Source organism: Lonchura striata, chromosome 4A, assembly GCF_050655825.1.
Source record: "Lonchura striata isolate lonStrDom1 chromosome 4A, ASM5065582v1, whole genome shotgun sequence".
In the NCBI taxonomy this organism is placed as follows: domain Eukaryota; kingdom Metazoa; phylum Chordata; class Aves; order Passeriformes; family Estrildidae; genus Lonchura; species Lonchura striata.
The window spans coordinates 6,150,228-6,211,175 of NC_140742.1; the positions used below are offsets into that span (position 1 = coordinate 6,150,228).

A 60,948-nucleotide genomic window follows, 5' to 3' on the forward strand; every position below is an offset into this window, starting at 1 on the left:
TTTGCTGTTAATTAATCGGCTGCTCTTTCCTCCTCCAGCACAGCACTGCCTCACGCTCTGCTCCAGCCCCGCATCCTGGGGGGCTCAGGGAGGTGGGGAGGGGGATGCGGGCAGGGTGGGACCTGCAGCAGCCTGGCCCCTCGGAGAATGGCTGTTCCCAGCTCCGTGCCCTGCTCCAAACGTGACACATGAGGATGGGAAAAGCGAACAGCCCCATCTTCTCCCAAACCTCTGCAGGGCTGCCCCATCACAATCCATGGGCAGCCCCCAGGCACTGTGCAATGCCAGCAGGGCAGGCGAGGAGTTCCACAGCTTCTCAGCTTTGTTATTTTTAGTAAATTCTCTTTTTGTGTATTTGTTTTCTGTGTGTATCCTGTAAACATCTCTGGAATGTTATTCCAGGGGAATGTTGGCTGATATCCCCCAGGAACCAGAGCTGGAGCTGCTGGGATGGGAGCAGGGCAGTGCCCGGTGCCCCAGGGCACTGGGTACATACACAGCAGGGAGCTGGGGTGAACAAAAACTCTTGGCAAATCATTTTCATTCACAACCATTCTGTCAAAATGCCCACAGGATGCCAAAACTCAGGGGAGAGGAGGGAGCAGTCACTCCTGTCCATGTCCCACACAGCCTCTGGCGGCTTGGCTGTGTCCATCCACAGTGTCCCCAGCAAAGGGCTCAGGCTGGGGGAGCTGGGGGTGCTCGCCTGGGGAAGAAAAGCTCCAGGGAGAGCTCAAAGCCCTTCCAGGGCCTACAGGGGTTCCAGGAGAGCTGGAGAGGGACTGGGACAAGGGATGGAGGGACAGGACAGAATGGCTTCCGTCCACCCCAAGACACAAGGAGAAGGGTCAGGTGGGAATTCTCCCCTGTGTGGTGAGGCCTTGGCACAGGGTGCCCAGAGAAGCTGTGGAAGTTTCCTGGAAGTGTTTAAGGCTGTGCCACTTGCTTCACTACCCAGGCCAGAGAGAAGAGCCCTGTAACTTTTGGTCCCAATTAAAGATGGTTTGTTTTGAGATGCAAATAGTTTGTAATCAGAGGGGGAAAGGTGGAAATATCCACAACTTAATTTCTACAGTCTAAAATGAATCAGGCATCTGTGGGGTTTTTTTTAAACATGTATTTCTTTTAATAGGGTGAGTAACTTTCGTGTGGGCTGAATTAGCTCTAAATGAAAGCAAACAAGGCATAATTAGAAACTGGTTCACTTTTTTCCTGGTTTCTTCCCCTCTGGAAGGGCAGCAAGGTGTGCATTCAAGGTGTGCATCTGGCAGGGATGGACAAGCCCAGCAGCGGGGTCCAGCTGGGGGGTGAGGAGGGGGCAGCAGGAGCTCCCAGCACGGGAACTGGGCACACACTGGGAACCATCCAGTGGCTTTAAGGCTTCTGGAAGTGCAGGATAAGGCCCCCTCCCAGCTGCCAGCCCCACCAGTGGCTGTGGCACTGTGGGTCCCTGTCCCCACAGCCAGACATCCCTACTGTGGGAACCTGCCCCTGCCCAGCAGCAGGAGAAGGGCTGCTTTGCAAAGGCAGCTCCACATGTAAATCTGGGAAGCTCCCACTTGGGAAGTACATGAGTTTCTCATTTAACGTGGTACCACACTGCATTCTTTCTTTATAAAGAGCCCTCATTTAACTTTAGGCGTGTTTGCACATCTAATTAAAATTGGGTAACGTTTAATTGATTTCATATATCACTGCTGCCACCGCCAGCACAGTCCAGTGATGGTGGCAGTGCTGCGTCCCTGGCACAGGCACTGGGTCCCTGACCCTGGCTGGGTCCCAGGTGTCCCTTCTGCTCTGCCCTTGTCCCGTTGGCATGGCCACAATGCCAAGTGCCACCAGCCCCCCATGCCACCATCCCCAGGGAGCTCCCCCTGGCCAGAGGAGCACCAGGCTGAGCGGGGCAGGGAGAGCCTCTCCAGCCCTTCCATGGCTTCCCTCCAGCTCCACGGTGCCCACACACAACCACTGTGGGCTGGTGGTTTCCAAATCCTCAGGCTGGGGAGGAGGACACTGCTTCCAGGGCAAGGCAGGAGCTGGAGAGCTCCCTCCATGTCCCTGCCACCCCTGCATGGGGCTGAGCTGCGGTTGTGGCACTGCCTGTGCTTCCCATCGCCCTGTGCTCGATGTCCCCAGTGTCCCTGCTGTGGCACCACCACGGTGAGGGACACACCAGGGGCAGGAGCCCCTCCAGAACACAGGGACAGCAGGACAGCAGAGAGGGGGACAGCGCTGGGGGACAGGGAGCATGGCTGGGGAGCCCAGTCCTGGCAGGACTTGTGCCTGGTGTGTGCCCAGTGGTTGTGCCCGCCCTGCCAGCCCCAGAGCTGCAGCAGGGACGGGCACTGCTCGTCCTGCTCCTGTCACAGCTCTCCTGGGGAGCTGAATCCGACTGTCAGCAAAGAGGGGACGATGAGTCAGCTCCCACCAAAGGCTACCCTGTTACCTAGCAGCTTAATAATGAGAACTGTCATCATTCCTGCAATAAGGAAAGATAAAGAAGTTATTAAAAGAAGAGCCTCCACCCTGCCTGGGCAGGGCACCACGCCAGAGGGATGTTAACTGCTGGCCACAGCCTGTTTGGGGAATGGAGAGGGATACCCTGAGTGCTCCGAGGAAGAGCTCTTCTCCAGATGGCTTGGAGAGAGCTCGTGGGCCTGGCACAGTGAGAGCCACCACTCCTGCTCCAGCCACGGGTCCTGCTCCAGCCACAGGTCCTGCTCCATCCACCACTCCTGCTCCAGCCACCACTCCTGCTCCAGCCACAGGTCCTGCTCCAGCCACAGGTCCTGCTCCAGCCACCACTCCTGCTCCAGCCACCACTCCTGCTCTATCCACCACTCCTGCTCCAGCCACTCCTGCTCCCATTCCTACTCCTCCTCAGAGCTGCAAACATAAATACAGCTCCAGGAAGGGAGACGGGGCTGGAGGGGAGGACTGAGGGTGAGGAGGGGCCAGAGCAGGCTCTGAAGATCTGATCAAGGAGTGCATTCATGGGAGCTTTGCTGAGCACTGTCAGTGGGACCCTCTGTGGCAAGAGCACCAAGGGACCACCCAGAAGAGCATCCCTGTGGCAGACCCTGTGCAGAGAAGGGGCTGGTGTAGCTTCCATGCTGGACTCTGCTCTGCTCCACAACCAAAAACAGCTCCCCTGCCAAGCCCCCTCTGGTTGGGGCTCAACTTTAGCACCTGTCAATATGTGACACAGCCAAAGGCAGCTCTGATCTGGTGGCAGAAAGGTGTGAAATGGTAAAGGAAGGAGGAAAGAAGTGACCTTCCTTGCCCAGCTGTATTTTACTGGGAGAACATCCACGAGCTATTCCATCTCTGGCCAGGAATGGTGAGGCCCTGACTGCTCTGAAGAGCTGAACAGAATAAATGACCCTCATAACACTGTCTCTCTGAATTCCTCCAATTTTGCACTAATAAACAATTTGGTTGTCAGGGCAGTCCAGCCACTTTATCTAAAAAATGCTCCTTCCTTCCTCCCTGAACAGTCAGAGAATCTTCCCTGGACCCTACAGCAACACATTCTCCTCCCTGCTGTCTTCTAGGGGTGAGTTCTCCCCAGGTCCTCCCACATCCCCAGCTCTGCCCCCATCCCCACTGGTGTGAGCTCCTGGGGGCTTAAAAAAATAGAACATTTATGGTGGCACCCCCCTCTATCTCTGGGCTACCTCAGTGCCATTTTTAGCCTCAGCACAGCCCCTGGCACCACGTTTTTTACCCGCTGTGTTTTCATGCATCTCCTGCAGCAGCTGAAGTGTCCTGACAAGCCTCTGGAATCAAAGGCTTGGAGCTGCCCCAGGGGCAGGGAGCAAAGAGAAAAAATCACCTGGGCTGTGTGGGGATGGTGCAGGAGGGGCTGCGGGAACACGCCTGGCACGGACGGGTGGGGATGGTGTGTGGCAAGCACATTTCTCTCCCTCGCAGGATTTTCATAGAGGTGCACAGAGAGAAATGAAAGAGAAAACAATTTCTATTTCTGCTCCTTGTTTTTCCTATGTGGAATGTGTTTGGAGAATTGTTTACCTGGGGTGAGTGCTTGGTTGGATTTTGGTGAGGATTGTTTGAGCCTGGTGGCCAATCCAACCCACCTGGGGCTGGGCTCTCAGAGAGGGTCATGAGTTGTGTCAGAGATAGAGTCAGAGAAAGTAGCATGTAGTTTTAGTATCCTCCTTTTATATAGTATATTGATGTATTTTAGCACAGTTATAATAAAGAAATAATTCAGTCTTCTGAATTGAGTCAGACATCGTCATTTCTTCCTATTGGGTTCACCTGCATTGACAATAATGGTGCAGGAGGGGCTGCAGGAACACGCCTGGCACGGCCGGGTGGGGATGGTGCAGGAGGGGCTGCAGGAACACGCCTGGCACGGAGGGGTGGGGATGGTGCAGGAGGGGCTGCAGGAACACGCCTGGCACGGAGGGGTGGGGATGGTGCAGGAGGGGCTGCAGGAACACGCCTGGCACGGAGGGGTGGGGATGGTGCAGGAGGGGCTGCAGGAACACGCCTGGCACGGAGGGGTGGGGATGGTGCAGGAGGGGCTGCAGGAACACGCCTGGCACGGCCGGGTGGGGATGGTGCAGGAGGGGCTGCAGGAACACGCCTGGCATGGCCGGGTGGGCTCTGGGCCACGGCCCTGCCACCCACGGCGGCGCAGGTCCCGGCACGCCGCGCTCCCGCAGACACCACCGGGGACCACAGGCACTCTCAGCCAGGAAAGAGCCCATAAAGTTAGTGAACATCTTAATAATTAGTGGCTAATGAGGCCCGTGGTGCAGCCCAGGGCTGCGTGCTCCTGGCACTGCGCTGAGCCCTGCCTGTCCCAAATGCCACAGCAGCTGCCGGGGCATGGGGCAGGGGGGACAGGGCAGGCACAGGACACGGCACTGCTTAAATGGCCTGGGGACACTGGGGAGAAGTGGGGAAGGTCTGGTGTGACACTGAATTGTCTCACCAAAGCCCTTTGCTCTTCGACTCCCAGAAGCATTTTACATCCTGAAAACCTGTTTTCAGGTCTGGCTGCCACTGGTTCATGTTCCCTCAGCCACCAAGGGGTGGCTGTCTGGGAAAGATCAGTCTCCTGCCCTCAGGCTAAAGCCAAGGGTTTGTCCATGGTGCCATCACACTGATGCCATGGTGCCATCTCCTCTGTGCCATGGTGCCACCACCCTGATGCCATGGTGCCACCTCCTCCGTGCTGTGCATCCTCCCTGCCAGAGCCAGGCAGCAGCAGTCCCACCTGTGGCCATCTCAGAGGGACCTGAGGGCTGGGCTGAGGGCAGTGTGTCAGAGCCCTCCATCCCTCTGTGCTTTCCTGGCTGTGAACAACGCAGCACCCACGATGTGGATGAGCCCCTCGGTGTCTCAGCACTTGCTGCAGGAGGGGACAGCCTCATCCCAGCCCACGGCACAGGATTTCCTCTCACATCCCACTGGGCAAAGCTGACTGGGGCCGTGCCCCTCTCCAGCCACCCCTGCCTCCCCCTGCTCTGCTCTGGCCACGCTGAACTGACCCATCCCTCCCCCAGGGGCTGCTCCCCTACCTCTGCCCCAGCCCAGACCCTGCCTCCAGGGCACTTGCCCGCCTTGGTGCTCCTCTGGAGACTTTTTCCCCCAGCCTCCCTCCTCCTGGCCAGCCTCCTGCCGTCCCTGCCCTCTACTGCTCTCCTGCCGCCCGTAAAAATATATAGAATATAGAACATTATTTTATGATGTACTATAAAAAAAAAAACCAACCTGGAACTAGGAGACACGTGCCAAACCTCAGCAGCACATGCAGGAATGCCTTTGTCCCATCTGTTGCTGGGTTGCCTGAGTCTGAAGGCTTTTCAGGACAGGAATCTTGTTTCTCTTAATTTATTGATTTTTTTTTTTCCTGGCACTGGCCAGCAGTGGTGGCAGTGGCTGTGCACAGTGAGTGATGCCATCTGTCCTTTGGGTCCCATCTCCTGAGGCCCTGCCCAGGGCTCCCCAGACCAGAGCTGGGAGTGTGGCTATCAGTGGAGCTGCAAAGTGTGAGGAGGGGCAGGAGCAGGAGCAGGGGCCTCCCATTGTCCCGAGGATGCTGCTGCAGTCATTGCTCCTCAGCTCCTCTACCTGTCAGAGCCCTCTCCCTCCTGTACCCCTCACCTTTTCCTGGGGTTTCACTGAACTGCTGATTCCTGCACAGGTGATTTGGGGCACCACGAGCAGGGAACTGCTTGTCTCTCCTATCAGGGCTGATGTCAGACCCTAAACAATCAAGGGACTCCATCCCACAGCAGTACCCACACCCTGAGGTGCCAGACCCACACTAGGAGGTGCCAGCTCTTAGTCCTCCCTATTTCCTTCCCCTCCTGGGCCGGTGAACTTTCCTACAGCCCCTCAGCCCTAGCTCCATAAAGCTCCCAATTCATTCCGCAGATATTTCCTGCGCTGGGGCTTTCCGCAGCATCTGCTGGTTTGAAGTGCTCCGTTTATTCGTCCTGGGGGCACCATTACTTTCTGCTTTAGCAGTTCTGCCTGCTCTGAAGTCTCTGCCAGGCTCCATCCACGGGAGAGAAAATTGATGAAAGAATAATAATGATGATTGTTATAAATATATATTTCATTGCGGTGGCCCTTGGTGCACGTGTTCGTCACTGATGAGGAGAGCAGAGGGTGAGGGGGTGCTCAGTTCCCACCAGGCTCCCAGAAGCAGATGTGTGTCCTCACCCTGCTGCCCTCCTCCTCCTCCTCCTGCCCTTCCTCTTCCTCCTCCTCCCCCTCCCAAGGCACCGGGCTGTTCTCCCCAGAGGGTCTCAAGGGGGTCTGGTGGCCAGAAGAGCTGGACATGTCTGGAGACAGGATTCTGGTGGTGCCTGTGGGACGTGTCCTGGGCAGGCTGGAGCCACTTCCAAGCTCATGCATCCATTGGGATGGCAGGAACAGGGCTCAGGGGGAGAGCACTGACCTGGGAATAGAGCCTCACAAAGTGGGGCATGGGCAAGAGATGCCCAGCCAAGTGTCCTGGCCTCTGCCTCCATTTCTCCATGGATTTCTGCTCTCATCCAGCTGAGTGGAAACATAAATCACCAATAAGTTCACCCACAAATGATCCCCATCGGCACCAGCAACACATTTCCCTCTCCTCAGGGATTATCCAACCAGGAATTCTGTGAGTGAGTGCAGAGAATCTTTCCCCTTCTCTTAAAGGAAACTTTTTTCCTTTGTTTCCCAAGCTGTGGACAATCCCTTTCCCTCCACATCCTCAGCCACAGCAGACTGAGGATGCTCTGGGCCAGTGTCCCGGCCCTCACGGCCACTCAACCTCCTCCACTTCCATTTCCTGCTGCACAGAGTTTCAGGTATTTCCTGTAGACACTTTAACATTCCTCAAGGGCTTCTCCATTTCACCCACAGTGGGATGGCCTGGAAGCAGGACAGCAGGAGCTGCGTGGAGTGGGGTACCTGGATCAGCATTCCTTGGCTCATTTTCCCACTGGCCTTCCCACTCAGAGCAGCCCTCCCCTCCCTGCAGATCAGACCAGAGAGTTCTACATGGGCCCTCCTGGGCCTGAATATCAGTAAATGCAATTCCATCTGCAGCAAGGATAACGTTACCACGGCTGGCTCATCCCTGCTCCAGCCAGGAGCCATCTGCGTGCTGGGGGCTGTGCTGGGGACACACACGGACACACGGAGAGCACCAGCCCAGGGGGGTTCTGTTACCTACAGATGGAAATTCATCTCCGAGGCACTTGATCTCCCCTAAACTCCTGTGCTGTAACTCTTCCAGAGGACATCTGTTAAATCCCTCCAGGGATGGAGACTCCCACTGCCCTGGGGAGCCTCTCTCAGTGCCTCACCGCTATTCTGGGGAAGAAATTATCCCTAATATCCAACTGAACCTCCCCTGGCACAGCTTGAGGCTGTTTCCTCTCCTCCTGTCCCTGTTCCCTGGGAGCAGAGCCTGATCCCGACCTGGCTGTGCCCTCCTGTCAGGGAGCTGTGCAGAGCAGGAAGGTCCCCCCTGAGCCTCCTTTTCTCTGAGCCCCTCCTGGCTCCCTCAGCCACTCCTGCTGCTCCCAACCCTTCCCCAGCTTTGTTCCCTTCCCTCGACACACTCCAGCCCCTCAGCATCTTCAGCTCTTCAACTCTACATCTCTACATCTTCATCTCTATGTCTCTCCACCTCTGCGTCTTGCAGCCCAGGAAGGAGGGAGAAAGAGATGGAAATACATCAACCACCAGAGCTTGCGCAAATGTAGATGCAAAATCTGGGATTTTTTTATTCCTTATCTGCTGTTATACCAGTCGTAACTTCTTCTGGAGCCCCCTCCCAGCATGGTCAGAGGCAGCAGAGCTCTCCTGTGCCCTCGGGGTCACCATCTCCTCCCCCATGCTGCTCCAGTGGTGCATCCTGCAGAAGGGAGCAGCTCCCTGCGGAGCACCCGGCTGTGGCCATCCCAGCCTGCGGCAGATCCTTCCCAAACACTCTGAGATCCTAACATAAATGGGCAATTCCACGGAAAACCCACAGCTCAGCTCAAGCAGCAGGTCAGGGATGTTGGCTGAAAGGCTGTTTCAGAGCCCAGAGAGAGACCATGCAGCCCAGAGGGTCTCAGCTTCCCTTGTTTGCTCCCGAGGAAGTTGGTTCTTATGGCAATTTGCGCTTCAATAAACGTGAAATAAAATCCATTCTGCCCTTTCCCTGCTGGCGTCATCCCCATTTCCCTCTGTTTATCACATCACATCCATTGCCCCGGCAACCGCGGCAGCGCAGGCAGGGATGGTGGTGGCAGGTGGGGCCCGTGCCAGCCCCACGCCCTGGCACGAGGCTCCCACTGTCACACAGGCGTCTCCAGTGGGACACGCCACAGGGAGGGAAGGAACCCAGGATGGGAGAAAACAGCCGCAGAGGAGGATGCTCGTGGCAGGAGCTGGTGCTGGCCCCAGGAAGCACCCGCGGGAGTGCCTTTGGATGTGTTTGCCTGTGGGATCTGCAGGTGTGGACACCCACCCCCGCTGCCCTGGCTCTGGCTCCAGGACATCACAAACAGAACCCCAGCTCAGACAGAGCCCGGGAGCCGTTTGGGGACCGGCTCCCAGCGCAGGTCCCTCTCTGGGCTCACTCGTGCCCTCACAGCTCGTGGGGCCATCCTCTGCCTGTGCCTCCCCTGCGCTGTCACCCTGCACGTTCAGCCCTTCGCAGTCGGGAGCCCGTTCCCGGTGACTCGTTCCCTTAGCCCTGCATGGGTTCGGATTCGGAGCTCGCTGTCCCACCGCTCCCGGGACAGCTTGCGGACCCGCTGCGGGCAGCGCGGCCCGCGGGGCTGCCCTGCTCCCGGCCTCGCCTCCATCCCGGAGAGATGCCCGGAGCAGCCGCAGCCCGGGACAGCTCCTCCCGCGGTCTGCGCCTGCCCCCGCGCGGCGGCGGCGGCACGGACACACGGACCCACGGACGGACACACGGACCCGCGCCCAGGACGGACACAGGACGGACCCACGGACGGACACACGGACCCGCGCCCAGGACGGACACACTGACCCACGGACGGACACACGGACCCGCGCCCAGGACGGACACATGGACCCACGGACGGACACACGGACCCACGGACGGACACACGGACCCGCGCCCAGGACGGACACACGGACCCACGGACGGACACACGGACCCACGGACGGACACACGGACCCGCGCCCAGGACGGACACACGGACGGACCCACGGACGGACACACGGACGGACACACGGACCCGCGCCCAGGACGGACACAGGACGGACCCACGGACGGACACACGGACGGACACACGGACAGACACACGGACGGACCCACGGACGGACACACGGACCTGCGCCCAGGACGGACACAGGACGGACCCATGGACCCGCGCCCACGGACGGACACATGGACGGACTCACAGACGGACCCACGGACGGACACACGGACCCGCGCCCAGGACGGACACAGGACGGACCCACAGACGGACACACAGACCCGCGCCCACGGACGGACTCATGGACCCGCGCCCACGGACGGACACACAGACGGATGGACCCACAGACAGGCCCACACCCACGGACAGACCCATGGATGGACCCACACTCACAGATGGACCCACACCCATGGACAGACCCACACTTATGGACAGACCCACGGACAGACCCGCACCCACACTCACAAAGGGACACGCACCCACCGGGAACCATGCCTGGACCCACGGACAGACCCATGGACAGACCCACAGACAGACCCGCAGCAGTTTGGGACAGACGAGGGTCACCGGGAGGGACGAACGATGGGAAGGATGGGAGGGAAATGCCCAAACACTGGGGGAGATTGACTTGAGAGAGAAGACTGACAGTGTTCAAGGCTGGGGGAGCCCTGGCACGGGCAGCCCAGGGAGGCTGTGGCTGCCCCATCCCTGCAAGTGACCAAGGCCAGGCTGGACAGGGCTTGGAGCAGCCTGGGACAGTGGAAGGTGTCCCTTAAGCTTCTCGTGCCAGTGGGGATGGGATGGGATGGGATGGGATGGGATGGGATGGGATGGGATGGGATGGGATGGGATGGGATGGGATGGGATGGGATGGGATGGGATGGGATGGGATGGGGTGGGATGGGATGGGATGGATCCTATCTGTGCTGGAAACAGAGCCTCCTGGAGTCTCCAGGGGCAGCCTCATCTGGATTGACCCTACAGGCAGCTCTCTCTCCCTCTGTGGGCACCAGAACCTCACTGCCACGTGCCCAGGAGGGACACAAGGACTGTGGAACAGCCAAGGGACAGGGTTGAATGCTGGGGTCGCCGAGCCTTGTGCAAGGCTCTGCTGGCAGAAACAGTGAATGAAGATTAAGCAGCCACAGGGAGTTGCTTCACATCTTATCAAAGAGCTGCTCTCCCCTCCCCTGCAGTGACTCATGCTCTGCTGAGCCCTTCCCACCTCATCTGGGATGTGTTACAGTCCTGGACCATACTCCCTTTCCATACAGATGGAGATTCTCATGGAATGTCTGCCTCTTCCTCCTCCTCCTCCTCCTCTCCAGTGTTTCTGCTTCTCAGGTATCCCCTGCCCAGGTAACACAGCCTGTCCCCTAAGCAGGGCTCCCTTTGGCTTGTCCCCGCTCTGGAGCCAGCCCTGGGAAAGGGATGCTCCCCAAAGCCTCCCCCTTTCCAGAAGCTGCTCATGGCTGTTCCTGCCTGCTTGGTTTGGCTGCCAATCCTCTCCAGGCCAGTGTAACTCTGCCCAGCAAGGGGAAGGAGGCAGACACCCAGACTGGGAGTGAGCCCAGATCCATTGGCTCCTGGTGATGAGCTGCCAGCTGACATTTCTGAGGAGCTGAGCACGTTCCCTCGGTTGGGTGAGGTTTAATTTAACCATCTCAGAAGCACACACATCTTTCAGAGCCAGGGACAGTGGTGACTTGAGGAGGGAGCAGAGCTAAATCAGATATTAAACACTGATTCCTCCAGACATCTCCAGGGACTGACAGCTGGAGTCCCTCTCACCATCTGTCTTCCCGCTGCAGCCCCCAGAGAAGACACACTCTGTTAGCTGTTCCTCCAGCTAACAATGGAGAGAGAGAACAAATGCTCTCATTTCCAGGCCTATGGATTTTCCATTCAGGGATTTCGGGAACAAGCTGCACTGGGGAATGTGCTCTGTTCGTCCCAGAAGCAGGACACAGCTCCTGTGCTGTTACAGGGACCCTGATGAACTGTATCCTCCCCACCCCTGCCCAGGGCACCCTGCAGGCAGATGTGTCTGGGCTTTCTGATCCCCAGAGGAAAAACTGTCCGAAAGTTTGTATTTATTGTTCCTCGTGCTCTCGTCTTCACCCCAGGCAAGCTTGGAGACCAAAGGGGTTGGCCAGAATCTTGGGACACATGATAAAACCATTTTGTCTCTAGATAGGACACATCTTCTTGGGAACGAGTCCAGAATTAATAAAGCATCTTCCAGCAGCCAAGTGCATTGTGTTAATTCAGAAGTAATGAGGTCGTGGGGAATCACCAGGAGTCTGGGATGCAGTGGGAGAAACCAGCTCAGAAAAATCCTGGATAAAACCAAACCTGGATGCAAACTCTGCTTCTTTCTTCCTGACTGAAACCACTTAACAGTCTGTGTTCCTGTCATTAGAGCTCCATCACAAGCTGCCAGGAAAGCAGAAGGGGAGAGCTGCAGGTACCACAGGAACCAGCCCAGCCCAGGGGGATGCAGGAGCTGGCGAGGGGGTGGGGGGCTCAGGAAGGTCTGGCCTCTGCCTCCCCAGCAAAGCCCCCTCGGGGATCCCAGAGCTCTGCCCTGGCCCTGCAGGGACCTGTCCCACCCTGCCCACGGCCGGGGCTGTGGTGATGCTGCTGTGCCAGATGAACCAGGAGACAGGGAGGGCTGCAGGCTCTGCCAGCCCAACGCATCCCAGGGATCAGGAGGAGGAGGAGGAGGCTGAGGGCACCCTCCTCCTCTCTCGAGTTGTCCCACTCCACAGCAGCTGTTGCCAAAGGGTTCTTGTTCCTCGGTGGCACAAAATGTGAGCAGAGCATCCCTTTGCAGAAGTTTTCCAGGTTAAGGTGTCTGGGGCTTTGGGAAAATGACTCTGTGGTGGGGTGACAGCCAAATCAGAGCTCTCACACTGAAAGGGAGCAGCAGTGGGACAAACGCTTCTCCCTACTTTGCATGTTCATTAATTATGATTTACAGGCTAATCCTGTGCCCTGACAGCCTCAGCACCCACCCATACTTGAATCACCTTTTTCCCTGCAGACTTTGGCTTAGGCCACCCACGGGATTGCCAAGGCCTCCTCCCACCTCTGCCCTCAGTGTCTCAGGGGAGCCACCTCCCTCGGAGAGTCACCCAAGGGTGTGGAAAGCAGCTGGGAGCAAACCCCAGCTCTGAACATTCCTGTGCATGGGGGGCTTGGCCTCAAACCCCAACCACGGGGGCTCTGCAGTGTCTGCCACACTCTTCCCCAGCCGTTCTCCCCGTGCTTCTGCTCTGGCAGGTTTTCCTCATCTTCCCCATTCAGCCACTCCAGATGTCTCTTCCTCAGCCCCTGCAGAGGTGCAAGAAGGTCTCTTTGCCCAGGCACGGTGATGCCTCATCTTCCTCCTGTCCTCCCTGTGGGTCCCTGACCTGCACTCCCACTCCCAGTATTTAGCTGCCCATCAGCCCATGAGTCTCTCAGGCACTGCCTGCAGCAGGAGCATCATTCCAGGCCTGGTGAAAACTCACAGAGGCTGCTGGACAGAGGGTTCCTGCCCTGACTCCTCAGGAACCCTCTGACTTCATTCTGGAAATGCTCTTGGGTAATTCCAACACTGTGGAGGCTAATCCAGGCTCTTGTGCATGAAAACCAAGGCAGAAGAAGGGATATTTCAGCTCTTCAAGCTGCAAGAGACAGCAAAGCCAATGGACCAAGGGTTCAGACATGCCCACTCAGAGCAGTGATATTTTATTCAGCACTGATTTGCAGGTCTTTGCATTCACAACAATATTGAAACAACTCTGGGCTTGGGAGGGACAGGAGGGAGCTCACCCTCTCCAGCAGCTCAGCTCCCTCAGCATTTCACACTAGAGCAGGGAACAACTCTACAAACCATGAGCTGAAAAGTGATATATCACCCTCCTTCCTTTTCTCATCCATCAGCTCAAATTTTCCTGTTCCCCAGCTCCTGGAAGGCTCTCTTTGTAATTAACTTCCAGGAGGACGTGAGCCCCAGCGTGCTGTGGGTTCCTGGGCAGCACAGGAGGCTGAGCAGGACAATCCAAGGGAAGCTGCTTTGGGAATGCCCATCCTGAGCCTGGCACTGCCCTCGCCCGAGGTGTCCCTGCTGTGTGGGCACGGATGGGCTCTCCAGGGAGGGCAGGGACCGAGCACACCCTGACCCCTGGGACCTCATCCCACGTCAGCCCTGGCAGGTCCCCCATCCCAGGGATTTCGTTCAATCCAGGTGCACTTTTTATTGGATTTTGTTAAATTAAACATGTGATCCCATTTTATCTGACCCAGCTCTGAAGTCTCCCAGGCCCAGGCAAACTCTGCTGCCTCAGCTTTTCATTTCCATGTTTATTTACTGCCTTTCAGATCGCCTGGGCTGCACGGTGCAGCCTCTGATGAATAAATAACCGGTGCCCTTCCAGGCCAGATTGATTAGATGGATTTAATTAACGAGCCCAGCTCCCCTTGAGGACTATCCCAACTAAAATACTGGAACCAGCCAGTGTGTTAAGCGCCAGGACCTATTGATTTACGGGAATATGAACAAGGGATCATTTAGTGACTTCATGGATGCCATAACAAGAGGCTGCGAGGGGTTGGGTCACAGCTGGTTCATCACAGGGAGGTTGTTCCCTCCCAGTGCTCAAGCAGTGCCTGCAAACATCCATCCCTCCATCCTCCCCACCCCGGCTGGACCTGTGTGGCAGCAGGGGCAGCAGGAGCCAGAGCAGCCGGCTCGGTCTCAGTGGGACTGAGCCAACACGGGTGCTGGAAACCACAGGAGAAAGACAAAATCCTCAGGGGGTTTCTGCACCCCAAGGTGGAACCTGGAGCTTTGCCGGGAGGAGGGAGCAGGGCAGGAACACAGAACCAGCGCTGGGCTGGGGCGGAGGGAGCTGAGCTGTGCTGGGGGATCTTCCAGGACCAGCCTGAGCCCCGTGTGCCCAGGACCATCTCTGTAAAGGGGACAGCCGTGGGACAGGGCGCTGAGCCCAGCTGTGCCCTCCCAGCTCCACGGCAGCTCCCGCACGGAGCTCACCCCGCTCCCGCAGCACCCCAAGATGGTGTTGCATGGGTTAATTAATTAGCCCATTAAATCATCGCAGAAGTAATTGAGAAGCCGTGTTCCCCCTGCAGGTCCCTCCCCGGCAGCCGTGGCACGGGCAGGAGCCGTGACACGGGATCGGATAATGAGCTGCCACGGGGAGCATCCCGTGCCACCTGCCCTGTCCCTGTCCCTGTCCCTGTTCCCGTGCCGCTGCCAGGCTCGTCGCGGTGACAATCGTCAGGTTTTAATTAGTCTCCAACACGACTCCTGTCACAAACACTCTGCTGGGGGTTGTTTGTTTTAATTTGATCAGGGACAGGCGCAGAGAGGGGGAAGGAGGAAGGTAATTAAATTTGACTAAAAATCTTGGAATGCCATTAAAGAGGATGTCCTGATTTGCATAATCCGCTCCCCGTGGCGCCCCGAGCTGCCACCAGCTCATTGTGAGCAGCCGGGTGTGCGTGGCCGAGTCCCAGCCAAGGGACAGGGGAGCACCGGGGTGCCATGTCCTGCTGCGGGCAGGACACCAGGGACACGGTGACAAACACACCCAGCTGTGATCCCAGCCTCGGGAATGCTCCTGGAGCTGTGGGCTCAGGCCCCTGCACAAGGCCAGCCAAGCAGGAGGGTCAGAGTGGGTGTCTCTCCTCATTTTGTAGCCTTCAACAACAACTTTTGCCCTTTGGTGCTTCTCTTTCCCTACTTGTGTTTCCCGTTTAGCATGGAGGAAATGGTGTTCCCTGCTTGGCTGTCCATAGAGCAATTACCTGTAATTATTTCTGCTCACTGGCAAGCTGTTACTAATGATGTTTGCTATAGGTTTGATTATTATTGCAAACGCTGCTTCTACATCTGGAGTTGGGGCTGGGATGCTGGGGAAGTTTCTGGGAAAAGTAGGTTTTCCAGGGAGGGGCTGTGCTTTATGGAGATATCTCAGTTGGAACCAGAGATTGTGATGCTGTTGGGGCAGGGTTTGTTTGGTTGGGGAGGTTTTTGTTATCTTGATAAAATAACAAATGTGATAACCTCACACCAGAGACAAACAGGAGTTTGATGAAAGACAGTAAAAATCCTGGATAATTTGGGAAGAAACATGAAATGCCACCAGCTCCTGGCTAGGCTGCAGAGGCAGCAGCACCTTTGGGAGAGCACCCAGGGTGGAATTGTCTTTTCCAGAGGCACTGAGGGAACAGGGAGAGAAGGGCAGGGCAGCAGGAGCCGCTCGCCTGCCAGCTGTCCCACAGAACACAACTTCAGCAGGTGATGTGATGTGCTCCTGCCCTAGAAAACTTCTCACAGCCCCCAGCAGAAACAGGATGTCATAAGAATGATCAGAATTGGGAGCAGGATCACGTCTGCTGTGCCCTGGGAGTGCCTCGATGCTGCCCCAGCTCTGGCTGCAGCAGCCACGGGCACTGGGGATAGATGAGCTGGGGGAGGATGGGATCCCCTCCTGACCTCTGCAAGCACAGCGAGGGATCTGCAGGGGGTCATCATTCCAGTTAAAAACCGTGGGACTGGCACTGTGATTGTCACTAAGAGGACAGCTGGAGCATCCTCTGAGCACCTTGCCCAAATACCCTTCCATCCTGTTTTGTAGCTGTGCCACTAAACCATCCCTGCTTCTAAGAAAGGCTTGGTCTCCCATTTCCTTCAGCACCTGGGTCTTCCCCTTGCCACAGGGACTGTGTGACTTCACTTACCTACAGGATCTGGTCAGATTTGTGCAATCTGTTTCCAGCATGCCTGTGTTCCTTTTTAAACTTTCGAAGTCCCAGTTAAAGCAGTGTTCTCTCCCATCTCCCTACTTCCATCTGTTTTCTGCCTGAAGGATCTCCTGCATCTGAGGACAGGACAGAAAAGGAATGCAGAGCCCAGTGAGGTGCCTTGGGATCAGCTTGGGAGCTGCAGAAGGATAATCTGTGTTCTGATCCCTTGGGATTCCTGCTGGGAGTACTCACCATCCCACAGGACACAGGACCCTTCTCCAAGCTGGGTGTGTCATCCCAACAGGATCTGTGTCTGTCAGGGTGCCAGTGCAGTGCTGGCAGGGCCAGGAGCACTGCATAGGTTCACAGCCCTTTCTTTTATGTAAAAATGAAGAGTTTTGTCCCAAATCTCTGTCAGTGGAGTCAGGCAGGGAGAATGCCTGAATTCCTATCTTGTCCATGACCAGACAATGTCTGTTCTGCAGGAATGCTGAAATCACAGTTCCTGTTTGTGTGACTGCTAGGCTGGGCAAGTGGCATGATCTTCATCCAGAGATGAGGAAAAAGCTCCAGGAAAAGGCCTGATTGAGAACTGAGGGCTCATCCCAGTGGCAAACAAAGCAGAAGGAAAAGCTGGGTTGGTTTGCTCAAACACAAAGTTATCCTGGTGGGAAGGGGCCTGCATTGCCGTGCTGGAGCGGGGCTGCCTGGGACACGAGTGCAGAGCTCTGCCATGGAGGTCACACCTCTGAAATCCCGGGATATAAATCTATGCCATGAGGTTGCACAAGCTTTCCCTGAGCCCCTCAGGGTCTGTGCTGTAACATTTGCTGGGCTGTACAGCCCAGAGGCTGAACCCGTGTGGGGAGGTGTCCAACAGCCCTACATCATCCCAGGCCTGGGAGGAGCTGCAATCCCAGGAGCCGGACCAGGACTGCTGCCAAAGGGTGGGAAATTCTTGGACCACTAACAAAGCTCACGTTGAGAAATACAACCAGAGTGTAAAGATGCTGTGACAGCAGGGGGTGGGCGATTGGACTGGGCATCACTTGTTTCTCCTGGTTTTATTTCTCTCTCTTCGTTAGCATTAGAATTTTTTGTATTAATTGCTAAGCTGTTCTTATCTCAACCCACAAAGTTTCCCTTTTCTATCCCATTTCCATCCCTACATGGGGGATGGTGGGAGTGAGTGGCTGTGGTACTGAGCTACTGCCTGGGGTTAAAAAGCCCAATCTGAGAGCAGGAAAAGAAACCAGTTCACCCCTATCCCCTGAGAAAGTTATTCCAGCCCACTGGAAGCCCTCCAGCATGAAGGAACTGCTTAAATCCCCTGGGACAAGAGGGTGTCTGCTGGCTGGGGCTGATTTAGGACGAGGGGAACATTCTGCCCATGAAGACAGAGAAGTTGCAGTGCCAGGGGGCCCTGTCCTGGCACAGGTGTGGTACAGAGTGAGGTGAATTTGAGAAGGGTAGGAGGGCGTGGGGGGAAGGTAGGTGCTGGGTAGGTGGGGCAGGGCAGGTAGACTCCACCACCAGGTGCTACCTGTGCACTGAGAGCTGTGGCTGAGCAATTCCTTTAAAATCCTTCAGCCAGGGCTGAGCTAACAGCCCAAGGATCCAGGGATGGGCAAATGGTCAGGCTGGACAAGCATCACTCCTGTGCTGGGGATGGCCCAGACAGCCAGCTGGGATGGCTGCAGCTTCTCTTTGGAAGCAGAGAATCATCATTAATTTTCCCCAGATGCACATTTCCAAGTACCTGTAATGAAAGACAACTGTGCATGTTCCTCCCTGTAATTGGGCTGTTTGCACTCTAAATACAGTACAGCTTCTACCTGACTGGCTAATAAGGAATGATTTCCTCTCCTTTTATCTCTAATTAAGCCAAACTGAGCCTGGCATTGCTGCTCTGCAATCATTTCCCAGTGCAGGGGTTTGTTAAGTTGTAGGAATTGGCTTTTATAAGGTTGGAAAGATTAATCTGTAGTAACGTGCAGGAAGAAAACATAAATCTCTGTAAATGAAACTTGGAGGATTTCAGTAAGAAATTGATTTTAAATGTTAGTGTCTGCAAAGCAGGGGTTGGAGGAAAACACTCTTGGACTGAGCAGCTGACACTGCTGAGGGGAGGTGGATTTGGGAGGGTGGCTGGGGTGGGTCCAAAAGCCCTGGGATGGCTCCAGCCAGCTTTGCAGAGGCTTTGGGGTGTTATTTAGTGTTTGCACCCAGCACAGCATCGTGCAGAGAGGTGGGGAACCTCTTCATTCAATCTGCTGGGGACTTGGGGCCCGGGGACAGGGACAATGTGAGGCAGGGCAGGGTTCCCTGCAGGAGTGGGGGTCCCTGAGAGCTCACAGCCCTCCATCAGTGGGGTGCCTGGGTGGGTCTGAGGGGTGCTGCCATCCTGCTGGGACCCTGCAAGGTGAGATGCCACCTTGGCCTCCATCCCAGGATGGGGAGGGTTTCCTCTCCACCCCAGTGCTGGAGCCCTGGCCACAGGTGAATTTGGGATGAGCCAGGGGCTGCCCAAACATCTCTGCCCATTAGTGCTAAAAGCCAGAGCAGTCTTGCTGCTGCCAATTCCACACTTTAGCCAAGCTCATAGAGGGATTCCTTCCTCTCCAGGCTTTACTCTTGCAGCCTTCATCACCATCATCTTCATCTGCTCCAGTATGTTCCATCCCATTCCCATCACCACTCCCAAAACAGCGGCCAGAGGTGTCTGCTCCAGGGAATTCAACAGCACAATGTGGTTCTTCTTCATCGGCATCGCCGATGCTGGATGCTCATCTTCCTCCTCAAGGTCCTCTCCCTGCTGCAGGTGGCAATGCCAGGAGAGCCCCAAACCCTGGCAAGGCCCTGGAGCACAGCTGGATGTGGGAAATGCTGGGTTTGAGTCTCTTCACCCACACAGGGGCTGCCCCAAGACCACACATTGCTCAGCCTTGGGCTACTCCAGTGCTGGAGGAACCCTGAACACGGAGGTTTCCTCATCAGCCAGCAGATCTTGTTAGTACTTTATTAATTGCATGGATGGGAAGAGCAGCCCCAATCCAAGTCAAACAACTGCTGCACTTTCATATGATACAAAAGAAAAGTCCCTTAAATACAAAATAACCAGCTCTAAGTGAGCATCACCTGGTGCTGAGCTCTGCCACCAGAGTTATATATTAATATTCCACCTGTACAAGTATTTATAGATAGAAAAAAAAGAAACACTTTAAAAAAATATCAGGAGAAAATTCACTCCCCCACATGTTAGTTATATTTTTATATATATATATAAAATACATATATATAAAAACACAGAGGCTGACTTGTGCTTTTCTTTTTTACCAAAAGACAGACAATTATGGCCAAACTGACACTGGGGGTCCGTAGCTCATGGGTCGTGTTGCCTTCCTGTTGGAACGACATCTGGGAATTTGGGTCCCTGCCTGAATGGAGAAACCAGGTCATCTGCTGGGTGCTGACAGCTCCAGTGAACAGTTCCTTCACGAAGAGAAGGGGTGGAAAGGGGAACGGGTGTCTCTGCAGGGAGCTGGTGGCCATGGGCCATGTGTAGCTGCCCAAAGAGGGGTGAATCCCAAACAATTGCCCCTGCTGCCATCCCTCCTCCCTCTCTGGGTACAGCCCTCAACACTGAGCGCAGCACAGGGGAGCTGGTCTGGGGAGTCTCTCCCCACCTTGATGTCTTTTTCCAGGCATTGCCCCTTCCCACCCAGGTGCAGCTGCTCCAGGGCTCCAGCAATGCCCTGCCCCATGCAAATAACGGCTTGGCTGGTTGGGGATGGCTTTGGCTTGGAGCGTGATCCATCCACCCCTCCTCTCAGTGACATCCAGGGCAGAGAGAGGGCTTTTAGCCAAGGAAGAGCAAGGCACAGGAGTACAAGGCTGCTTCTTCCATGAACTCAGCACCAATGCTGCAACAGGCTCCATCTTCCCCTCGACAGGGGTTGGCACCTCTGTATCTGTAGACAGCCCTCTCCTCCCAGAACTGCAGCCTCTTCCACCACCACACAGTGACTCCCTGGCTGTCCCCACCGGGTGACACCACACACACAGTCCCCCCTCGCTGCCCACCCTCCACTTCTCAACCCCGCACTGCGACCTGCGGACACGGCCCTGTTTTCGCTCCTCCCACCTCTCTCCACGCTCCTTCACCCCTGCTGCTGCTCCTGGCAAGTGTGGGGGCCCCGGCTCCTGCCACAGGCTGCATTCAGGGCTCACCCCATGGCCACTCCTTCCTTCTGCTCTCCCACCTCTCCAGCGGGACACCATGGCTTCCCCTCTGCAGCCACCCTGCCCCGCAGCACCTGGGCCGTGGCACGGGACTGCCCAGCCCGGGGTGAAAGGACATTTATAAATATATGCCTCTGTCTGCCCCTCCACAGGCACTGCACCACACCATGCTTCTTCCTGCTGAGAGCCCCAGGCTGCATCCAATGGCAAGTCCATGTCTGAAAGGACAGAGCATCTTCTTGCTGCCTCAGATCTTTGTCTCGGGGCCAGTGGGACTCAGCGCTGGGAAAGAGTCTCGGATCCTCGCCAGCTCCATGGCACAGAGGTGGCCAAAGACCCTGTTATACCACTCGGGAGACCGGCCCCTGGAGGAGGGAAGAGGCAGGAGGGGGTGAGCGGGCAGGAGAGACCCTGGCAGTATCAGGGAGCAGCACATCCTGCTGCTCCATCCCCGCCCCGAGGCTCCCGTTACCTGAGGTCAGCCCTGCAGATGTGGGTCACCCGGGAGCGGCCCATGGCGCCGGGCTCGATGAGGTACTGGGACGTCAGCACGATGGCCTTGACACCTCCCTCCAGTGGCACCTTGTCGTGCTCCACCGAGAGGGAGCTGAGCAGGCAGGCTCCCCGCGGCAGGTCCGTGCGCCAGCGCCTGCGGCAGAGCAGCGGTCACCGCGTGCCCACCGCGGGCACCACACGGCCCGGGAAAGGGGAAAGGAGGAGGAGATGGGGCTGGAGGGACGTGCCCAGCTGAGCCCAGACCCGCCGGGTCCCACCACGCTCACCGGAGCACCATGCAGTCCCTGCGCGGGTGCGGGGCCATGCTGTCCGTCACGTAGTGGTACAGCTCCATGTCCTTGTCCAGCGCCTCCACCACCCTGCTCTGCAGCAGGTCCTCGTCCCACAGGTGACGCTCCCGCAGCACCCGGTGCAGCACCGTGGCAGGAGGGGCCTCCACATCCGTGGAGACCTTCCACAGGCGCAGAGGGTGCCCGTCCCCAACCTGAGGGGACGAGGTGAGGGTCGCACAGACTGTCCCGCAGGACCCCAGTGCTACCCCCTGAGCAGCTTCACTGATGGCTCCCACTGCCACAGAGCACCACAGTCCCATCTGCTGGACCTGCTCTGGCAGCTGGAGAGGTCCCCCCCATACACATTTCCCTGCACGTTCTCTCCACACGGTGGCATTTACCTTTTTGCAGGACAGCTCCGTGTTCAGGGGCCCCGGCGTGCTCAGCCACCCCTTGAATTTCTCTGATGACTCTTTCAGCAGGTTCTGGACACTCTGCTCAAAGTAGGAGTGTAAATGCTTGCTCTCCCCCTGGCACACCAAGTCAGCCAGGGGGTGGGGATAAGCATCTGCAGCCATATAGGAGCTGCTCAGCTGCAGCAAGATGTCATGGGAGACCTGCAAGCCAAAAGCACACAGATGTTCAGTAAGAGAGATCCTGTGGGGACTTTGTGAGTGGTCCTGTACACACATAGAATCATAACTCATTCCCCAGGGAGTGGGGAGGATGGACATGGAGCCTGCACCACCTCCTGCCCCAGGACATAGCTGGGCTTGGCTCCAGGGTGAATGGCTTGTGGCTGCTGTCCCACTGAGGAAAGGATGCCCTCAGCTTGCCCCAGGACCAGCACCTGCCAGCAAGGTCAAACCTCCCACAGGCAGCGCTGGGCTGGGACACCTTGCCACCCACCTGGAAGAGCTTCTTGCAGTCGCTGATCATGTGGGAGAGCCCCTGCGTGGCAGCCATGTTCTCACTGAGGTCCTTCTGGTCCGGCTTCCCCATGGTGCCCCTCTTGTGTATGGCCCTGTGGGCGATCAGGCAGTGCTGGCACCAGTGGGCACCTCTAGACCCCCTCACTTGTGTCACAGAGCAGAGCCAACAGCCCCCCAGTGTCTCACCCTTCCCTGCTGGACCCCTCCCACAGCAGGCAGAGAAGGAGCACTGGGGATCTGGGGCTCAGCCAGCCCTTACCTGGGCGATGTGCTTTCCTTCTTGGACACATTGAGGTGGAAGATGGAAGGAGCCAGGCACACAGCCAGGTTCCCGGCCGTCATCTGGTTCTCCTCAGCCGAGGCGATGTCGCTCAGGAAGTAGAGCAGGGTCTGCAGCACCTCCCGGTTCTCGTCCGGCATGAGGATGATGGCGGCCTGCACCGCCTGCAGCCGCTGCTCCTTGGACACGACTGCGGCCACGGGGCAGCGTCAGCGGGGCGTCCCCACGGCCACCACCCATCCCCTCCTCCCCAAAGCCCCCCAGCTGCCCCCAGCCCTGCCCTTACACTGGTAGATCTGCAGGAAGGTGTCGGTCAGCTTGCTGGTGAAGATGGGCTCGGGCAGGTCACGGAAGTATTGCTTCAGCAGGTCGGCCACGTCGTACGCCGACTGCCCCGAGTAGTCGACGTTGTCGGGGCTGGTCTCGTTCATGTGCCGCAGCGCCTGGATCCGGGACTTCACCCCGGACTTGCGGAAAATGCCAACCTGCCAGAGCAGAGAGAAGTGAGCGGGCACCGGCCTGGGGGCACCTGTGGGACAGGCAAAGGCACTGCCTCCCCAGAGGGATCATCCCTGAACCCACAGGAGACACTGAGTGAGGGACAGCCACGGGTGTGCTGCTGGGTTCCCATGGACAATCCCACCCTCCCCCTTCAGCACACACAGAGGTGAACAACAGCACCCCTAAAGCTTTTTATTTCCCCCAAATCCCAGTGCTGCTTCCCAGCAGCTGCAGCCTCACCTGGTCCAGGCACTGGCTGCGCAAGTAGCGCATGGCCTGCTGGATGCTCTGGGGCAGGGGCTGCCCCGTCCGCTGCACGTTGACAATGGGTGGCACCCCAAAAACCATCTTGTCCCTGTAGTCAGGGACTTTACTCCGCTTCATGAACTTGGGGACAGTCCTGCAGGGTGGGACAGAGAGACATCAGTGCAATGATCAGCACCCCCCTCACAGAGAGAGCAGGAGCCTGGGAACAAACACACACACACACACACACATTTCTGCAGTATTTGGAGTACAAGCAAGGCAGCTTCCCAGCAGGAATGGCAGCACCTTTTATTCAGCTAAAACATTTACATACTTGGCTATGAAAAGAAACCACTGTCCCACTCTCTTATGCTGCTGCAGCACTTTTAATGGCCCACAAACACCTGCAGCCCCCACAGTGGCAGATGATGCCAGGAGACACCTGGAAGCCAGGGTGATGCCAGTATCCTGGCACTCAGCTCTGGCTCACACTTGTCAGAGCAGACAGGCCTTGGTTTAGCTCTTCCCCCTCCACACCCTGAAGCTGCCCCAAGCTGGGGACACAGCACGAGCCGCAGTCTTTGGGCCCCATCCTGGTCCCTCTCGCCCCAGCTCACCACGTCCAGGCCTGCTTGTGGGGCACGGAGTACTTCTCCATGATGGCTGTGAGCCGGAGCAGGGAGCACTTCTGGAGCAGGTTGAGCTGGGCCGATGACTGGCGGTTGATTTCCAGCGAGGCCGAGTTCAGGCTGGGCCGGTGCGAGTTCTGGAAGCTGTGCCAACGCAGCTTTCTGGGGACACACGGGACATTCCCAGCTAAGAAAACCCCCACTGCTCTCCGCTCCTTCATGGTTACTGCCACATCACCCTCTGGCACCAGCCGAACTGGGGGAGCAAAGCCAGAGAACTCGGCACCAGCCGTAGCTCTGCGGGGAGAGCCCCAGGGAACACTGGCACAGGGGAGGCACCTGCCCGCTGCGTTCACACTTGTTATTCGTTATGAAAAACCTTTTAATCACGGGTCTGTGCAGGCAGACAGGGCTGGCAGCGGTGTCGGTGTTGAAGTGCTGGCAGCGGTGTCCTGCAGCCAGCAGAGCGCACCAGCGCCCCGCGCTGCGCTCCCCTGCCCGCACCCGCGCCGGAGCGCTCCCCTCCCTGCGCCCGCTCCTGCCTTCCCGGGAAAAGGCGATCATCCAGCCCCGAGGACGGGATCGGGCGCTGCTCCCCAGCCCCACGGGCTGTGCCCCCCTCCCTGCTGCAGCAGCCCCGTCCCTGGGAGTGTTCACGGCCGGGCTGGACGGGGTTTGGAGCGATACGGTCTAGTGGAAAGTGTCCTTGCCCATAGCAATGGGGTAACGAGATTGTCTCTACGGTCCCTTCCCACCCAAACCACCTCGCGATTCGGTGATACCTGCAGGGTCTTGTGAGAGATGCTCCCACCCCCGAATCCCGGCGCTCCCGTGTCTCGATCTCTTCAGCCTCGTTGAGGGAGTTCCCAGTGCTACCAAAGTCACTGGCAGAGGTGCCAACATCCGACATGGACTGTTCTTCGAAATGCAGGTTGGAGGGTTCCCCTCCCGAGTCCGACTCCTCCTCATCCTCCTCTTCCTCGCCCCCTACCTCCCCATCCAGGCCAGGGGAGACGGCTTTACACCAGAGCTCCACCTTCTGCTGCAGCCCCCACACGTGCTGCAGGATGTCGTCGAGGTTCTCGTAGGTGACCTCCCCGTCCTTGCAGAAATCCTCGCTGCTGCCGAAGTCCGGCACGTTGTCGTAGACGCTGATGCGGCTGCCCAGGGAGCTGCAGGAGCCCCGGCGCCGGCGGGCGAAGCCCCTGGGGGACGCCGAGCCCTCGGCGCTGCTGCTGCTGCCGCCCCTGCCCAGCCCCACGGCCGCGCTCCCCGCGTTCCAGCGGGAGCTGCCGGCCAGGGGACACAAGCTCTCGATGGACAGGGATTTGGGGAAGGTGCCGGGCTTGTGGTCACAGGGGATATAGACCAGGCAATCGCCGTGGCGAGCCCGGCGCTGGCACTCGGCGGCAGCCCAGGCACCGCCGGCGGCAGTGGCTGTGTCTGCGTCGTAATCCTCCAGGTAAACTCCACCGCGTTTGGGGTCTGAGCTGCCCTTGGTGCCCCCGGGGCCGAGCAGGCGGTTAGTCCTGTATGATACCGAGAAGAAGTGTTTTTTGCTGTGGAAAGGGGCAGGTGTCCCTCTTTTAGAGGAGTTGGTCCTGGCGGCCGCGAGGTCCCCATCGCTCTTCAGAGAGCCCCATCCCGGTGGCAGAGTGGCGCTGCTGCGCGGAGCCACCCTCCTGTCTGGGCTGGGTTTCTCCTTGTCCTTCCTCCGCAGGGACTCGATCCTCTTCAGGAAGCTTCGAGACCGGCGCTTCTTCAGCTTCTCCTTGGAGCCCTCTCCCTGGCCCGGGGGCTGCTCCGGCGCAGAACCCTCGCTCTGGCTGCAGCTGGAGGCGGTGGCAGCGGCACGGAGAGGGGACGGGGGCTCGGATGGCATGGCCACGGTGCAGCCCGTGCCACCCACGCTGCCCACACTGCCCGTGCTGTGCAGGGACGTGGCCTCGGGGTTGGTGCTGAGGTCCGTGAGGACGCTCTCGTGGCTGGACACCGGGCGCATGGTGCAGCTCAGGGCCTCCGAGCCCTGGGACAGGACGTCGGCGGACCCCACCCGTGACCACCTTTTGCTGTCCCTCTGGAAGGTCCACCGGCTGCTGATGGCACACTGCTCTTCCTCCTCAGAGTCTTCATTCTGTGGGCAGATGGGAACAGGGGATGATCAATCAGTTGGAGCTGAGGAGGGTCAGCACATCCCCACACCTCAGTGGGGCATGGCACCAGCATGGCCCCAGGTGGGGAGGAGAGCAGCACGGTCACTCTTTAAACCAGCTCGGGACCCCTTTGACAGTGCTGGCCTCCAGGAGCCACTCTGTGCCCAGGGCAATCCCAGAGCTCACCAGGACATTGTTCCATCATTGAGCAGATGATCCCCTGCACCCTCAGCCCCTCACCTGCCTCGAGCAGCCAGGACGTACCTGTTTACGCTGAAAGTGAACATCCAGCTTCATGGAGGCACAGGTGTTCAGGGTCATCAGCCTCCTGCAAGAAACAGAGTGGCTTTACCCTGGTCCCAGCCCTGATGCAGTCACAGGGAAGGCTTTCGCTTCTTTTGATTTTCCTCCCTTAAAGCCTTGGCTGTGCATGTCGCCTGTCACCCATTGCTTTGGGTCCACAGTCAGAGGGACCCAACAAGGGGACAATGCCAGCAATGTTCCCTGATCTGAACAACTGAGTCCTCACTGCAAGGGGAGTGACAGTGCTGGAGCGGGCTGTGACCCCAGCCAAGGTCAAGGCAAGCCCATCACCCCATCAGGCACCCCCTGAGCCCACCACCCCCTCAGCCTGGGCCGCTCTCTTTGTCTGTGCCACATCCCTGTGCTGATTCCATGTGAGGGGGGAGTCAAGGCAGCATTACCTGCACAGGGATTTGAGGGAATCCTGGTCCAGGAAGCTGTGGTCCTTCTTCACAGCACTGATGTCAAGAGGGAATGATGACTCTGGGGAAGGAAGCGACATCTTCAGCTCCGTCAGGGCAAAGGCCAGCAGTGGGCATGGGAAGAGAAGGAGAGGCTGGAGTGGCTGGAGATGACCTGGAGGTGGTGCATGCCCAGCATCCCTGGGCACAGCTCTTCCCAGGTACGTTAGGTGAGGGTGATAAGGTGCCCAAGGGCCTCAGTTCAGTTCCCTGCTCATCCCTGTGCAGAGACACCTCTGCTGGGATTGTGCATGTGGGACCTGGGCCCTCAGCCCCAAGGGTCTCAATCCATCTGTTCATGAAGCCATGGAGTGTGATCACCACGGGAAGGGAAACAGAGGGAAACACTTGGAGGATGTGGGAAGTTCTGTGGAGAGTGGCTGGAGAAGGGCTGGTTGATTCACAGACTGCAGCAGCAGCACCACTCCTCACTGCCCAGCTGTGAGCCCTGTCTGGGGCCAGCACCTGGGGCTGGCTATCCCATCAGGAACTCGGCCTGTCCTTGCACGTGGGTCTGCCCCCCAGAATAGGCACTGGCAGCAGACAGGCTGCTCACGAAGCCATCACCGGGGAGCTGGTGCTGCAGGGGAAGTGCCCGGTGAACAATGGCCCCGCTTCCCGCTATTGTCCAGCCGGCCGGGCCGGCTGCAGCCGCCGCACCTCGCAGCAGCCAGACCAGGATCCCCCCGTGGCCCAGGAAAACACAGCTGAGCCTGAGGCCAGAGCCACCACCACAGCCACCCTGCCAAAACAGCTCTTCTCCAGGCAGGGCTCCGTGAGTGCTCAGGAAGGACAGGCTGGAGCAGGGCAGGGGTTGTGGGAGTGGGGAGGGACAGAAGCAGGAAGAACATGCTGGCTCTTCACATTACCTACACTGGCTGCCCCTATGCACCCACCCACGGCAAACACTCCCTGAACCACTTCAGAGCTGATGGCTCTCCAAAGCCTGGCTGCCCTTGGCCAAAGCAGCCGCCCCAGGATTCCTCAGAGCCCTGCCTGAAGGGGAAAAGTTCAGGAATGCAGGGAAGTTAACTGGCTGGTTCTCCAGGCCGTGGCCAAGGGCTCCAAGTGTAACAAACAATCATATAATCAGTGAACAATCCCCTCTGTCCCCTCCTCTCCCTGGAGCTGTGGGCGCTGTCCCTGCAGCCCCTCTTGGAATCTGGAAGAGATAGAGGCTCTGAGCAGGCACAGAGCAGGGTCAGAGGCAGGAGGCAGCTCTCACCTTCGTACAGCTGGGCATACTGGGGGAATCCCGCTGCCCGGAGCCAGTCACAGGCTTTCTTGGCTTCAATTTCTGTAAGAAAGCAAACAACCAGCCTGAGCATCCTGCCAGCAGCAGCAACACCCTAAGAACAGAGCCCATGTCCCAGAGCCCTGACACCAAGCCCGTGCTCCATGTGCACAGAGCAGAGATGTGTGGCTGCAGAGCCAGGGGTCCCACCAGCAGCAGGGTCCTGGGCAGACAGAGCTCAGCTGCAGCTCTCTGCCAGCACTGGGCTAAGAGCAGGAGGTGACAGTGATGCCACCTGAAGGACGGGGATACAAGACTTAGTTTTAACCTTCTGATGAAACATTTTGTTTCTGAACCCACCAAACCAAACACCATTCTTGACCAGGCAGGAGAGGAAGATCTTTCTTTGTAATCATCAGTTCAGAGCTTGCCAAAGCTCAGCGCTGATCACTTCTGCAAACATCCCCAAGCAAAGGCTGCCAAAGGAGCCCTTCCTCCCCACCTCCTTCCCACCACCCAGCCCTCTCCCCCTCTTCTTTCAAGCTGGTTTTCGTCCCAGTCAGCACTAAATCCCTGGTGGGATTCTTCACTCCTCGCCCAGCTGGTTCCCACCCCTCACACAGGGATCACCATTGCCCAGATGAGCCCATTCAGCAGCCAGCAGTATTTCCTGGGAAACTCTTCCAGTTTAGAGTAACTGAGGGAAAACAGCCCAGAGCTCCCACAGCCACAACAAGTCATTGCCAAGTGTCAGCACCCATCAGCCCGATGACATTTCTGCTGCTGAGGGTGACAACATTTGACCTCAAGGGTAGAAAATGCCTTGGCAGCCTCAGGGTCTGATCTGTCCCTCCTGGAAGGAGCACCCAGAACAGAATGGACTGAGGCCAGACACACCCAGCACTGGAATACCCTGATTCCATCCCATCCGCCCACTGCCTCAGCCCAGAGCTCTGGCTGCAGTCTGCATTCTCAATTCCAAACTACAGAAGCAAAAAAAAAAAAAAAAATGCTCCAAATAAGCAGCTCAGTTCAGGACAGGACTAAGCCAAAGCCCTGAGCCCAAATACTTGGCAAGTTTTGGGAAGAAATTTTGGCATGAACATCTGGATCTGGGTCCAAACCGCACAGCTGTCATTAACCATGCCATGAGTCCTGCCAAAACCCGGGGCTGACCCCTCCTGCCCCCTCCAGGGCTCAGACCCAGCAATTCCAGTGGAAACTGGGATAGACCCTGGAGATATCCTGGGTCAACTGGTCCATGTGGAGCACCACATCCCTGCCAAAGAACCCAACACCCCGTGGGGAGGGCACCCCATGGCTGCATCTGTCCAGCAGGAGGGCACCAAGACTGGTGGTCCCTGGGAACGCTCTCTGGCCATGCCAGCTCTGGAAGCAGATCCATCCCACACTCCTGGAGTGGGCAGGACCCAGGGACAGGCATTTCCCACAGCCCCTGCCAGTTCCCACTCCTGCCCGACTCTGCTCCCAGTGGGAATTCCACGGGGCCAATCCCAGCCAGCGACCGCAGCTCCGTGTGCCCCAAGCCCTGAGCAGAACCACAGAACCACGGATCTCCCACCTGTGCCATGGATCCTGTCCCAGGGATGGCTCTGGCGGCGGGCAGCAGGAGCAGGGCCATGGCTGAGCTTACCCCTGCCCGCAGAGGGGCTCAGCTGGCACCAGAGCATGGCCGGGCACTGACTGGGGCCACACCAGAGCCTGGTGACCCCCAGCGTGACCACGGCCACCCCGCCAGGCCGGGAGCAGCCAGGGCTGCAGCAGGATGCTCTGTGCAGGACCGGGCTCGTCGTCGTGGTGGAAATGCGGAGTCAGAACACGACATTTCCTTCCCTTGGCCCCCGCCCCCAGCACGGGCTGGCAGGGGGCCAGGGCCCCAAACCTCCACCTCTCCTCTCCAGGAGCCAAGTCCCGGGCTCTGCCCGCTGTGGCAAGTCCTGCATCCCCACAGAGCCCCTCAAACAGGGAGAAGCCCCCTAGAGCAGGGGGAAGTTTGACCAGCCCAGGCTGAGCCCTCCTCATGTAGAAGTGCTGTCACAGAAAAGGTTTCCAAGTGTCCTGTCCCAGAGGGAGCCAGCAGCCAGCTTCCTCCTCCTCCCGCCCTTCCCATGGACGTGCTTTCCCAGGGAAGTGCAGGAAAGGCCGGGCAGGCAAACACTCCTGCCGTGGGGCATGGCCGGACGCTGGGCACAGGGTCACCCACCCCAGCCGTGTTCCCAGCCCTCCCTGTCACCTCTCAGGAGCCTCACTGTCGGGCAGGGTGATGGCACCTGAGCCCAGGGATTGTTGCCAGAGACCCTCTGCCCTCCCCCAGCTCAGCCTGAGCCCCAGGCAGCAGCCACAGAGATGGGTTCCCAACAGCTCCAGGTGCCAGGATTCTCTGATGTGTAATGCAAGCTCATCAAGCACTACACCCACCCTCAGCAGGGCACAAACAGGGTCTCCTTGCTTCCACTGGTTGGAAAACAATTTCCAGGAGCTTATAGCAACTCAATATCTTTGAGATCTGTGGTTTAAACGGTGCAGAAATCATCTCACTCCAGTTGTATAGCAGGAGGAGCAGGCAGAGAGTACAGGCAGAGTCCATGCATCCCTGAGAAACAAGGGGATAAATCCCACCAGCTTCCTGACTGCAGGCAGGGAAGGGAGACCAGCAGCCCCATTATGGAAGCTCTCCATGGGTGATGAGCCCTCAGGAAACGCCTGGACAACCCTATGGGGGAAACCAGCACCAACACCTTCAGTGGAAAAAGCTCCTAATGGTGCACAATCCCATGAGCCACCAGAGAATCCTCCCCCAGCAAAGCCTCTGCCCTTGTCCAGCAGCTGTTGAGGCTGGATGGTGTTTCCCAAGGAAAAGGTTTCCACAGGAGCTCTCTCTCTGCTCTGCAAGGGGCAGAGACTGTAACCCAAGTGCCACCTTGATCCATCAGAAATGTCCTGAGTGGGTCCAGCCCCACCAGCCTGACCTCCCAACACCCCCAGGAATGAGGTGGAAATCAAAAATGAAGGAAGACAAGACGTTCCCGTTGTTCCAGAAGAAAAGGATGAAAACCAACACTGAAGTGCAGAAAAAAGGACAAAGTTCCCCAATCCCCTTCTTGCAGTCACTGCACTGTGGCATTTCCCTGGGGCAGTCACTGGTGACTCCAGCAGGAACGGCTCCTGGCTGTGGGTGTCTGGAGCCTGATAGCTCTCTCTCAAATGCTTTTGGTGTTCCTTCCACCCCACCCTGGCCTGGAACAGGCGTGGACCAGGAAAAAAGGGAAAAGTCCAGGACATTCCATAAAAGCTCTAAAATAAGCAGCCTGGCGCACTGGAGGCCAGCAGAATTACAGGCAGGAAGGCCACTTCCCAGAACCCCAGCTCTGCACTTTCACTTTAACAATCAAAACTGACAAGAAGTCCCAGGACAGGCTCTCAGCTTCCCACAGCAAGGTTCCAAATCCCCATAAAACATCCCACACAGCCAATTAGTGTGTGAGGAGAAAACCCCGCCACAAAATCGCTCGCTCGTTACCTCATGGAAAGCTGGAAGCAGCTGCCTGGCACTGCGGGGGAAGCTTCAACCCCAGCACCAAGGGGAGAAAATTGCTCTTTTTTCTTTCGTGTTGGTGTGATTTCTTTCCATCCTGCCTGAAAGTAAAACTGCCTACAACAGGGACTTTCCTTCCCAGCTATAAGCAGAAGTTTCTTGCCTACTTTTTATAGGAATGACAGAAAGTCCCAACAGCTCTCCTGAACCAGGGAGATGTGCCTTCACTGCCTGAGAACACAAGGAGCTGAAGCAGGTGTCCCATGGGAAAGGTGCATCCTACTCATGCCAAAGGTACCAGGGAGAGAGGGGCTGACTCTGCTTGGAGAAATCAGAGCTGCCTTCCTGAGCAGGGCATCTCTCCCACAGCAGCAAAGGGCAAACCCCATACCCTGCCAGGGGGCTTTGAGGAAGCCCCCACAGTGCCTTCCCAGCACTGGGCATAGCTGGAACTCACTGCCCACCCAGCCAGGCTCCTGGGGCAGGAGGCACACAGAGCTTCACGCAGCCATGGCATCTGCCAGCCAAGGGCAGCTCCTGCTTCCAGCTGCCAGCTCCACTCAGCAAAGCGCAGAGATTTTGGAGCTGCCAGCACAGACATGGACAGGGCACATGGACAGGAATGAGGAATGCTCTTGGATGTTCTCCCAGACACGGCGCATTTCCATAATTAACCTTCACACAGTAAATAGGTCTCACTAGCTTTGGGAACTGTTCCTTGCTATGTCACCGATCAGGAATTGCTCAAATGCCTCCTTCACCTCCAGCCCTGAAGTGTCTCTCCGAGGTCATCGCTCAATGGGGACAGCACCTGGAGGTGGGGGATGGCAGCAAAGCCCTCTGCCACCCTGCTCCTATCCCAGAGCAGCTGCTGGGAACATGAACACAAGGGACATGCAGAGGTAAAAACGATCCTAGAGGTTGCACAAGGATTGCTGGATGGTGTCTGTGAGTACTGGCTGGTACAACCCAGACAGGAACACGGGGCAGGGAGACTGTAGCTGTTGGGTGTCTGGATCAGATCTGGATCATAGTCCATGCAGGCTGGGCACAGAGACCCCCCAGCAGCACCATCAGAGCCCCCCAGAGCACTCCCCCACCTTATCTCTGCCCACTCATCCCTCCGTTGGGCTCCAGGGCTGTGTGTGACCACCCTTATCAGCTGAATGTGGCAGCTCTCATTTCCTCCCCTCAAACGAACCCAACAGCAGCCTCAGGTCTGGTTTATTCTGTTCCAAAACCCCAACTAGGCCTTCACACCCACAGTGTGCAGAGCTTTGTGCTGCACAAGGCAGGAACGCGGCCACCAGGAAACCGAGGTGATGCTGCAGCACTGTCCACACCAAAGCACCTGGGAGAGCAGCTGGGCCCAGCCTGCACAGGGAACACCTCTGCTTCCACAAACATCACTCAGAACAACCTAAATTCGGGGTTGCAGCCAGTGTTTTCTTTAATAAAGATGAGAAGGAAGAGCTGAAGCAGATATATTAGCCACAAAATAATTATGTGTAGGACTATGGAATCATGGAATGGTATAAGCTCAGAAAGCCATTTCAGATCATCGAGTCCAGCACTGCCAAGGCCACCACTAACCCGAGTCCCTTCCTCACACCAAAACGTCCTCACAGACCCCACAGGGCAGGGCTGAACAGGGGACAGCCACACTCAGGGGCACCAGAAGGACTGAGTGCTCTGGGACGTGCCATCTGATGGACACTGGCAGCAGGATGCAGTGGGGTGGCAGAGACCAAGTCAGCGTCCCCTGGCACTGCTGTGATGGCTACAGGAGTGTCCTACAGCATATTACAGATCCCTGCTCCCCCAGGCAGCTGCTCAGAGTCCTGCAGCCCCTTTGGCCCACAGGACACCTCCTCCCAGCAGCTCCAGAGCACTCGGGAGCCGGAGCTCTGCGGCAGCTCGGGGGTTGCACGTCCCACTGCTCGGGCTGCAGCTGCACAGCAGATGTCTGGGGAGAACAAGGGATGGGAAAAGAGAAGAACAGAAACAAAGGCCAGGAAGGTGAGGACCCTGAGGATCCTTGCCTCCCCCACCTGCATTTCTGCAGCTGCTGTAACCCCAAAGGAGCAGCAGAGAGGGCAGGACTGTCACACTGTGCCAGGAGAACACAGCAGCAACCTGAGGGCAAGCCCAGCATGGAGGGAACCTGGGTTTCCATCTTTGAAAAGGCAATGGCAAAGCAAATTCAGAGCAGAGAGAGTCCCTGGCTCCAGCCCACCCTGTGCACCACTCCAAGAAGGTCTATCAGGGCCTCTCTGTTGGATCTAGGCTTGGGGTGAAGTTTCTTCCTTCTCTTTGGTGTTTGCTGAAGCCAGAAAGAAAAATCCATAAGAGAATCCCAGAATAGTTTGGGTCAGAAGGGACCTTAGAGATCATCTCATTCTGGCCCTCTGCCATGGGCAGGGACACCTTCTACTACCTCAGGCTGCTCCAAGATGCATCCAACCTGGCCTAGAACAGTCATGAGGCATCCACAAGGAGCAAGATGAAAACAGCTACTTGTATGCTGAAGAAAATGAATCCATCTTGCCCATCCTGTAGCCCACCCTTTCTAAACCTGCACCGTTTTCCTGTTGGCCATCCCATGGATCTCACACGCACTTTGTTTGGACAAGTGGACGCCGTTGCTCTGAGGGCAGCCAGCGGAGCTTTGGTGTCCAACACCCACCACAGGTACCAGCCAGGCTGCACCTCCCAATGAGGAGACATCACATTTCACTTTTCTCTACATTGACAACAGCAAAAGTCCAGTTTTCACCACCTGTAAGAGCGTTAAACCCAGCATGGACTGAGGTCAACACCCGGACTACTGCACGAGACCCAACACCAGCCACCACCAAAGGCCAAGGAAGGCCAAGCCAAAGGAAAACACCAACAGCTCTACTAAAAAAACAGAATCAGCAGCAGCTCTGGCTCTGCAGGGAGCTCTCAGCTCCAATCACCCACTGGAGCATTTGTATCTCCCAAGGATGTGACCTGCTGCAGCTGCTCTCCTGCTTTCCATGCTGAGGAATGACCCCCAGCTCCAATGCCAAATCCAGGCACTAAAGAACAGTTACTTCCTTAATACACAAGGGAATTCCCTCCTACTTTTATGCATTTATTTAGAATAAACACGTGTGTTACCAGAGGAACCCGTGGAGCAGAATTCCCTTGCGGTCTTGCTGCAGCTTTTTCCATGTTGTACAGAATCACAAACCCACTCTGCTGCTGGCTGAAGAACGCTCAGGCTCCAGCAGCTTTGGTGGGAGCCCTCCATGTCCCCAGGGACAGAGAGTCCAAACCAGCTGTCACACCCAGCCAGTGGCCACTGCCACAGCCCTGGCATGGGCACGAGCCCTTGCAGGAAGGAACAAGCACTGAATTCCCAGCAGAGGCATGAATGGTTACTTTAGGGCTCTTTTCTTCCCTTTTGCAATACGAAAATAACCCCAAATCGAGTATTTCCCAGCTCAGCACAAAATCCTTCCTCCTTCCCCAGTGGACTCAGCTTTGTTTTATCGACTGGTCCCTGCTGCCCAGGGGAAGTAGGGGTGCCAGCATGTGCTCCTTCCTAAACTTCTGAAATCCCATCCCACATCAGAAAGATCTGCAAAATTCAGGAGTTTAACCCCAAGGAGTCCTGGATGTGCAGCCGAGCACAAGGCCCCCCTCAGCCCACAGGGATGCAGGCTCAGAACCCCTGTCCATGCAGGGAGCCCTCCAGGCACTGCCACACATCAGGGCATAACCCAAACTCCAAGCTTCAAAATGCAGCCAAGGGACATTTCTCAGGGGGACACAGGTCTGTGTGCCAGAGGAAGGACTCACAGCTCTCTCCCATCAGGATCCCCTTCTGCTGCACCCCACACCCACTGGCACCTCTTGGGCATCGCCCACCACAGCTCCGGGGACATTTCCACCTCCACCCCACAGCTCCAAACCCCGCTCTTTATTCATTCCTCCTCCTGAAAACTGCTTTTAAATCAGTGAACTGGTGTCAGCAGGTGATGCCACATCCCAGAGTGCGGCTGGCACCAGCACCATCGCAGCCCTGCCAGGGCCGGGCTCACACGACAGATTTTGGCTCGGGGAACAATCGGAGATCAGGAGGAGCTGGCACACGGCGCTCCCACCGGCCTGGCTGCCTCTGGCAGAAATAAACCCAAATATTGCCAGGGCTGAAGGTCTCTTTCTGCCTGCTGCCCCACCAGGGGGGAGCAGAGGGGGAAGGAGAAGCTCCTGGCGGTGTGACTGAGGCCAGCCCGTTCTCTGTCACTGCCACCGCCCCTCCCATCCCTGCCCCTCTCAGCCGCATCCCCGGCCCCGCAGGGCACGGGGCTCCTGCGCATCCCGCTGCAGCCCCGCTCCGGGCACGGGAAAAAAGCTAGAGGAAAATCTGGTTTTCGAGAAAAGATTAAAAAAAAAAACAACAAAAACAAACCAACTACTTTACAACAATACAAGCGACACCTCTGAGCCCTGCCCTCGCCCCGCTGTGTAAGAGCCAGAGCAAACCGCCCTGCTGCACAGGAAACGCTGCTTCCAAGAAATCTCTAACAAGAAAAAAGGTCATTTTACAGTCTTTCCCACCTCCCCCGAGAGCGTTTGCTGTCTTCAGCCTCCCATCCAAACACAGAGCCGGGACACGAGCAGACTCACCATGGCAGGAGCTGTTAATCCCGGCTTTGTTCATTGGAACCCGTGGCTTAAATGCAGAAAAAAATATCAGCATGACCCCCAGCCTCCTTCACGCCCTCCTCGGCCACCCAGCACCGTCCACCGGCGGCAAGAGACCTTCCCACAGGCACTCCATGGCAGAGCTGCAGTTTCCCCCCCGGCAGGGCTGTGCCGAGCCGAGCCGAGCCGAGCCGACGTGTCCCCGCCGCCCCGGCAAACAGGACATCCCGGCCCCGCAGGGCTGAGCGCCGCGGCGGGGGTGGGAGCGGCGGGGAGGCTCCATCCGGTACCGCTCCCAGCCCCGCCGTCCTGCCCGGCACAGCTCCGTCCGGCACGGCACGGCACAGCACGGCACGGCACCGTCCTGCCCGGTACGGCATCGTCCTGCCCGGCACAGCACCGTCCTGCCCGGCACAGCATTGTCCTGCCCGGCACAGCACAGCACCGTCCTGCCCGGCACGGCATTGTCCTGCCCGATACGGCACCGTCCTGCCCGGTACGGCACCGTCCTGCCCGGCACAGCACCGTCCTGCCCGGCACGGCACCGTCCTGCCCGGCACGGCATCGTCCTGCCCGGTACGGCACCGTCCTGCCCGGCACAGCATCGTCCTGCCCAGTACGGCACCGTCCTGCCCAGTACGGCACCGTCCTGCCCGGTACGGCACCGTCCTGCCCGGTACGGCATCGTCCTGCCCGGCACGGCACCGTCCTGCCCGGTACGGCACCGTCCTGCACGGCACGGCACGGCACCGTCCTGCACGGCATGGCATCGTCCTGCCCGGTACGGCACCATCCTACCCGGTACAGCACCGTCCTGCCCAGCACGGCACCGTCCTGCCCGGCATGGCACGGCACCGTCCTGCCCGGTACAGCACCCCGGTGCTGCCAGGCGAGCCGCAGCTTTCCATGCCAAGCACGGTGCTGGATCCAGGCGCTGGGAGTGGGGCCGCTGGGGAGTCTGAGCTGCCTGGCAGGACACCGGGATCGAGGAGAGGGACGGACACCCCCAAACCCGCTCTCATCATCAGACATCAGCCACGCAAACCACTGGCCCTGAGCCTCGGCTGAGGCTCCTCCGGGAGCAGGAGCTGCCCGCAGGTTCTGTGTGCCAGGGATGGGAAAAGTGACAGCCAAGGCTGGGCTGGCGTAAATTTCCCAGTCCCTCAAGGTACCAAAGAGGACTAAAAGCTAAAAAAGATGGTTCAGGGACACGAACAGCAGTGCCTGCAATCTGAGATATCTGGAATAAATCACCCAATTCCCTACAAATTTCAGGTTTGTGCTGAACCCAGTGTGCTTCACCTGCCTTGGGAATGTTTCTTGCCCGTGCAGCAGGAGTTGGCTCACCTCTCAGCCCAAAGCAGAGGGGTCAGCACGGTACAAGCAAGAAGCTGTGGCTGACACAGGATTAGTCTCTGCAATGAAAACCACATTCCCTGTGCCTGCACTCCCCAAACCAGAGCTTTGGTATAAATAATTTCCAGAATGAGCTGAGCATCATCTCACCTCGTTTCTGATTCCCGGTGAGAAACACCATAGGTCTCTCATGCCTATCCAGGGATACAGCATTGGAAAACATCCCAGCCACCCTCAGCTCACACCTGGTAGGTCAGACCCTGCAGATCCAGGTCCCAGAGGGGACCCCAGCTTGTCAGACCTCGCTGTCCGACAGGCTGTGACAGCGATGGAAGCTCAGGCAACAGGCCCAATACCATCCCAAAAACACGGGGGGCAGTGAAACCTGCAGAGAGGGGTGGAAACACAGCAGGACATCAGGTGTAGGGAAGTCACTGAGTCAAACAGGAGCACATGGTCTACCCTTTCTTCATCTCCCAACTGCAATGAAATGATGTTGGGGCTGGAGTCGAAACTCAAGGCTTCCATCCTTTACGGAGCTAGCAGAAGATGCCAGGACAACAGGACGATGGCATTTTGAAGAAATCTTAAAGGATGTCACAGTTTTCCAAAGAGATGAAGGAACATTTCAAAAAAATACAGAAGTCAGGGAATATTATAAAACAGGATGAAAAACCTGGCCTCAAGCAATATTAGAGACTCTTACACTAGTCTGACAGACAAGATGCTGAATCCCAATGGAAGACCAATCATGGGAATGGCAGAGTCAGCTTACATGGTACCATCCATCTGCCTCCCACCAGAGAATCCAGCACAGTCAGGTCTGTCTGTGCCCCTTCCCACAGCCAAGCCCACCCTGCACCCAGGCATAGACCAAAACCGGGCCCTTTATGTGAAAAGCATTTCTGAGGAGCCAAGGCAAGTAAAGCCTTGTGGGAGGGACACAGAGGAGAGCCATGGATCGGGAAGGATCCAAGGATGCATGAAGGGATCTGGGCTGCTCTGTGGCTAAAAGACAATTCCAAATCCAAGACCTTTGCTGTAAGCAATGCTTCTCAAACATGGTTCAAACAACTCTTGAGTTTGGTTAATTAACCAAGCACTTCCCGTCCTTCTGAGGGATTTACAGGCACAGGAGCTCACACCCCTGGCACAGCTACTCCAGCTCGCGGGAAGTTGTGACGCCGAGCACACCGGAGCCAGAGCGGTGGCTGCCGACAGCAGGGTCAGGAGCAGAGGAACAGCTCCTGGGGTCAGGAGAAGGAGAAGCCCTTGCTGAAGGGGTCAGCAGGCAGCAGGAAGCCCCAATTCCACACATCAGCCGCTTGCAGTAGGAAGCAGAGGCCAGTTACTGGCAGAGCAGTGCCTTTGGCAGGAATGGGCATGTTTGTTCCAGCTTCCCTTCCATGTGAAAGCCCCTCTGTAAGGAAAAGATTTGTCACAGCAAGGCCCACTTGGGGTTTTTTATCTGGGCCTGACTGCACAACAGCCTCGCTGGTGCTCACAGCTGGACATGGTGAGGATGGGGCTGCTCATGGGTGACAGATCCCCTCCTGATGGAGGGCTGGTGCCAGGGCTGGCAAAGGCTGTTCAGAGCTTCCCGGGGGTGATACTAAGAACACTTTGCCCTCAAGACAGCCATTCTGGGATAGCCACTGCTTTCACACAGGGAGGAACCATCCCAGCCAAACCCCCACCACAGCAGCTGTGCATGGCAGGGGAGCCATCCCTAGCATGTCCTTCAGAACAACACTAAAATACTCATCTGCCCCCAAGCACATGTTCCTTTCCAGTCCCAGCAGTGTGCAGCAGTTGCCCCACTGGTGATTCTGAGGAAGCAAAGCTCTCTCCCAGTGCTGCTGGCTGATGTGTTTGCAGTCAATCAATCAGCTCACACCCTTCTAGAACTTTATCCATCTAATTTTATGGGTAATTTTTTTACTCATATGTGAGTTTTCAGGAGGGACCCAAAGCCCCAGCACACCTCAGCATCTTCGGGGACGAGCAGCACCTGCCCGCAGCCCCATCCAAGAGAGCTCGTGCCTTGATTTGCCAAAATCCCATTCCCAGTGCCTGGGCCCGTGGCTGCTCACCCAACAGTGTCTCACTGAGAGCCACAGCCATGCCCACATGGCCAGCCACGCTCTGCTGCCCTGCCTGGCACGTGAGAGGTGCCATTGACCCGTGACCATCACACACAAAGACTCACTGCTCTTCCCGCTGGCTGCTCGCCGAGTGCTTCATTCCCAGAGTGGCACAAGGTCCCTGCAGGCTGAGAGCACCAAGTAGGGCTGCAGGAGCTCGTCTTTGCTCTCCTTGGTCTCCAGGGCATTCCCAGAAAGAAAGGTGGGATCTGGTTTCTCCTCCCCCTTCCACTGTAAAATACCCCCATGCCAATCCCCACCCAGGACTTTGGCAGAGATGGAGATGAGCTGAAGGGGAGCTGGAAAAACAGAGAAAGCACTGACAAAGCCACCAGTGCATCACTCTGTGCCACGATGGGCTGAGGAGCCTGGCCAAGAAACACAAATGCTCAATAATCCACGGAACCCAGTCTTACACAACATCCTCCGTGCTGCCAGGAGCCCTTCACGGCTTAGTCCCTGCTCAAGGAGGAGCATAGAGCAGGTAAATCCCAGGTGAAGCAGCTGGGCAGGTGACTGGCTCTGCCAGCACAGCCAGAGAACAGCCCAAGAGCAGCCAAGCTCTCTGTGGGCACTGGCAGTAAGGAGAGACTGGGATCTCTGAGGATTTGAGTTCCATCCTGAGCCAGCACTGAGCACTCAGGGGGATGTGGCCCTGCCAAGACAGATGTTCTTAACTCACAAAGTTTCCTTTTGTCCTCAGAGACCACTGATAAAATATCAGTGAACCTTATCAAACACCAATCGTTGAGACTCCTGACTTTGCTATCTGTGTCTTCTCCAAACACTGTGTCCAAAGAAACAGAGACAAGGCTCAGGCTCCTTCCCCAGGACCCTGCCTGGGGGACCCCAGCCCAACACTCAAAGCAAAAATTGACACCCAAAGCAGGGAGAGAGCAGGGCAGGAAGGAAAAGCGTCAAGCTACGAGCTGAGCCAAGGGTCCAGCGCTGCTTCCTGCCACGGTTCTGCAGAGAGCTTCATTAATGAGCCAACAGCTGCAGCTCCCCAGCCTCTAACAGTGTTCACAGAAACAAAAAGTTAATTAAAAAACAATCCCTGCTGCTCGAGCAGGTGGGAAGGCCGTGGAGAGCAGGAGAAGAGAGGCACCCTCAGAGTGTGGCTGCGGCACGGCGGCCATGCCCGAGCTGCAGGGACAGCGTGATCCCCACCACAGCTTCCTCGGTCGGAGGAAGAGCTTTGGGCACACCCAGCTCCTCTCAAAGCAGGCTGCCGGTGGGGAAGGACGATCCACCCAAAATTCAGCAGGTCCCAGCCTGTTCCTGCTGCACGTCCCTGCACCCGGGATCCTGCAGAACCCAGAGCAGCCGGACACGCGCCCAAGGTCAGGCTGGCAGCCCCGTGCCCAGGAGGGACATCAGGCACAAAACTGCAGCTCACCAACAAACTCTGACTGTTACCACTTCTTCAATCCCACACCACCACAGGGATCACAGAATCACTGGCTCTTGGAACTACAGGATGGTTTTGTTTGGAAGGGACCTTTCAGCTCATCCAGTTCCAACCCTGCCATAGGCAGGGACACCTTCCACCAGACCAGGTTACTCCAAACCTCACTCAACCCAACTTTGAAGACTTCCAGGGATTGGGCAGCCACAGCTTCTCTGGGCAACCTGTGCCAGGGCCTCACCACCCTCACAGGAAAAAATTTCTACAAGTGCCTCAGCAGCACCTGAGGGTCACCTCTGATCCCTCTCTTTGGACACTAAGAAAAGATATTTTATATTTAAACTGCGTGCTGCTTCTTTTGTGCTGGGAACTGTCTTCACCACACCAACCAGCACCACCTCATTTTATTTACCCCCTGTTCCCTGCTTCCTGCCATGCACACACCATCCATCAGAGCGGTGTCACCTCCGTGCCTGGCCCAGCACACAACCAGCCCAGTTTGCAAACCCAGGCAGCACCCCACCAGCTCGCTGCCTTTAACCTGAGGCAGCCCAGGTGCTCTCAGAGGCTGCCCACAGAGCTCCAGTGCTCCCAGTCCAGCCACTGGGACCAGCGCTCCTCTGATCCGGAGCAGAGCGACACCCCAGCGCTGCCGGGGCCTGGAGCCAAGGCAAAACAATGGGAGCCATTTACAGGGCAGGAAGCTGCATCTGCTGGATGAAACGCTATCTTCAAACAAGACGTGTTTGGATAACTCCAGTTTTATAACTCGCCTCTTCCGATGTTAGGAAATCACGGTAATAAAAAGAAAACAAAATGGGGGAGAAGAAATTTGGCACCGGGAGCATCGGGGGGCAGCTCGAGCCTGGGGGAGCCCAGCCTGGGGTATTGGGGTCTGGCTGCAGCCAGGATCAAGGTCTGATCAAATATCCCCGGGGAAAGAGTTAAATCTGCACTACCCAGCCCAAGGGTAGTGAATGTTGATGATCTGGTGCAGTACCACCTTGGCCTGTTTGGCTTTTCAGTGGCAACCAAAGCCATGCTGGGGGAGGGAAGACAGCCCCACCAAGCACAGGATGCGGGGTTCAGCAGCTCTTATCTTCATCATCTTAAAGATAACGGAAGGCACGGCCTGAAAGCACCCTCGACACCCCGTGGATGCCAGCTCAGCCTCAGCAGCAATGTGGGGGCACACGAGGGACCCCGAGGGACCCCGCTCCTCGCCCTGCTGTGACAGCCAGCCCGGCCAGCAGCTGCCACCTCCTTAATTCGGGACAAGGAGCCAAAAGTTGAGGTCACCCGGCTCGGCTGCAGACCCTCCCCAGCACCCACCTCCCCTCCCCACCCTCGCCAGGCCAAATATAAATTTGCTTACAGGAAATGCCTTAAAGAAAAGGCACCTCCCTGCGTCCCGAAGAATGCCCAGAAAATAAACTGTCTCTGGACAAGAAGGAAATGGCTTTTTTTTTTTTTTTTAAATCACATTACAAAGCAGGTTTAACCCTTTCAGTCGCTGCTGCATACGCAGTCCCTGTGTGCCTCAGGCCTCAGGGAATCTCAAGGTGTCTGGATTCCAGATTGGTGATCTGAGAAAAGCTTATCTGTGGCATCACCAGATCCTGAAAAAAATGCCACAAAATCCAGAATCTAAACACAAACTCTCTGTTTGGCAAGCAAAGCAGGGGATCCCCGAAAGGGGCTTGTTGCTGGGGACCCACTCTTGATCTCAGCAAAGCTCTGGCTCTGTTCCCAGAGCCGCTGGGCAGAACGGGAACTTGCACAGCTGCTGGCATTGCTGGAGCTCCTGCACTGCAGCCAGGGGGGCAGGGGGCTGCACCTGTGTCCCCCTCCCCACCCAGACCCTTTCCACAAGAACCCTGAGCGGGGTGTGTCACTCACCCCCCCTCCAGGGGTCCCTCAGGGGCCGTGCTGGGATCTCCAGCAGATGGAAATGTGGCTCCTGAGCTTCTTGTGGAGCAGGGATGGGGTACCCCGGCCCCCTGCAGCCCCCCCAGCCCCATAGTGCAGCTGCTCCAGCCCAGCAGGGACACATGTGGAGGCTTAGGAAGCACAAATGCTGCTTTCACACCAACGTCCTGACACCAGGCACAAGAAAGCAAAAAGAGAAGAAATACAGGAAATCCAGGAGGTGGAGAAGCAGCTGCCTCCAGCAGTCAGTCAAGGACAGAGCAAAGCCAACAGCCCCGTGTGGAGAGCAGAGAGCTTGCTCTCCCCAGGCCCTCCACCATGGGACAGCACAATAAATAAAACAATAAATAAGCTCAGTGCCAGGATCTGGCAGGGTTCCCGTGCACTCACAGGTCACTGCCACAGAGAGGGCGATTCCATTCTCTCTGTACAGCAGAGGACACCAAAGCAGGAGCAAGGCCAAGGGCACAGCCAAAGCGCTCCCTGTGTCACCAGCACCCCTGAACATGCCCTCAATAACCAGGCAAATGGGGCTTTCAGCCCCAGAAGCCCTACGTGGCTTGATCCCATTCAGCTGCTGCTGCAGAACGCTTCCAGTGCCTGCTGTGGTTTGGAATTTCTCGGCGCAGCGGCGCTGGAAGAGCTGTGGGGAGGTGTGAGGCCAGGCGTGGGAAAGGGAAGCGTGGGGTCAGCTGCCTCTTGGCTGGGAAGCAAATGTCTGTCCAGAGCAGCAGCCAGGGCTCAGGGCTCAGCAGCAGATCACCCGCCTGGAGAAGAGAGGCAACTTCTGCCTTGTCCCTGATTTTGCATTTTGTGAACGTCCATTATTTTTAGCTGGGGGAGAACCACTGCTTCCTACACCCTTGCTGCTCCTAAGAAAGCAGCACCACAGCTTCCAAGATTTCACACCAGGAGAAATCACACAGCCACAGTCCCTGTGTGCCCCCAGTGTGTCTGTCCAGGCTGCTCATGCCAGTGGCTCTCTCCATGGAACAGCCATCCTGGGATTTGCTCAGGAAGGTGTCTGGAGGCCATGGGGCAACCCTCAGCCTGGAAAAACAGAGCTGGAACAGCAGCCCTGACTGCCCAGACATCCTGCTCTTGCCCAATGACACTGATGAAACGAGGTCAAGTGCCCTCTGCGTCACTGCTGTGGGCACTGTCCTGCAGCCTTGTGACATGCCTGCCCAGGGCCAGTTCCAGTTTCAGCAGGAGCAGAGAGGGAATTGGCCAGCAGCCACAGAGCAAACCCCACAGAGCAAACCCCACAGAGCAAACCCCACCTGCAGCCTCAGAACCACCCCTGCCCCCCGCCTAGCCTTCAGCACTGCCAGCAAAGCCTCATCCTCTTCGTTCCTTTTCCTTTTTTCTTCCTTTTTCCTCTAAATGCCAGCTTTCTTGTCCTCTCCACCTGCACCTGCAGGGCAGAAAATCTCCCAGCTCACCCAGGCTGGGGCACACGGGACCCCTTGGGTTCAGCACCAGGACACCCTGGGGAGAAGCCACCGGCTCCTGCTCTCACTCAAGCAATGGGACCAAGCCTTGGGTGCACCCATGGAAATCCAGATGTTCATCCCAGGATCATGCCAGAGGCCAGATGTCCCAGGACTTATCCTGGACCAGCCTGTCTCCCCTGCAGACCCCCAGGCTTTGACACTGCACCCCTGCTGGGGTTCCATGTGCCTCCAGTGCCATGGGATAAGAAGTGGCTGAGCCCCTGGGGAAGGCTCCCCGAGCTGCTGAAGCTGTTCCCAGCACCGGCCGTTAACGTTTACTCTGCCCATAACTGGCACAGGGTGACAAGTGGCCTGTGGTGATAAGGGCTCTGCAAACAGCCAGGCCAGCACCCATGCAGCACGGGGACCTGTCAATGATTAACCCAGCAGCTGCAGGGCACAGCAACAGGCTGGGGACACGGCCATCCACGGGTGTCACTGCACCCAGAGGCAGAGGACACCTGGGGACCCAGAAGGAGCCACGTCCCATGGGATCAGGGTCACACAGGCATCATCAGGCAGAGGGTGATGAGCACGGAATGGGCAGAGTGAGGCTAGCACAGCTCCACACTGGCAACAAACCTCCTGCAGGACATGCAGGTAACACGCCCAATGAATCAGAAGGCAAACGGATAACAAAATCCAGAAGCCATCACCTTCCGGCACAAAAAATTATCCTCTTACTGGAAATGTAGGGACAGATCGGGTCTCTTTAAATCCCCACGCCCAGCCCCGCAGCCTGGAAAGGTTCACATGTTGCCAAGGTGCCTGCCCAAATGGCAGGAACCAAAGGGCCACAGCAGCTCAATCATTAACCTGCCGAGACCCCCGGCCTCGCAGGAATGTGCCAGTCCCCTCTGGAGCTCTGCTCCAAGGTTCACAGGCACTGCTCTGCCCTGGCCACAAGCCCCTGGAGGCTCCAGCTGCTTTCCAGCACAGCTTTCCTCCAGTGCTAAATCCCCCCAAACACATCTGTCACATGTCCCAGCAGGGGTGGAACACTATGTGCAAGAAGGGAAGTTGAGAAATAGGAAAGCCCAAGTTCCAGGGAGACATTCCCATGCTCAATAAGCCTGTGACGTGGTTTGGGGAGCTGTTATTCCCCATGGCTCCTCTTGCCTTTGGAGTACCACTGGTGCTGCAGCAGGACCAGCATGGGCATGGCATGGGATGGGAAGACTGGCAGGGCAACAGCATCTCAGCTTTTACAGCCCCCACACCACTTCTAAAGCTTTTTACATGCACGAAAACAGCTCAGCTTTCATCCCTGGGCTCTGGTAATCCTTGTCACCAATTCAAATGGGCAGAAGGGACAGAGCAATATTTCTGCTATGGGGCTGGGGGTAGGAAAGGAGACCCCCATGTAAGGGGATGCTCTACTGGGCCAGGGAGATGAGCCCTGGCACAGGGCAGGAGTCCATCACACCACAGCCCCCCAGGTCCCCATGCATCAGAGCCACAGTGACCACTCCAAAGGCATTCCCTTCCCCACAGCCCTGCTGCCAGCACGCTGCCTGAATTTGGGGATTAAACTCCCACAGACACCAAATGCAAAAGCCCTTCCAAAGTCACACTGAGGGCAAAGGCAAATCCCAAACTCTGCAACGGGAAAACTGTCTCAGGCTTTTCATGGAGTGATCCCTTGAAGGAAGGAGACTTTGTTCTCTCTACTGGCAGCAATTTACCCTCGGCAGCGCCTGCACCCTTCAGTGCCAGCCAACTTCGAGGCTTGGTCCTTCTGCCCAAAGTCACGCAGCAACCTCAGCATGCCCTCGGGGAAAGGGCGACCTTTCATTCCCCCACTCACTTCAATTGACTTTGAGAACCTTCAAATCTTTTTGAAATTAGTACAAAACCAAAGGGAAGTACTGACGTGCCCTTGGGCACAACCACATTTTGTTCTCTTACGAAACTGAAGCGCTGGCAGCCTGTCCTGTGAACGCAGACCAGGCTTTGGGCATTGGAGGCGATGCAGACAAGGAATTCTCAACGGAATCACGGCTGGATTTATGCAATCAGGCTTTTATCAGAAAAGGATGTCTTGTAGGAAGTGGGAGCACATGGCATCAACGTGAGCTGCTCCTCAGAAGGAGCTTTGATACCTGCTCCATGCCGGAACTTCGTGTTTTGCCACACACAGAAAATACTGACAAGCTTTCAGGATAAGGGTGGGAGCTGATGTTTCCCCTGCAAGAATGGAGGGAGACTGATGGGATGTGAGCTGATCTGTGGCCCCTGCTCCTGTTGGCACACGTGTGCCAAGAGCAGCAAGGGGTGAGTGCACAGCCACCTCCTCAGCTGGGCTTTGGTGAGAACGCAAACAGAAAAAGGCACAGCCATTGATAACAGTTCACGTATGCAAGTGGAAAAGAGTGTGGATTTCTGCCAAAAATTCACAATATGCACTCCAACACCCAGGGACTGTACAAAGGTCTTTAAGTAGAAGAGGCTCTGCTGCCCTCGGCACACGGAGCATTTCAGAACACAAAGCACAAATCCAAACGCACAAAGGGCTGGTGTTTGAGCTCGGCACATCAAAGAGCCCCCGAGGAAGCAGCCTCTCACCTCGGCAGCACGCTTCCCCAGAGCGCTGCTGGGTCACAACGTGACGAATGACACAGGCGCAGCAAACCCACCCGTCCCTACCAGCGACAAAGGGCTCCAAAGGAGCCGACCTGCTGCAAACGTGCCCACGGCCCTGAAAGCCGGGACAGAGCCCAGCCTCCCCCAGTGCAGTGAGAGAGCCTGATCTGGAGTCCCCTGACAGATGGCAAATCCGCGTTTTCCCAGCCACCAGGCTACCTGCACTAATCCCAGGAAAGGAGGTGAGGAGGAGCCCTGGGTCAGCGCAGGCGGTCCAAGCCCCGCATCCCTGCTGAGCGCTGCCAGCCGTGCGCGGCTCGGCGCGGCTCGGCGCGGAGCGGAACGCGCTGAGCCCGAGCCCGGCCGCTGCAAAGGCAGCCCCGGACTCTCTCCTCACACACTGCCGTGGCTCGGATAACACAGGATCCGGTTACTGCACGAGGCTGTCAGGAGCTGCATGCCCGCTCCGAGCTCCTCATCCTCCCCACCTGCAGCAACAGCCACCTCCTCCAGGCAGCGAGTCCATCCCGACACGGACCCCAGAGCACACGCATCCCACCTGGAGGCGTTCTGGTGCTGCTGGAGGCAGCAGGGCTGAGCAGCGTTCTCTGGAGCCACGGCTGAATCACAGAATCGCATTCGGGTCAGAAAAGCCCGCTGTGACCACCGAGCCCAAGTGTTCCTCCAGCACTGCCAAGGGCACCACCAGCCCATGTCCCCAAGTGCCACAGCTGCACAGGTGTTAAATCCCTCCAGGGACAGTGACTCCACCACTACCTTGGGCAGCCTGTGCCACTGGACAGTCCGTTCAGAGAAAATAGCATGTTCCTAATAGCCGACTAAAGCTCCCTTGGCACAACTTGATGATCCTAGAGGTCTCTTCCAACCTCATTATTCTGTGATTCTGTGAACTTGAGGCCATTGTACCTCCATCATATCCTGCCTACTTACTCCACTACACACAGAGCTGTGATTTCAAAAAGGGATTCTGCCAGGCGTGTGCACAGCCTAGCCGAGCCAAGGAGCAAAGACAGCAGGTTGCCGGGTGCTTTCTCCCAAAATCCTCTCTGAATTCACTCCCCGCGCCCAGCCGCGGGATCCCCATTTACCTTCAGGCTGTGCCCGTCCAGCCGCGCTCTCGGGGCACCTGTCGAGGGAGGCGAGCGGGCTCAGGAGGAGACGGAGGGCGCGGGGGACGCCGGTGGCCGGGCCGCCGCGGGCAGCGGGCGGGCTCGGCAGTGCCAGCCGGCGCTGCGGCTGTTGTCGCTGTGAGCAGGTGCGGGACTGTGCCGCGGGGAGCGCCCGGATCCGCCCCATCCCCGGGAATCCATCCCCCATCCCCGAGATCCGCCCCCATCCATCGCCAGCACAGCCCGCCCCGGGATCCGCCCGCCGCCCCCGGGACCGCCCCGCGCCCGCAGCCCCCGGGCCCGGGCTGGAGGTGCGGGGCATCCCCGGTGCCGCATCGGCCGCTGCCGCGACAGAGGAGGGACGTGGAGATGCTCCTGGGACCCCTCTGCCAGGGAGCCGGGCTGGGAGAGCTGGGGGTGTTCACCTGGAGAAGGCTCCAGGGAGAGCTCAGAGCATTGTCCCAGAGCTTGGGACGAGGGATGGAGGGACCTCAGAACAAGGAAGAATGGCTTCTCACTGAAAAAGAGAACGGTTAGGTGGGGTGAAATTCTTCCCTGTGAGGGTCAGGAGGCCCTGGCACGGGTTGCCCAGAGAAGCTGTGGATGCCCCATCCCTGGAAGTGCCCAAGGCCAGGCTGGATGGGATTTGGAGCAACCTGGGATAGTGGAATGTGGCAGAGGAGGGAATGAAATGAACTTTAAGGTCTGTTCCCACCCAAACCATTCTATGATTCTGTGCCATATGTGAAACCTGGTGGAACCCCCAACCCACTGGAACCCCAAACCCCATCCATGTCCTGCAGTGCCTCAGGCTCCTGTGCCCAACCATCTCAGCCATCCCTCTCCCTCCACTCCCAGACTGGCAGCAGCAACTGCAGGGCCTGCAGGATGGGGACACCAACAGCTGCCACCTCCCTGCAGGGCTGAGCACCCACGGGGATCCCTCAGGCTGTTCTCCCCACAAAGAGGAGCCCCAGGACACACCTGGCTGTCCCCAGCTCTCCCCGTGGGTCAGACCCAGCAGATGGAACAGCTGGGGTGGAAGCCACAGCAAGGCATTGAGAGGAGCAGTGGGGCTGCTTGCAGGGACTTGTGTCCCCAAAAATCCCCTTGCACTGCTTTGTACTTGCTATTTCAACAGCACAGAGTGAGGAGAACCTTCTTCACGGCACACACACCTCACAGCCTGGCTCTGCACCACACACTCCTGTCACACCAGAGGGGCACAGCCGCAGGTGATTTGCAAGAAAGAAAACTGGTGCTTAAAAAGGACTTGAAGGATGAAATTTTTGTGAGTAATGAGAGGTGAAAGGGCTGGAGGTGAGGAAGCACCAGCCCGATCATGGAGGGAGAGGCAGAGGGTGAGATGGAGGCAGACAGCAATCTGGGATGGGATGACCAGAAAAGCAGGAGAGAGACCAGGTATGTTGCAGGGATGCCAGAAACCACCTTTCCTCTGGAAATCACTGCTTGGAGGGATGCCCAAGCTCCCAACACGGGAGAATCAAGTTAAAAAAACAGGATTTTTCCCCATTGTTTTCATAGTCTGAGAGGCACATCTTCCTTCCTTCCTTCCCAAGCTCCTGACTCTCCTCCCACCAACCTCTGCCCCGCTGCAGCCCCCCTGCCCTGGCTCTCCCCACCGAGGGAAGGGACTCCAGCACAGGCTGCTCAATGCGGCTCTTGTTGGCTACAAAGTCCTCCCGCAGCTTTGTGCGTGAGAGCCCCTCGCCAGCTGGACCCGAGGGGCGGGCAGGGGGTGGCAGGGGGTGGCAGCAGGCAGCCGGTGCCCCGCAGGGTCAGCCCCAGCGAAGGGGGAAGCTGTTCATCTGGGGGGATCACTGGAAGGTCATTTAGGCTGTGAGCACCCGCGGGCAGAGGAGGGGTCAGGAGGATTGGGGTGTCAGGACCCAGCCGAGCCTTGACCCCCACAAGTCCCGACCCCACCAGAGTCCGGCTCCCCGGCTCATGGGGAGGGGACAAAAAGGGACAGAGGGCGAGCAGAGCCTCTGGAAACACGATGGGTGCAGAGCCCTGGAGCGCTGACTGACCCCCAAAGCCAGCGCCCCAGGGGACAGCCGGGATGGTTTTGTCACCAGGGCGGTCCCAGCGCGGTGACTGCCACTGGAAAAGCGCCGGGCTCAGAGGTTTCGGGCATTTTTCCGCTCGTTCCTTGCGTGAGGCAGGAACAAGGGCGGGTGTGGAGGCAGAGAGCAGGAAATCTCGCGGAGATGCTGAGCTGGAAAGAGGCGGCGGTGGGGCCCGGGGGTCCCAAAGCGCGACCCCCGCCCGGCCCCGCGGGACACGGCTCCCTCCGCTGCCCCGGCACATGAAACCCCCGGAAGGGTCACGGCAGAAAACGGCGGAAAGAGGCAAAAAACTATTCCGAATCCACGGGAAAAGCGCCTTTGCTCCAGCTGGGAACTCCCCGCAGAAGGGGAACCCACGCACCCCCCGGACACATCCTGCAGCAGCACACCGCGGCATTTTCACTGCTGCTCTTTTCCAGCAACACGAATAAATGGGGGGAAAAAAGGTTACAGTTTTCTTTCATATAAATACAAACAGATCCCAGAATCTCCCACAGGCAATGGGGTCTGAGGCATGTGTGTCACACCCAGCTGCCAGGGACTCGTGCCCTGCTAATGCATTATCCATGGCTCCTGTTTTTCCACTGCTGTGGAGGGAGAACAGGAGAAACTCTTGTTATTTTCACATGAAGGGTGCCACCCCCTGGCAGAGCTGGCCCAGCCTCTACTGGCACCCTTGCCCACCTTGGGATGCCCCATTTATTTCTGTCCAGCTGCCCTAGTGCAGAACACTTGTTGGCTTTTCCCAATCCCCAGCTCTAAAAGCATCACCCAGGTGCTTCCACTGCAGCCCTTTCAACCACAGAGTACTCAGCAAATGCCAGAAGGAGCCCCAGGCCCACATGGCATCCCTAACACCCCTGGAAACAGGGAATCTGCAGCACAGAGAGCCCAGAAAGCACCTTTGCCCATCCACCTGGAGCTTCCAGGACCACAGGGATGTTTCAGCACTGGCCTCACACCAGCAGGAAAGGAGCAAACCAGCTCCAGTCAAGAGGAGAAGGATGGCTTCAATGTCCTTCATGAGAGGAAAATCAGGGGAAAGAAGTCGACTGGCACACCCGAAATGGCAGCTGGAGCCGTGCTGCCAGCTGCATGAACACAGCAGGCGGGATCTCAGCAGTGCCGAATTCCCCAGCTTCCAAAGGAGGAGGGAGGAAAAGAGAAGCTCAGAGACACACACAACAGCATCATTCATGGAGCTGGGTTTGTGCAACAAGGGTCCTGTGTCTGGCTTGGAGCTCCAGGCAATTAAAAGAGCAGCCACAGATCTAGGAGAAACAGCAGGAATTTATCCGAGGAATCCAGATTATGTGGCCACTGCTGAAGCCAAGCAGAAAGCCCCCAGCTCCTGGAAGGCAAAACGCTGGCAAGTGATGAGCAACCAGCTCCATTATCCAGCTGTTCCTGCCTCACCCACCCAGTCAGAGCCTCCTCTCACCACATCGGGGATGGGGGGATTCCTGCTGCTGCTCCTGCCTCCAGACAGGCCCCCCAAGGGGAGGGTGAGGGCCCCGTCCCCAGCCCACACATGGGCCTGGCTGCACGGGCAGGGGTACGAGGGCTTGGTGCTGCAGGGCTGCTCGGGGGCACAGGGCAAGCCAAGTGGTCCCAAAGAGAAGGGCAGCACTTTGCAAGTCTAAGAACGTGGTTTTCCATTCTGGTCCATCCTTGGAAGCATGCACAGGCTTACCAGCACATGGGAAAAGAGACAGGATGCTGAGCAATCTTGTGAAAGGAGCAACCACAAACCCTCCAGGAGACCCCAGAGAGGATCTGTGCTCCCTGCTGTCCTATGGATGATCCCAGAACAATCTCCTGTCCCCTGCAGGCAATCCTGTCCCCCCTGATCCATGGGGCAAACAGCCCCTGGCTACAACGTGCCACATGTGCCAGCTCTGAGCCAGGCAATGTCACTGGCATGGGGTCTGGCAGTGGGAGAACTTTAGAGAACTGCACTTCCCCCTTACGTACAACAAATTAAGCCTTTCTTCTCATCCCTGAGGAATAACCCCTGTCCACCCAGCGTGTTTTGGGCCATTCCTGGAGGGATCATTTATCAGCAGAAAGAATGAGTCTCTAGGTGTGAGGTGGAATTGTTCACTAAGCATCACAGCCGACGGAGAAACCAGGCAGCAGCAGTTCCTCCTTCACACAACCCAAAATAAATGGCTTTCAAGATCATTACCCACACCCTGTTATCACAGGCATCTTTACAAGCCACATCAAACCAGTTTCAGCACTGGAGTTCCAAATGAACAAAAACTCCTTAAGCATTTTTACAGCCTTGACAAGATGACTGATACACGCATCATTAAAACATTATCAAATACAAAATAATGCTCTTTCTTTGATGAAAAGTGGAAGCTCTTTTCACCTGACCGACCACCGGGCGGATGATTTGCTTTACCAGCCGGCTCAGAAAAGTCCTCGCTTTGGCTTTGGCATCACTCAGACACGACAGACAGCCGGACACGGCTCCGAACACCACCAAAATCGCTCTGGTTTGGAGGGAAAGCAGAACCCGAGCCCTTCAGCCGCATCGCATCCCCTGTCCGCGCTCTGCCCTTTGCATCCACCGCACGGACACGCACCGAGCCCGCCCTGCGCCAGCCCCGGGGAACAAAGGCGACATCCCCGCTGCCGGCGCTGCCCCGCACCGGGCCGGGCCCGCACTCACCTGCCCGCCCGCGCCGCCTCCCCGCACGGAGCCGCGACCCCGGCCCGCCGACCCATCGCTGCTCCTCCCCCGCCGGGATGCCGGCACGGGAGCGGGGCCGCTCCCGGGGAACGCCCGCTCCCCGTCCGCCCGCTCCCCGCAGCCCCGGCGGAGCCTCCGCGCCCGCGCCCCCGGCCGGGGAAGCCGCTCGGCCCGGCGGCCCCGCAGCATCCCCGGGGCGCGTCACCCGGGACTGCCGGGCATCACCGGGGCCCAGGTGAAGGTGATGCCGAGCCCCGCGCTCCCAAAAACGGAGTCACCTCCGCCCGCTGCCACCCCGCGCCCGGGCGCGCTCGCTGCCGCCTCCGCTGCCGGGGGCGGGCCGATGTTCAAAGCCCTGCAGACGCGCCGGGCAGGGCTCAGGGGCTCTTCATTAAGAAAAGAAGGAATTAACGTGATCAGACTGGCCTGCCAACACCTCACACTGCTTTTTCCCCATCTGACCTCTTGGGCTTTGAAAACAAACTCCTGTGAGCATCACACAGCGCCAGGAGGCCCCCACAGCCCCATGCCTGCTCCCTTTGTACCAGCTCTGCCCAGGAGGACTGAGGGGCCACTTCGGGCACAAGGATTACCTTCCTGTGCATGTTAAGGCAGTTTGCATGTCAAAGTTCTGACCAAAGAAAAACCATTGCCCAGCCAAACCTTTCCACCACTTTTCAGTGTATTTTCTCATTATAATTTCAGTGAAATGACCACACTCGGAACTTCCCTCTTGCTCCTTTCAGTCTCATGCAAACCACCCAAAAATGCAGATAGAAATGTACTTTCCTGCCTACAGTTACTTTTCCAGTCAGTCTCAATGTCTCCTTGCTGCCATGGAAAAAACTTGGCGTTGTTCCGGGCACGAGGTGGCTAAAGGGGCTTTTTCCCAGCTCATTCCCTGCACTTCCCACATGCTCTGAAGCTCACCAGCACAGAAAAACCTTCTCTCTAAGCCAGGCTCTTCCTTTCTGGCCTTCAAAGAAAATCCCCCAACCTGTGAGCGGATCCTGCTGTCCAGAGGGGGGAATCTGTATTTTGTTAGCTACAGGAAACGGGAAAACTTCCAGCCCTGGAATTAAAGCCCAGAAGGAAGGAGCTGAGCTGGGGGAGGGGTCTCTGTCACTGCAGCAGTCATCAGGGGGTCAGAGCTACACCAATTTTGCAGGCAGAGGGACACAAGAATGAGAACTGGTGATTCACCAGCCAAGCCTGAACCCAGGATAGCGGGGAAGAGGAAGAGGAAGGAGCACAGAATCCCCTCATCACATGTCCCACCAAAGCCACAAATAATCACATTCGGTTCAGCTTTTCTACTTCCCAGTGCTCTGACCCACACCCAACCCCATGACTGCCTTTTCCACCATGTAAGAGCAGCAGTTTCTCAACGGGTTCCAGAAGTGCCCAGAATGGGTCCCTGCTGCCACATCCAGCATCCCACTCACTCCATGGGTCCCCCTGATCTCCCTGGCTCTGGTGACACAGACAGAGCTTGGCCCCAGTGCCAAGAGCAACAGCACTGGCCCCTGCATGCCCACACATCCCAGGACAGTGCCCTGCCAGCCCCAGCCCCTCTCCCTTCCAACACATTCGTGACAAAGCCAGATCCCAGTCTCTGCTTCTGCCCCAAACCCAGTCAGAATCACAGTCAGGGGCTCAGGTCAGGTGAGGAACGGGGGCCTTAGGCCACAAACCCACCAAGTCAGCACAGGAGATTTTTGTGTGAGGAGAGAAGAGCAGCTCAGCTGTGACAACACATCAACAACAGCTAAATTTAGTAGGTTATTTTCGGTGATCCAGATGCTGAGTAAATACAACCTTATTATTTCATGCAGGGGCAAAAGTTCAGCCGAGTCCCTTGTGCTGCTTTTCCCTGTTAGTTCACCACATCCAGCTGTAGGAGCCCACCCTGAAATGCTGCAATGTCACCACTGTCTGGCTGTGCTGGCAGGAGCCACCAGCTCCCTCCCTGTCCTTTAGCAGCAAGAGGAGCCAGTGCTCCATGACATGGGCAGGGCACCTCCCGATCCCTTTTGGAGGGGTCTGGTGCTGCTGTTGGTAGGAATTTTTTTATTCTTAGGATGCAGTTCTCAGGTGCTTGGCCAGGCTGTGAGCCTTTCCTTTCTTCAAGCTTTTCCTTTCTGCTCAGTCCAGAACAATACATGGGAAGTGAATGCTGGAGAGGAAACAGAGGGTTAGGAAATCCATGGAAACATGACCCAGCTGGGATTGTTCCAGTGTTCAGTCTGGGGCTGTGCAGGGGCTCTGTGTCCCACACAGCTGGGAGGACTGCAGGGTGGGCCAGGGAGGGCTTTGATGTGGGGCAGGGCAGCAGGAGGGACAGCAGGGACACAGGAGTCCCCATGTGCCCCACTGCTGAAACATCACCTCCAAGAAGGCAGATGAAATCCAAGTTGTTTTCCACCATCACTGCTGCAGGAGCTGCCATGGCATACGCAGGTATTTGGATGCTGGGGGGAGCCACAGTGACCTGATCCAGCCTGTGTTCAGGGAAGGGGATGTGGCTGCACAACCACAGCTCCAAACTGGGGCGGGGAGTGGGTCTGCCCTTGCCTGGAAAGCAGCTCGGGGAGTTTGCCACGAGAGCAGCAGTGCTGAAGGGGGAAAGTCAGAGGCAAGCTCTGGGAATTGATGGAAGAGACACTTTGCCAAGAGCTGCTGGGATAAAGCAGAACCATCTCCTCCCTGCCTCGTGCCACAGTGTGGGGAGCTGAGGTCCTTGTGCCACCCATCTGAGGAGACTGAAATTCATCATAAGGGAAGAGAATGGTGTCCCCCAAGCCCACAGCCTGAATGCCCCCTTTGTCTGAGCATCTTCTGGGGACAATGAGTGAGGAGGACATCAGGCACCTGCCCTGGCCCCTCCCCAGTGGAGGGGACAACCCTGCTGCAGGCTTGCTCCTGTCCAGTAATCCATGGGAAAGGGAGAACTCCAGCCTGCCCCAGGCACTGTGCTGCTGCAGGTCACAGTGACACCAGGAGCAGCTACATCACATCAAGTCCCAGGTGACAAATCCCACAGTGAGAAACTCTGCAGCTGCTCAGGACACGAGGCTCCTGCTCAGGACACGAGGCTCCTGCTCAGGACACGAGGCTCCTGCCACTCCTGCCCCCAGAGCCCATGGACACCCAGCATCCCTCCAGCAGCCAGAGCTGGGACAGGGACTTGTGACAGGCAGGTGTCAGCTGGGGTCATGTCAGTGTCATTGAGCCTTCATCAGTGCAGACCTGGATTCTACAGGCAGTTTGAACCAAGGGAAAAAAAACCCTATAAATGTTCTTTGCCCCAAAATCCCAGTCACAGTGTGATCCACAGGAGCCTTCCCTGCCCCTTCCCTTCCACTGGGCTCTTTAACTCTTGACTTTTCTGTTCTTAATCTCTCCCGTGCAAGGGCCAGAGACCACCCAAGATACCTCTGGGGCTCTCTCACAAAGCACCTTTTGTTACCCAGAGCTCTCCTGTGCTCTGGGCTCTCACCAGCCAGACTCAGAGCTCACTTCACCCTTACGTGCATGAAAACAAGAGGCCCTCAGTGCATCACCCTTCAGGCAGGGAACTGCCTGGAGATCCCCAGGCACATCCCACAGACTCCCTGCACGGTGGGCTTCCCTTTTCATGGTGCCAGGGCTCCAGCCAGCAGTGTGGGCAGCCCCACTGCCCCCAGCTCTGACACCAGAGCCACCATCCACAGGGTGTTCCTGAGCCCTGTGCCCAAAGCACCAGAGCCACCCCGGCTCCAGGTCTCTCCACTTCCAGAGCCACCAGAGCCATGGCCATGGGACACCCTGTGTAGGACAGGACAGGTTTGACTCTGTGTCACTGCACAAAGATCCCCATGGGATGATGAAAGGCAGAGCCTCTGCTCCCCTGCCACAGCCCCATCCCTTCCCTGCTTCCTGGTCCTGCTGGCACACATATCCTCCCCCTCCTCCTCCTCCTCCTGTCCCAAAGACCACCACCAGCCTCCCCAGCACCCACAAACACCTCATGAAGGGGCAGCCCCAAGCCCAGGCTGTGCCCCCACCTTGGCAGAGGTCTGATCAGGGCAGCAGCAGCCGTGCACAATCACTGTGGATCAGCCTGCAGCTGCACTGCCAGCCCCTCCTGCCCCACAGTCATGGTTGAGACACTCCAGTCACACGAAGCTGGGGGGCTCCGAGCCAGGGGTGCCCTCCCTGCCCGTGGCACTGCAGTGCCAAGGCTCTGGAGCTCCCCATGGCATTATCTGCTAAGCACAAAGCTGCTTGCCACAAAGACAAGAGGACTTGAAAAGGAACCAAGGTCCCTTTGTAAATATATTCTCTTGAAAATAACATTTCTAGGGGAAAATCGCACTGCTGGCAGAAGAACCCAGCAAGGAGACATTCCTCCTCCCATGATCCCTGCTCACCTGCCCTTCTTTAACAGCAAGGGCACTCCTGCCCCAAAAATTATTGCTGCAGCTTACCTGCATCTTTTTTATCTTCTAACAAGGTGAATTTCTGTGAAAAGAAAGAAAAAAAAAAACAGAAATATTGAAATATTTTTTAAATAATTTTGATTCTCACATTTGCAGAATACTGCCCCTCACATCTGCGCTTGGTCCCTGCTCCAGCCTCCCCTGTGCCCAGAAGTGACCTGAGACCAGCAGAGCTGCTCCAGCCACAGGACAAGCAGGGCCTGGCAAAGGCTTCTCCCAATGGCATCAGCCCCACTGGTTTTAAAACACCATCACCACCCCAGGGGCCCTGAGCACTGGGCAAAGGTTGTGTGCCCAGCACAGCCACCAGCCCGGCTTCCGAGGGAAGCCACGAGAAATGGGATCCACAGCAGTGCTTTGCAGAGGTGCAGGAGCAGCAGAAGGTGCCCAGAGCCCAGGGGGATCCCCAGTCCCTCTCTGGGTGCAGACTGAGCCCCTGGAGGGGCCAGAGGTGCCGGCGGGATCAGCGCAGGAATGCGCCGCGGAGCGAGCCCGGCTTTCCCACGCAGCCCCGGGACCCCTCTTCCTGCTGGGCAGCAGGGCTGAGCACGGCCCAGGGAAGACAGGCTTAACCATGTCCCTGCTGCTGTGCTTCCCGCAGCCCCGCCTGCCCGAGGGGTGCCATCACCAGGGCTGGAGTCACCGCTGGAGCTCACAGCACGTCCCTGTCCCCAGGGGAGGTCACACAGCTCCTCTGGGAGCCTTTGGTATTGCCCAATCTGCTCCAACACCTTCCTTTTCCCATGAAATCTTCCACCAGCCATGGATCCACCTCATTTTAGCCTGGAAAGCTTTCATCCCGCAGACAGAGCCCAGCACGTTTCTCCCTGTTCAAGAAATTCCTCAGCAAGGAAGGTGAGAATTCCTCGCCTGTTGGTGGTGAGCAGCTGAGCAGCACTGGCATGGGGAGGAGAGTGGGTCCAGGCTGCAGCAGAAGGCTCAGCCCTACAGGAGGCCACTGGTGTCCATGGAAGGCCACCAGGAGGGTGGTGCCCTGGCCAGCTGGGCCACCAGACCCCACGTTGGGCCAGAGATGGGCTGAAGGCCGTGGACTGCTGGGTGCTTCCAAGGAGGCTGAAACCCGTGGGCACCAGAGTCTGTGCGGGCCAGGCTGGAGCCATCCCAAGCTGCAGCTGTGCCAGTGGCCATGCAGGACCCCGTGTCCCTGCCTGTGCCACCACCAGTATGATGGCAATGCCAACAGCAGCACTCAGGGACAAGCAGGGTTAATGAGGACAGCTAAGCTCTCCAGAGACAGCAGGGACGAGACAGCAGGGACAAGACAGCCACTAATATTACCAATGAATTTCACAAATGTCATTTTTAGACTCAACTATTTTAAGCATTGCACTGAAAGCCCGGGGGGACAGTGTGCATTCCACATTCATTTCTCCACAGCAGATCCACTCACCCAGCACAGCCCGGTGTACAGCACTGTTTGAAAAAGGGATTTTACCACTTTTCCCAACCTGAAACTCCTGAAATTCACATTAACTATAACTCCACAACCTCCCCAGCCCACCTCCCACCACACTGCATAGACTGGGACACAATAAACTAACAGTGATCAGGAGCAGGCAGGGAGAGTCGTTTGTTATTAAGGTGACAGATGAAAAATTAAACCCTAAAGAAAAATCTCAGATGTCACACCATGAGAACTGCTGCTGCAGGAAATGAAAAACTGGGGGCCCTTGGCATTGCTGCTCCTTTGTCATCCTGCTCACAGCTGCCCTGACCCTCCAGCTCGGCCGTGGCTCCACAGCCACACCACGGGTGACCTGAGCCTCTGGGTTGGGAAGGATTTCCCAGCCCGGCCACAGCACGCAGGGAGGTACAGCAGGACTGTCCTGGCTTGTGCTGACCACCCCGGGGGGCTGAGGGTGTGCACACACACACAAAAACATAAACACACACACACACACACACACACACACACACACACACAGAGCCCAGCTGGCCGGGAACAGCCCCGCTGCCGGGACACGGTGACCCAGGAAAGGGCAGCGGGCAAGCCCAGGGCACCGGGACCAGCGCACCTACACATGGCCCAGCCAAAATTAAAACCCCTCACGTGCAGAGGGGCACGACACCCCCCCAGAGCAGCACGGACCCCGTCAAGCCGAGCCCCGCCGGGGACGCGCCCCCAGCGCTCCTTGCAGAGGCTTCTCCAAACCCGAGCGTGCCAGGGACGGACGCGGTGGGGCAGCGCTCGCTTACCTTGGCTCTTTTGAAGCAAGCCCAGAAGAAATCCAGCAATGGCATGGTGTGCCGGGGGGCCCGGCAGACCCCCCTAGAGCGCGGTGCTGCCGCCGGCAGCGGGGAGAGCCCCCCGCGGCACCGCCATGGCAGCGCGGCAGCGGCCGGAGCCGAGCGGAGCCGAGCCGAGCGCAGGGAGGGAGGAGCGGCAGGCAGCGGCGGAGGCGGGCCAGCGTTCAAACCCTGCACCGTTATTCAGTTGGTCGGGAACGGGCTTGGACGCGATTGAAATTCCCTGAAGATTGCGAGTTTTAAACAGCTCCAGGCTTTCCTTCCTGCCTAGAACGCACCGAGCTGCTCCCATTCCCAGGCAGTGGGATGAACGAAACTCCAGAGGGGGACAAGCGGGATTTTGGCTGTCAAAGGCACATGTAGGATGCTACAAACCCAAACCCTAGATGGTTCCGATTGTCATTCCGGTCCTGCCCGAGCTGGCTGGCAGCTCCCGGAGCTCTCCTCTGCAGGCACAAGGTGTACCCAGCCCTGGTGCCATCCCTGGGTGCTCGGGTGCTGCTGGCCTCACCACGAGCACAGCAGAGCAGGGTCACCCAGGGCCAGCCTGCTGGTGGGGTCCCAGTGGGGCAAACAACACAGGGTAATTCCCCCAGCCATCAAATATGTCTGAGCTCTTCTCTCCAGCTATTCACAGTTCCTTATCTGCCTTCTGCAAATATCATTGTTCACAAGCCCCACAATAAAAGGTCACAAACATTTGTGCCAGCCTCCCACTTGCAGCCCCATGGGCCAGGATGCTTCCTGCAGGCACAGCAGAACACCCCACAAACTGGTGATTTGTGTCAGCAGTTCAGATGGAACAAGGGCAAGCAGATCCACAGTGATGCCTGGGCTCGACCCTGCTCCCACAGGGACCCTTGGTGGCTGTCACCCACCCTAGACTGGCATCAGGCTCTCAAATGCCATCGC

The 60,948-nt window shown here is 57.4% G+C and overlaps 1 protein-coding gene across 4 annotated transcripts; it reads right to left on the minus strand.

The window, feature by feature from the left end:
• Positions 1–19,453: 19,453 nt before the first annotated feature.
• Positions 19,454–60,139, minus strand: STARD8 (StAR related lipid transfer domain containing 8). 4 transcript variants are annotated; one of them, XM_021548421.3, is made up of 15 exons: positions 59,986–60,139; positions 57,757–57,790; positions 28,209–28,280; positions 26,924–27,005; positions 26,484–26,547; positions 24,849–26,200; positions 24,055–24,228; positions 23,432–23,591; positions 22,977–23,175; positions 22,670–22,880; positions 22,388–22,502; positions 21,880–22,095; positions 21,473–21,690; positions 21,163–21,339; positions 19,454–21,055 (listed from the first exon to the last, which is right to left on the minus strand). In XM_021548421.3, exons 1-15 carry the CDS (start codon positions 60,028–60,030, stop codon positions 20,938–20,940), a joined length of 3,237 nt encoding a protein of 1,078 aa, XP_021404096.3. In that variant the 5' UTR covers positions 60,031–60,139; the 3' UTR covers positions 19,454–20,937. The 4 variants fall into 4 exon arrangements, with proteins under 4 accessions (XP_021404096.3, XP_085427129.1, XP_085427130.1 ...); XM_085571003.1 differs by lacking the exons at positions 57,757–57,790; positions 59,986–60,139 and adding an exon at positions 48,476–48,833; XM_085571004.1 differs by lacking the exons at positions 57,757–57,790; positions 59,986–60,139 and adding an exon at positions 36,433–36,718.
• Positions 60,140–60,948: the final 809 nt, after the last annotated feature.

Bases quoted from the DNA above. Each gene is read 5' to 3' on its own strand.
- STARD8 (XM_085571003.1), bottom strand. From the start codon at position 48,818: ATGCCCCGCACCTCCAGCCCGGGCCCGGGGGCTGCGGGCGCGGGGCGG. The intron at 22,881-22,976 runs GTAAGGGCAGGG...CCGTGGCCGCAG, and splicing joins CTTCCTGCAGATCTACCAGT to TCGTGTCCAAGGAGCAGCGG. The intron at 22,096-22,387 runs GTGGGTGGCAAG...TTTGGCTTGCAG, and splicing joins ACTGCAAGAAGCTCTTCCAG to GTCTCCCATGACATCTTGCT.